The 72,089-nt window shown below is 37.7% G+C and overlaps 2 protein-coding genes across 2 annotated transcripts; both read right to left on the bottom strand.

The window, feature by feature from the left end:
• Positions 1 to 9,293: 9,293 nt before the first annotated feature.
• LOC110800153 (uncharacterized) lies at positions 9,294 to 16,794 on the bottom strand. Its single transcript, XM_056829720.1, has 6 exons — positions 16,128 to 16,794; positions 15,827 to 15,915; positions 13,926 to 14,170; positions 12,047 to 13,065; positions 11,772 to 11,955; positions 9,294 to 11,671 (listed from the first exon to the last, which is right to left on the bottom strand). The coding sequence occupies exons 3-6, from the start codon at positions 14,155 to 14,157 to the stop codon at positions 9,294 to 9,296; spliced, it is 3,813 nt and encodes a 1,270-aa protein (XP_056685698.1). The 5' UTR covers positions 14,158 to 14,170; positions 15,827 to 15,915; positions 16,128 to 16,794.
• Positions 16,795 to 17,029: 235 nt separating this feature from the next.
• LOC110781290 (replication factor A protein 1) lies at positions 17,030 to 20,815 on the bottom strand. Its single transcript, XM_056828678.1, has 11 exons — positions 20,577 to 20,815; positions 19,730 to 19,874; positions 19,369 to 19,642; positions 19,184 to 19,274; positions 18,960 to 19,084; positions 18,530 to 18,868; positions 18,089 to 18,218; positions 17,793 to 17,953; positions 17,590 to 17,710; positions 17,347 to 17,507; positions 17,030 to 17,250 (listed from the first exon to the last, which is right to left on the bottom strand). The coding sequence occupies exons 1-6, from the start codon at positions 20,684 to 20,686 to the stop codon at positions 18,828 to 18,830; spliced, it is 786 nt and encodes a 261-aa protein (XP_056684656.1). The 5' UTR covers positions 20,687 to 20,815; the 3' UTR covers positions 17,030 to 17,250; positions 17,347 to 17,507; positions 17,590 to 17,710; positions 17,793 to 17,953; positions 18,089 to 18,218; positions 18,530 to 18,827.
• Between the last annotated feature and the right edge of the window lie 51,274 nt (positions 20,816 to 72,089).

Below are 72,089 nucleotides of genomic sequence, written 5' to 3' on the forward strand. Positions count from 1 at the left end.
ATCAAACCTTTCTCAACATTATCTTTAAGGAAATGGTGTCTGATGTGGATGTGTTTGACTCGGGAATGATGAACCGGATCTTTTGAAATACAAATAGCACTAGTGTTATCACAATAGATAGGAACACAATCATAGATAATACCAAAATCTCTTAGCTGTTGTTTTATCCATAGAATTTGTGAGCAACAAGCTGCAGCAGCTACATACTCAGCTTCAGCTGTGGATAGAGCAACAGTATTCTGTTTCTTGGAACCCCAAGAAACCATGCATGGACCTAGGAACTGTACCATACCTGATGTGCTTTTTCTATTCACTAAGTCACCTGCATAATCAGCATCTGCATATCCTCTTAGCTCGAAGGATCCACTTCTTGGATAGTAAAGGCATAGGTCATCAGTTCCTTTGAGATATCTTAGTATTCTTTTCACCGCAGTTAGATGGGACTCCTTTGGATTTGATTGAAATCTTGCACATAGTCCTACACTAAAAGAAATGTCAGGTCTACTGGCTGTTAAATATAATAGAGATCCAATCATACCTCTGTATTTTGTTTGATTCACACTTTTCCCATTTGGATCAGTGTCTAATCTGGTAGCAGTTCCCATGGGAGTGTGATTTACTTTGGCTGATTCTAGCTCATATTTCTTTAGGAGTTCCTTCACATACTTTTGTTGGTGTATCATGATTCCCTCCTCGGTTTGCTTGATTTGTAAACCAAGGAAGAAGTTGAGTTCCCCCATCATACTCATTTCAAATTCACTGCTCATCAAGCTTGCAAAATCCTTGCACAAATTTTCATTAGTTGCTCCAAATAATATATCATCAACATAAATTTGAACTACTAACAAGTCAGTTCCTCTAGATTTTAAGAATAAGGTTTTGTCTATTCTACCTCTTTTAAAATCATTTTGAAGGAGGAACTTTGATAATCTCTCGTACCAAGATCTAGGGGCTTGTTTTAGTCCATAGAGAGCCTTATCTAATTTGTAAATGTGATTTGGAAATTCGGGATTTTCAAATCCAGGGGGCTGTTCCACATAAACATCTTCCTCTAAGAAACCGTTTAAGAAAGCACATTTAACATCCATTTGATAAAGTTTAAAACCCATGAAAGCAGCAAAAGCAATTAAGATTCTAATGGCTTCTAATCTAGCAACAGGTGCAAATGTTTCTTCAAAGTCAATGCCTTCCTGTTGATTATAACCTTTGACCACTAACCTTGCTTTGTTCCTTATGATTGTTGCATGTTCATCTTTCTTGTTCCGGAACACCCATTTTAGCCCTATCACCTTCTGGTGCTTTGGTTTGGGTTCCAAGTGCCATACCTTGTTTCTTTTGAATTCATTTAATTCTTCTTGCATGGCAATGATCCAGTCAGCATCTTCCAGAGCCTCAGTGTGATTTCTTGGCTCAAATATGGAGAGGAACGCGTGGAATGCGCAAAAGTTCCTTAGTTGTGACCTTGTCTGAGTTCCTTTTCTGATGTCACTCACAATGAGTTCCATTGGGTGGGACTTTAGATGCTTCCAAGGTTTAGGTTGAAATTGAGCTACTGGTGTTGTGGCATTTTCGTCAGTTCCTTCTATGACCTGAGTTCCCTGTTGGGGTTCCTCTGGTGTTGTTTCTGGATCTTCTTGGTTTTCTGCTTGTTCCTCTAGTACGGGAACTTCTTGATTTTGTTGAGCAGTTCCTCTTGCTGTGTGTTTGCTTATTTGGAACTCCTCATCATTTTCTGCAGCACGAGATAAACCAATCTCGAAAAATTCTTGTTCCTGTACTATGTCAGTTTTGTTAGATTCATCAAATATTATATGTACACTTTCCTCAACACACATAGATCTTTTGTTATAAACTCTATAAGCCTTGCTATTTAAGGCATATCCTAGGAACACTGCCTCGTCGCTTCTTTCATCAAACTTCCCCAAGTTCCTTTTTCCATTGTTGTGGACAAAACATTTGCTCCCAAAGGCTCTAAAGTAAGAGATGTTGGGTTTTATACCTTTTAGTAGCTCATAGGGGGTTTTGTTTAGGATTGCTCGAATCATAACTCTATTTATAATGTAACAAGCAGTATTGACTGCTTCAGCCCAGAAGTTCCTAGGCAAGGAACTGGCTATTAGCATGGTTCTTGCCATGTCCTCTAGGGTTCTATTTTTCCTCTCAACAACTCCATTTTGTTGTGGAGTTCTGGGAGCTGAGAAATTGTGGTCCATACCTTGTTCCTTGCAGTATTCATCGAATTTGTAGTTTTCAAATTCTGTTCCATGATCTGATCTTATATGGATCAGTTGGTGACCTGTGGTTTTCTGGATTTTCTTTGAAAATGTAACAAACTCATCAAACGTTTCATCCTTGCTTGTTAGAAATATGACCCAAGTAAAGCGAGAGTAATCATCAACAATAACTAATACATATTTTTTCCCACTTCTGCTTTGAATTCTCATTGGTCCACATAAGTCCATATGGATGAGTTCCAATGGTTTTGTGGTGCTTACCAATTTCTTAGATTTAAAGGAACTTCGGACATGCTTGCCTTTTGCACATGCATCACACACTTTATCAGTTAGGAACTTGATTGAGGGGAGTCCTCGAACCAGTTCCTTTGATCTTAGTTTGTCAAGCAGCGAGAAACTAGCATGTCCAAACCTCCTGTGCCATAGTAGGGAATTTTCTTCAAGGGCACTGAGGCAGGTTAGATTGTTCCTGGGAACTGTATTGAGATCCACAGAATATGTGTTCCCTTTACGAGTTCCTTCCAAAATAACCTTCCCAGTGTTATTGTTTATGATTTGACAGTTTTCAGAAGTAAAACTTACAGAGTTTCCTTTGTCACAGAATTGAGAGATGCTTAGTAGACTGTGCATCAAACCCTCGACTAAAAATACATTTTCAATGGCGTAGGAACTTGACCTTCCAACTTTTCCAATTCCAATTATTTCTCCTTTCATGTTGTCTCCAAAGGTCACAGTTCCTCCATTGTAGGCTTCTAGTGAGAGGAATTTAGATTTGTCTCCTGTCATGTGTTTGGAACACCCGCTGTCGAGATACCACGAGCTGTTCCCCTTCACTAGAATCTGTAAAGAGATCAAAGGTTAGTTACAGGAACTCGGGTTTCCTCGAGTTCCTTTTCAACTATAACTTCAGACTTCTTAACCCATTTTTGTTTTACATAATTTATGTTTCTTTGATCCTGTTCCTTCATCTTGGAACACTCAGTACTTATGTGACTTCCACTTCCACATGAGAAGCAGACTTTTACACTAGGAAGATCCACATACTTCTTCTTATGACTATTTTTATGGTTAAAGCCCAATCCTTCTGTTCTCTTAGATTGAGCATTCTCAATCCATTTGGGAGGAACTTTAGGTGGTTGTCTCTGTGCCCTGGCCATGGATAGTTCCCTTTCCAGTTTCTCTTTTTGTTCCTTTGTGGTGATCAGATCTTTGTTTAAATTTTCTAAGTCGATGTTAAAAATTCCCATGTTGATTTCCAAGGATTTTGTAGGATCTAAACTTAAATTAAACATCTTATATTGACTGAGTTGAACTTGTAGAAGGATGTTTTCATTTCTAATTTTTTCGAATGACTCATTAATAGAGGTATTTCTATCTAGTAATTCAAAGAACCTGCCTTGGACATCAGATCTAATATTGTTCAGATAATTTATGTGGTCTTTACTGAGTTCCAAGGCTCTATCACTTTGTGCTTTTAATATACTTAGCTTTTTGTAATCATCTAGAGTTTCTAGCAACAGTTCAATTAGTTTTGACTTTGAGAGACACTGAAGAGTGGAGGAACTTACTTCTTCTGATGGAACTTGATCAGTTCCTTCTGTTCTAGCCATAAGGCAGAGATTTGCAGTTTCTTCATTTGGTTGTTCCTCATCGTCTTCTGAGTCTGTTGCTTCGCCCCATGCAGCTATCATGGCCTTCTTGAAGTTTGGTCTGTTGAAGGTAGACTTGTTAAAGCGATCTTTGACCTGTTCCTTCCCTTTTCCTCTGGTCTTGTCGTTCTCCCACAGAGGGCATTCACGAATTTGGTGATCAGTTTCTCCACATTTGAAGCAACCTTGCTCAGTTTTGGAACTAGTGATTTTCTTGGCAAAGTTCCTTCCTTTCTGGTTTCCTGGTTTGAAGTTCCTATAGAGCTTTCTCATTCTTCTGACCAGCATGGCAGCCTCTTCTTCATCTGGTTCAGATTCATCGAGTTCCTCAGCCTTTAGAGCAAGTCCTCGACTTCTTGAGCTCTCGGGAACAGCAGCTCCAAGATGCAGTTCGTGTGTCATCAAGGAACCAGCAAGTTGTTCAATGTTGAACTTGGTGAAGTCCTTGGTCTCAAACAGTGCAGTGACCTTTGTTCTCCAGCGATCATCTTGTGGCATGCTTCTTAGTATTTTTCTTACCTGTTCATCTGTGGGAATGATTCTACCAAGAGAAACTAATTCATTGGTTATGTTAGTAAATCTAGTGAACATTTCTTGAATAGTTTCTTTTGGAAGCATCTCAAATCTTTCATATTTAGACATCAAAAGGTCAATTTTGGAACGCTTAACTTCATTAGTTCCTTCGTGGGTTACTTGAAGTAGTTCCCAAATCTGTTTTGCGTTCTTGCACCCCATGACTCTGTTGTGTTCATGAGGTCCAAGCCCGCAATGCAAGATTTTGACAGCCATGGCATTCATCTCATATTTATCAAAGTCTTCTTTAGAAAATTCAGACATTGGTTTAGGAACTACCTCGTTTTCAGCATTGGTCTTTGTTACCTCGAAGTCTCCAACTTCAATTACACGCCAAACTTGGTAATTTTCAGCTTTGATGAATATCTCCATTCTATTCTTCCAGTATGAGTAGAACTTGCCATTGAACATAGGTGGCCTTTGTGTCGAGTAACCTTCTTCCAGTTTCTCTTGTGAGTTCATACTTTCAGGAACTTGACTCAAACAGGGTTTCCTGTGTTTTGGTGAGTACTGGCTCTGATACCAACTGTTATTCCAGTAGGAACACGCACAAGAGGGGGGGGGGTGAATTGTAATTAGAACTTTGATAAAGTTTCTTGCGGAACTTAAGAAACAATCAAGAAACTGAGAATAGAGAAGACAATAACAACAATTGTGAAAACTTCTTGATACTAATCAAGAAGAGAATTCTTTTATTATGGTAATGCCTCGATTACAATAATCTCTCCAACACAAGTTCCTCTCAAACTCGTGTTCCTCACAGTAATCTACTTCGATTACAACTCCTTAACTTCTCTCTCTCAGACTTAAACTCTAAGTCTAAACAGGATAACTCTATCCTTACTAATACAAAATATAATTCGTGTTTGGATAACTCTAGATATTAATAATGCTTTTGTGAGGATATAAGAAACTTAGGAACTTTGAATTAACTAGGACACAAACTGTTTTAGAAAATCTTAGACAAAACGTTTTTAGGAAAGCAAAAACTCTCAGAATGTTTGTGTGCTTTAAACCAAAAACGATTTCCCTTTTATAGTGTTTATCCTTAGGGTTAGTTCCCTTCAAAACCTCAACTGCTAACTGCCAGCACTTTGGTCTCCACGTCCCTTGACTTGAGGAACAAGGGGAAGACCACTTCCCACGTTCAGCCATAAAGCAGTTGGTGATTTGACTCAATCAAACCCTAAAATATTTCTTTAAAACAGATTTTATTTATCTACAAAAACTTAGGAGAATTTTTAGGAAAATAAGTTTTGTTTAAATAAAATAAAACGTAAATCTATTTTATATTAAATATGCAAAACTTGTTTTTATTTATGAAAATGTTTTCCATAAAAATCGCTTCCAATAAAATAAATGGCCTAATTAAATCATAAGTTCCTTGAGTACTCTATATACCATTAGCATAATTAATATTTACATAAAATTCTAAGTACAGTGGACTACCTAGACTTCATGTTTTCCCTTTGTCTGGAACTTGCAACTCAGAAGCTTCAGACGTTCCAGCCAAGGAACATTGATGAGTTCCTCTCTAGCTAACACAGGAACTCTTGGCTATGAGTCTGTAATAGTTCTTGTGGATATTCGGAACTCTTGATATGTAACTGTGTTGCTCCTCTTGTGACTTCAAACTGGAACAGATACAACTTCCAGCTCTGAAACTCCATTGACTGTTCCAAGTGTACCTCAGGAACTTCACCAGTTTATTCAAGTTCCTATCCTAATAGAAACTTGGGCATATGCCTGTTCAAAGTCATTTAGCAACCATAATCAGGAAGTTTGCAATATGTGTGTGTCATCAACCAAAACTTAGGAACAACAGTCTTCTCACAGATTCATTGAAGACGTTCGACTTGATGGATAGAGCTTTTCGAAAACAGACACTTAACTTTTGCTTTTTCAGGAATGAAATGATATTTTTTAGTAAGAAATGAATAAACTTTTAAAACTTTAACATTCAGGGAATGGCATACATTTTTTTCCTACAATCATCTACTTCAGAGCAACTGCAGTAGTAAACGTACTACCGTCACTCTGAGAGGCCTGGCTAGTTGTACCGGGGTCTTTTATCTTTCTTTTCAGATCAACTGCAGCAGTAAACGTACTAAAGTCACACTGAGAGGGCTAGTTGTACGGGATGCCCTATCGGCATGCCGACAGGATACCCTCCATTGTCAGAATGGTAAAAAAAAAGACCATCCAGAGACATTTGGTCTCAGTCGGCACTTAAGCCTAATTTGGTCCAGCATTCCTAATAGGGAAGCTTAGGCTACGCAAGATTATAGCGGGTCATTCTCCTACGATTCATAATCCGGATCGTCCGTACGAGTCACCCGCATATATATATATATATATATATATATATATATATATATATATACATATATATATGTATATATACATATATATGTATATATATATATATATATATATATATATATATATATATATATATATATATATATAATCGAGATTCGGTGAGAACCACCCCTTAAGATGAGAACTGAGAACTAATCTCAACCCTCCGATCTTTCAATCGAACGGCTCTAATCTTGCCCGACCAACTCAAAATAATAAGGGTAAGTTGGTAATTTTGACGACTTGAATGACATCCCCTCCTTCCCCATTTTCAATTATCTTTCTTTCTCTCTCTTCCTTTCGTTTTCTCTCTCTTCCTGCAAATCCTCTTGATCGATTTCATCTTCTTCAATGTATTCAATTTTCGTTGTTCCTGCAATTGCTTAATCTTCTTGCGATTTCATCTCTCCCAATTCGCGCAGGTATTGATTGAACTTCAGGTAATAATTTGTTGATTTTTTGGATTTAAGTTCTGATATGTATCAAAATTTTGTCTATTAATTAGGGTTTCAGTTTTGTTTTGGTCGAATTAATGTTTGATTGAACATATTGGAATAAATTTATGGTTTTAAATTTGTGAATTTGTTACATTGTTTGCGATTTTGATATCTAAATTTAGGTTTTTCAATTTTTTTTTAGGATTTCATTTTAGGGTTATAATCTATTTTTCTTTTTTTACATGTTTTTATTTATTTATAGAAGATTTATGGTAAATTCTTAATGATAATAATAATATGAAGCAGTTCATGTTGTTATTTCAGTTTTACAAGGTTGAGATGAGAAGAATGGAGTTTGGTTTATTGTACATTCTCCTATTTTATGATTGTTTACTTTCATGGGTTGTATTGTTTACTTTTCTGAGATTTTTATCTACTTCTAAACAAATGAACTACAAATTATGTATTGCTATATCTATGTTTTCTCCTTCCATGAGTAGCCCAATTTTTTTAATTCTTCCTCCTTTGTGTGTGTCAGTGTGTGTATTGGGAATCTGGGATGATTGATTTGCTTTTACTTTGAGCCATGATTTTCCCCTGAAAATAGAGTTTTGGTGGCCTTGTGGCACCTATCGGGTTTGCTGAAGACATATTTTCGTCTCACTTCTCTGCAAGAACTCTACATCAAGGGCTGCCTGCACCTGTCAAAAACATGTATTGTACCAGCAGGAGAAGACTACTCTCTAATAGGAAACATCTCCAAATCTGGCTAGACGGAGTTCATTTTACTCCAAATAAAAGTCAGTGAATCAGGTCCCATTTTCTATACTCTCTAATAGTTTGTTATTTCTCTTTTTCTCTTGTGATAATGTTAGCATTTCCCAGTATGTTATTTTTTAATTTAAAATTTCTGTAACTCATATGTTCTTTGAGCGGTTCAGTATTTTTAGTTACAATGCCTCTGTTACAGATAAATTTTGTGCATTAATGAGATTTACCGGACAAGTTCATCTTAATTCAAACAACTAGCTTTGAGGAAGGGATAAACTAGACAAAAACATTGCACGTAGATGAAATTATTTTGAGCTAGTTGGTTAGCATATCTGGCTATATATTGTTTGGTTTGTTGGAGTAAGTTGTATGTTTTGATCGGGTCGGTGTGGATTATCAAGTATATCTTATTTGGTGGGAAGTAGGTCAGTAGTTTGATCACCCAGCCGAATTGCAAATGCTAACTAAGGAGTCAATTATACAAAGAGGATTAACCTAAGTTAACCTGTGCTTACTACTGGGTTGTTGTTCTTGCTACTTGGCTGATCTGTCGTTCTGCTAGGCTTGTGCTGGTTGTTTTGGTATAGTCTTAAAAATTCAGTTCAGGTTCTGTTCTTTGTTTGGATTCAATCTTGCTTATGTTGGTCATCTCAGTTCAGTAGTGACATGTGGGGTAGGTTTTTGATATCAACTCAATGATAACCAAATTTTCCTTCATAAAGTCTCTAGCTCAATCTCAGTTGGTCATCATTAAGCTGTCGTGCAAAATATGTTGGTCATCTCAGTTCTGTTTAACTGCGTCTTACTTCTGCTAGAGATGACGGGGGGGGGGGGGGAGTATGTACTTGGCTGCATCAACTTCTCCTAATGAATCAGGTAATCATTATCATCATAGTACCCCCTAACCTACTGTCACGCTGCAGCTTTTGGAAGCAGAACAAGGTTCCACAGGTAAGTTGTTATAAGTAATTCACTATATTAGAACTTGAATGTCACAGAGTTTTACTGATGGAATGAATTTGATAGATTTCCCCTCAATTTTCTATAGTGACCCGAAGCAATCCGCAACTCGGAAACCCTGCCACAACTCTAGGAAACAGAACTGAACAAAGCAAAAAAGAGCCAACAAGTCAGCAAAAGTCAACTTTTGGCAAATAATAAGCCGATTTTCTTGGGTTGGGTTCTAATTTTTTGTATGCTGGTTTGTGCTATGTTATTGGTGTTGCAAATGCGCTACTTCTATATGTGATCCTAAAGTTGAACTACTTCTATATCTCGTGAACTAAGATACCAATTGAGTTATGATTTCCATCTGTTACACACAATGAAGTTGGTAACTTTATCATGTTTTCATCAACCATAGGCTCACATCCATCACCAACTCTTAAAAGAAATTCTGCAAACTCTTCATCATTTCTGGATCTCATATTCTGATTGAGGCGAAGTAGTTGAACATGTCTCCATAGTGTTGACCTCACCAAACATGCATCTATGGTTTGCGCTTTTGTTCCTTTAGGTACAACGGGAAGGATTTGTCTAAAATCTCCACCAAAAACTACGACCTTACCACCAAACGGACTGTCAACCCCCATTAAATCTCTTATACTACGATCAACGGCCTTATATGCATGTCTATGAGTCATTGTTGCTTCATCCCATATTATAACAGCGGCATGCTTAACTAATTGTGCTTCAATATCCTGTTTGCTGAACTTCCATGTCGATGAAGCATGTAGTGTTACCGGAATTCCAAAAGTTTTATGAGCAGTTTTTCCTCTATGCAATAGTGTGGCAGCGATACCTGAGCTAGCTACTGCAAGACCAAATTGTCCTCTAAGCTTAATAGTTGCAAGTATAACACGATATAAATAGGTCTTACCGGTCCCACCAGGGCCATCTATGAAGAATAATCGACCAGTATCTCCATCAATAGCTTCCATTATAACATCAAACGAATTACGTTGGTCATCATTAAGATGTTCAACACAATGCACATCTTCAGGGGGCACTGGTGCGGATACTTCTTCATGTATAGCTCTGGCGAATTGTATGTTGCCATCTAATTGGATGCTTATATCAGGGAGGTCATAATCAGTGATAGTCTTACCCAATTGCTTCAACATGCGTTCTACATCATAGAGAACAGAGTCACGCACCAAATTTGTATTTGATGGGGATGGAAAATTGTAGTCTTCAGCCATGAAATGGTAGAATTCATCCCATAAAGATCGAACTCCAGTTGGTTGGCAATAGACCAATAGTGTGACAAATAATTTTCTCAATGATGATGGCATTTTGGAGTTAGATGCTTCAAGTAAACATTCACGAATGCTTGCATCGTTCTCCATTAAACCTTGTTTTTCAGCTGCTTCTCTAAAAGAAGGATAGACAATTCCGTTGACAGTTCGAAGATGTTGGAATGATTCTGGGCCTCTAACATGATTTAAGAGCAAACGCAAGAAAAATCTTTCTCCTTCCATTGGCGATGTAGTATATATTCTTCCAATCACTCTCTGCTTATTCCTCCTTTTTCTCCATGTTTTTGATGATGTTAACCACCGATAATTTTGAGGGAATTCTATGTAAAGGTACTTCCTTGCTTCAGGATCAGAGACATTCATCTTAAAGAATTCAGTGAGCATGGTTCGCGAGTTTTGTGGCATTTGGAGGATATCTTCAATAGATTGATTTGTGTTAAACCTTATCTCTTGCCGATTTTGTAGGTGGAGTTGTAATAGTTCCACAGATGGACACATTCGAGTAAGTGTAAATTGATAAATTCTCCATAATGCCTCTGGTGTACAAACCCATCTAGCATCTACAAATTGTTGAATCTCGTTGTTTTCTGATCCTGTTCGAACTTCCATGGAAACACGGTCGACACCCTTGTGCACATATTTGTATAAATATTTGACACACTTGATGCTACTACAAATCTCTACATTAATATGACAATCATACTTTAGTAGAAGCCATGAATTATATGGAACAACCCACTTATTATCAACATATGTTGTGCTATTCTCATGCAAAGGTACTGCAGGGCGATCACCACGACGACGGTAAATAGGGTAAGAGTTATCACCTTGGATAGTACTTGCAGAAAATGATTTAGGAAATTTTCGTTTACAAACTCCATTTTCCATGCAAGATGAATTTCGACGTCCAGCACCACACGGTTTATGGATCATATGTTTAAGAACAGCATCATATAATCGTGGCTCCTCATCTCTATCAGGTATCTCAGCTCTGACAATTTTGTCATATTCTTCAGGTGATCTTGGTTTGTCATTTTCATCCAGTATTAGTAACATGTGGACATGTGGAAGACCTCTTTTCTGGAACTCAACAACATAAACATACGCCACAACCTTTCCAAGGGCACTTTTGTCAACAACATCACTCTTAAACTCCTCAAATTTTGCATGAAATATCCTGGTGATTAAGTCGGGGCGATCTTGTGGTGTCTGACCGGGCAATAACTCTTCCACAATCTCTCTCCATGTTGGGTTGCATGTCATAGTCACGAAAAGGTCAGGCTTTCCATAATGTTGAACCAATGCCATTGCATCTTGGTATCGTTGGTTCATGTCTCGTGGGCTTCCAACAAACGAAGAAGGCAAAATAGTTTTTTTACCGGCGTTTACTGGTAGTCATGAGTTTGGATTAATATACTTTGTGAAACATATATAAAGAAATACTTATTAACAATAAAATTAGATAATTTTGTGTAATTAAATATATACCTGGATCGAGTTCTCCCGCATCCAAACAATCTTGCAAGCCTTGGTATAATTCAGCTCTTATGGTATCTTGATGGTCTCGAAGCCATCTCAGCTTATTAGCCTCAATTTTGACAAAATTATCAACTATAAATTGCTGGAATAATCGCCCTGCTAATAAGATGATGGATATGACATGTAGCCGTATCTGCAATAAAATAACCACCATGGATTAAAAATCATTGACAAATATACATATACAAACATGTATATAAGAGTTTGGTTTTATTAAATATTACTTGAAAGAGGTAGGCATAGAAAGCTCGGCAAGGAATAGTTCTTCCATTAGTGTCAAGACTATTAATCGACCATCCATAAGAACCATATGGAAAGAGTAAAGGATATTGAAGGGGGTCATAGTATCCAGCCGTGTCCATAACAGTCATTAACTGGCCTGAATTTGACTGAACTAAAATATCTCTGGGGTTCAAGTTCGCAACCTCTTCTCCACCAACAATAACTGCAGCAACTTGAGAAGCAGTAGGTAGACAATATTGTGGTCGATCTGAAGGTTGTTCATGGATACGAAGTGCACATTGTTGTATGTCTTCACGTTGAGCTAAAAATCGAAGATTGTGGACAAAGGGATTGCATCGATCAAGAATTGACTTGATTTTTTGTATTATATCCCGTTGCAACGTGTTATTCTCTGCCAGGCGATGCTCGATCTCATGCTCAGTATCATATATGTACTTTTGGAGGAATCGTGGCCTACATTCTGATCCACGAGGAAGAAACCCACCTATCTTATGATATATAGAACCTTGAGCCCGGAAAGTATATACTCCTTGTTGAGCATTTGCTAAGCTCTCATCTAAGTGAACACCCATGGAAGTGAAAGCATGTATGTGATTTAGTTTTCTAATATCCTGTCTGAAATTCATTCCAGTTGGGGTTTGATCAATGTATAAAGAAAGCAGGTCATCAGGAACGGGTATGATTGGCAAGTTTATCTTTCCAGACATACAACAAATTTGGGATGATTCTTTATGAAAAAGTCGAGCTTGACAATCAGAACATGTTCTTGGAGGTGACAATTGAACATCTGGGACTCCTCTTCGTTCATGATAGTTTATTGCACACTGATTATTAACTCTTTCCCTATTTCTTCTTCGAGCATTGTTCCCAACCATGACATCATGATGGTTCGTGTTTGAAGTGCCACTGCTTTCCCCAAATTCTATGTGGCCATTGTGATTTCTACTTTGCCCAACACGCGTAGACACGTGCGATATGGAAGTTTGACCATTGGGTAGTGCTGCATCACAATTTATTTGATTTAAGATGAGAAGTTAATATCTTAACTATACTTTTATATATGTAGTCTATATAAATATTACATTTATTTAAGATTAAAATAGAGAATGTCTATAAAATATTCGTATTGGTTGTTATTTATGTTAATATTAATTAGTGGATCCAAGGCTTTCTTTTTCTTTTCTTTTTTGCAAATAAAGAATATAATCAATTTTTACTATAAATGTCTTGTTTTGGATGATTAACCTATATATTTTGCATTGTTAAAATGAAAAAGAGGAATCTATACCCGTATCAATTACTCCATAATTTATCAAACTTAAAGATTAGAAAATGATAGAATTAACATTTTACTCTTTACTTTCATTTGCTCCCCAAAAAAATATAAAAAAAATAACACACTTTCTATGTTGGGGACCGAAGATCTAATTCAATGGAAATTATTTTTTATAAACCCGATGCCTATCTTTTATAGCAAACCCTCCTAAATCTCATCGAATCCTGCAGATCATAGCAGGTACCTAATTTATGATTCATATTTGTGACTAATTAATTTTGTACATATTATAAGTCTTTTTACATATAACATGTATAATTTAATATACTGATTTATTCAATGATTAGTCCAAATTGATTTGTTTTACATGTACATAAAACCTAAGTATTTCATTTGATTAGTTAATGTAAAATAATGATGTTTCACCTATGGAAAATGAGATTAATTAATCTATATAATAGACACAAATAATTAATTAAAGTTCTTATAAAACATTTAACTAAGTTGTAAGAAAAAGACATTTTTCTGATAAGTAAGATGGACGTAAAATGCTACTTTTTTAAAATTTATGACAATGAACTCACATGTATGTATGGGGATAGAGTTTGTAGTAATGCCTACAACAGTTGAGTTATCTTGATTGGTAATGTCTAAAAACGCGGTCGCATTGCCATTTTGCCGGGCATGTCTTCTTGCATTATAGGTCAAACGCCTCTGAGCATTTCTAGTATTGGCCTCTTGGGCACATTGTTCAGAAGTCATCCTCTGTCGTCTTAGTCTTCGGTACTCGGATGAACTTGGCCTTTGATTTTCCATACTTGCTACGGTTCTGCATAGATAAAGCAAACAATAAATTTTTGATATCAATTGATACATATTAGAAAAAATATCAAACTTTTCTTTAAATATAATACTCATATAAATATTTACTTTGTATCACAATTCTTTTAAATGAATTGCAGTATCTTATACTTCCTTTGCTTAGAAATAGTTGCACCACAGTCACTTTACACACTATTCATATATTAACTTTAACTCTCTTTTTACACATATATAAAAAATAAATGTTATCAATATAAAAAAATTGGTTGGATTAGTCTCCATGTCTACTTTTCAAATTATTCAATAAAAATATTTTTACTAATAGATAATTAGAGATATTAACGGTCAAATGTGTGTGTGTTGGAAAACGTGAAAGTTAAAGTGGTGCAACTATTTCTAAACGGAGGAAGTATTATGTATTGTACCGGTGTGTAAGACATTATAAAATTCTCTTAGGATATAAATTGTACAATTCTAGTCACATTAGATTTTCTAATATAATTAGGACTAATGATTGTAACACTATAAATATGATCAATAGAATACACTCCAATTCACAAAGTATAACAATATACAACATGGTATAAGCTAAGGCTAGAGATCTAAATTCCACAAAATATTCTCTCTTCACAAAAGTTGCGTATTTTTTTTAAATGGGTCTTGGTAGCTTCCTGTAATATTGTGCTTGGTAGTATTATCTCCTTTAAATTGGTGACCACATGTGCCACTTTAATGTATTATTAATCCTTAAGTTGAGATTTAATCGCTCCAACTCTCATCATGACTGACGACGGGGATGTACCCAAATCGATCATGAGTGTACGAGGCTTTTATAGTTACAACAAATTATACCTCCTTCCTTTTGTTTTCCTTCTACTCAGTTTTATTTTACGTGGTTTCTAAAGCTAATATTTTGAAAATATATAATGAATCATATCCAAAAATATATCTCGATCAGGCTAATATTTTTAGGTTTATGATTTTAGTTTTATAAGAGCGACCCCATAAACAATAAGTGAGTAAAATTTAGAAAAACGGAAGGAGTATTATATTCTTACATTTATACTTTTACAATTTTTAATGAGGAAACATATATGACACGGTGCTAATTCAACCACATCTTTAAGTTAAGTACGTTGTATCAAACTTCAACTCCAAATTGGATTGTGTATTAAGATAAACATGATTCCACTTGACATTTCCCAAAATGCCTTTTCAATTGATGGATAAACCATCTACTTGTTTCAGTTTGTTGGCACCTTGGTCCTTCTATTGCTTGTATTTGATATACCATAATATCAGGTAGTTTGTTGGATGTCTTTGCAAAGAGCCAAAGAGGTTACCTACAAATATCTTGATAATCTTAGATTGTTCTAATTGTGTACATTATTCCTTAAGATGTGAGTGCTTTTGACGATGATTATATTGCAAACAGGAAAAGTGCTCAAATATATGTTTCTTATGTTATACTTCGTATATGATTCCCGCCCAACTGCTAATATTTTTGGCTTCCGTTGTGAATGTCAGGGAAACAAAACACTAAACATGTCCATAAATAACTCACTAAGGTTTATTTTATTCCTTAATCCAAATCACCAATACAACCAAAACACGTACCCGGCTAGTAAGTACCTAAAATTTTCAAATAGAATAAGAAACATACCTCTCGTCAAATAACCTAGATCGTTCTTCGTCAATTGCTCTAGATATTATCCCAATAACTCTCCTCAACTGACGATCGGCAATGGTAAACTGAAAATAAGGAAATTCTCATTAATAATAAAATAGAACTTACATTAAAACATAGGAGCTAACCATAGAAACCACATTAATACGTAAAAGGAAATAAAAAACGCGTAAATTTATCAAAGGGCATACATTAGTTATAGAATTAATTGAAGGAAATTTATATATGTTGATTGAATCAAGTAAAAAAACCATTAAACGAATTCTATAGTATATACCTGTAGGTTAGTATGGAGTGGGGATTAAATCGTTGATGAAAATAGGCTAATACTCCATAGCAATTCACGAAGGAAGGAGGTATGATGGCGTCAAACATGAGTTTATAAGTTTATGGGTTAGTTATTACACCATAGATATGACTTTGATTTTGCATACTTACCTTTTATTGTTCTTTTAGTGGGAAGTAGAAGTTGCAATTGTTATTATATCATGGGTAGTTTTTTCCTAGATAGTTAGCTAATTAAACATGAATGTAGGAGTATTACGTAATTCATGGGTAGTTTTTATTTTCTTAGGTAGTTTTTATTTTTTATTTTTTATTTTTTTTTAGTGTGTTAGGTAAAGCTAGATAGTTGGGTATTGATCTTTTTCCCCTAGCTAGGTAATACGTGATTAAATATATGTTGTTTTGAAAAAGAAGAACAATAATTTTGTTTTTAATTTAGTTTTAAAATTTGCGTATTAGTGCTAGTCTAGTTAAATTACGGGCATTTAGGTGTTTTACGCGGTTTTGACATGATTGCACAAAATTTCTCAATTGTAATTCTGTATCACAATTTGTGTAAATAACTCAGGACCCTCAATAATTACAGGCTTAATTCTGACAATAAGAATACCTCTTCTCTTTAAAGGAGAATCTGAAAATATACGGGTATGTATTTTCTAAACTTTCTAAATTTAATTTTGGAAAGTTAAATTTATCAACCAAAAACACCTCTTCTCTTTAAAGTGGAAATTTTGTGTCAATTCGAAATTCATCTATCTTATTGGAAATAATATTCGACGTACAAAATTTTATATTTGATATAATTTATGCTTAACTTCTATGTAAAGCACATATATAAAGCATAGACCTTTGTACGGAAAATAAATAGAGATGATCGTGTCCGAAAAGTAGAAATTTGAGCTACAATAAAACCCCGAATATGAAAACTGAAAAGTATAATTAAAAATACTAAAATACTTACATATTTCTCACTAAACTAAGAAAGTCTCATCTAATTAATATTTTCTTATATATACAAACTCATAAAGAAAAGCATCAATAAATCACTAAAATTCTAATGATCTACATTGATGATACGATGTTTCTTCGATGGAGTTTTAGTCTTGTCACGCACCCTACAATAACAAAAGTTACCATTAGCTATAGTAAATGTATCAAAATAATGAAAGTGAGTAATTTTTTTTTTTTTTTTAAAATAAAGTGGTTCATACCTTTTAAGTAAATATGCACATTCTTCTTCCCAGTTCACAAATGTCACATAGGTAACTTTGTAGGATGACAATGCAGAAGTTATTGTTGGGGATGTTAAAATAAAAACATATGAGGTAAATAAACAGGACCACTTCGTCTTAATTATCTCTTTGTGAATGACCTATATGAAAAAAAGAATTAGAAAACGGAATCTATGATATTATTGAAATGAAAATGATTATGAAATTTATGTATATGTAAACCTGATCATGCCACTCCTTCAGTTGGGATGTAGAAGATTGGAGAACAAATTCAACTTGTTTGTTGAACAACAACAAACACATCGACCTATTTGAATCTTTGATAGTGATCTTAACAGATACACTTATTCCAAAAAAAAAATAAAAAATTGTAAGAATAGTTCTCATTGAATTAGTACATAAGTATTTTGGTGAATTGAGCTTACCCTTGAACCACTTGTACACTATGCTTCTTGCTACACTTATAACATGTTATTTGATCACCAACATAATAGACCTTGTTATTGCAAATAGAACACGCATCATACCAGTCAAAGCTTTTGACATCAATATCAACCAACACCCCAAGTACTCTATATGTTTTGCCCTACATAATGAAATATTTAGAGCCACATATTTATTTTAAGAACAAAAAAAATACTCCGTCGTTTATGAAAATAATCAAGGTAAAAAGCATCATATATACGTTATTAAGCTTTGTGTGATAATTTCATAATATTACCTTTGGCATTAATGTGAACTTGGAGATTGTTGTTCGACGTGCATTTGATGTCAAAAGTGTCCGATGCAAAGAAATACCGCATGTTTGTATCCACCTCGCTTTAAGTTGAGCAAAATGGTCAAGTCCACACCTATAACAAAAGTAAAATATTTGCAAATTAGTCAATACTCACAAACTTGTATAACATAATTTAACTCAAAATGTGAATGGGTTTTATGAAGTACTTGTTATTAGGAAATCACTTAGTGTAGTGCGAAATCTACGCAAAAGTTGCATTATTAATGGATTTGGTATTTAGTGTAGTTGGATAAAATCTAATACAACACCACAATATTCTCTTTGTACGAATAACAATAGTTCCTAGCTGCAAATTAAATAAAAAGACATTAAATCGACATGTAATTAAAGGAACTGTGTGTCTATGACATTATTAACACTTACCATTGTGCCAAACTTGAAGAAATCGGATCCTTATGGTTGATATATAGTCTTGTATATTTTCCAGTTGTCAAATACTTCCTCCATTTTTTTTTAATTGCACCATCTTAGATTTCACGCTTGCCAATGCACTATTTTAACTATTAATATCTCTCATTTTACAATTGAAAAAATTATAAAAATTTGATAATTTGAAAGTATATTTAGAGACGAATCTAACAAGATCCCACATGAATATATTTTTCTTTACCTATAAATCACAAAAAATAACTATGTAAGAATATGTGAATAGTGCAAAAACCTAAGATGGTGCAATTATAAAAAAATGGAGGAAGTATGATCCTGTAAATGAGTTGGAATAAAGTAACATTAATTGTCTTAATTATGATTCCCAAACAAAATTATTTTTTGAAAGAAAATGAAAAAAAATTACCATTAAAATTTTGAACTTGTACGCCACATGCCAGCAGAATGAGGTTTTGAAAAATATCTATTATCACTCGATCACCGATTTCATCAACAAAATGATTCCATATTGTCAATCTCATAGCAAAGTAACTGCAACAACAAACATTTTGAAATATATTAGAATGAGATATATAAATATTATGATAAAGGGACAAATATTAGGATGAGAAAAGTTGTAAACTAATATACCTTTGGTCTAGTATGACTATATCTTGCTTAATAGTTCCTGTTGGGCCAACAGATTCAATCTCACTTGCATATATAACTACTCCCATGACATCTACGTGTTGGAAAAAAGAATGAAATATCGAATGTTAATGACTACAATTAATTTAGATGAATGGGTTGTGTGAATATTACTATTATGTAACTACCTATCACATTTCCTTCAGCATGCTTGAATGATTGCACCCCATGTAAGCTCACCAAATTGAAGTAATATGTTGGGAAGTCCTCCACATATGTATCGACCACTAAAACTTTCGTTTCTTTTGTTATGTTTAGTTGGTACGAATTTTGTACTACTCTCAACCAGTTGTCAGCTGGAATAACTTGTACCTTTTCAAAGCAATAAACTAAACCTTCTTGTAACTTGTCGATAAAATGATCAACATCTTTTGAAAATATAATACATTGTATAGGTTCCCCCTACTAAAAGTGGAATTAGAAAAAGTTAATATATTTTGAAGAATGATGTAATAGTTATGAGAAGAGTAAGTACGTAGTATATATTACCGTCGCATCTAGAAGAACCATCTTCCATATTTTTCTACCATTCTTTACATGTTGAATATCATATGATCGGATAAGTCTCGCTTTAACATTCCAACTTTGATAATATGGGTGTAAATACATAAACGGGGCATAAGAAGATGACATCCTATATAACACAAAATAGTTAGAATAAAAAATGAAAAAGTTTTATATTATATTATATTTATTATATGAGTAATTGTGGTACATGATTAATATTCCCCAAAAAATTCAAATACCAGGTGCTACTTAAATGTCTCCTTCGGTGATTTTGACAAACTTAATGAAGTCAACTATGAGGCTATTTTTAAATCACTAAGGTTTAGTTTGTCAAATCTAATTTGTTACATTAACTGATCATTAACAGCTTCTTCTACTAATTAGAAGATATCCTGGCGGTGATAATTATTTCTAGAGAGGCAATTAAAGCGGGTGCCAAATCCCAATCACCATTAACTGCTAACAATAAGAGACAACCCACTCTTTCAACCCACTCTCAGCATGCAACTCTACAGCCTGGGCAACCTCCAAGTACGACATTGTATAATCCTTCTGATCCTGCCAAAAGTCTGAGTGAATATAAACACAACTCTTCTCATCCCTAATCCCGTGGAAATTGCATCGACGAGTTTACTTAATGAAGTCAACTATGAGGCTATTTTTAAATCACTAAGGTTACTGTCATTCGTAGGTATGCTATTGCTCGATAATTATCACCGCCAGGTGCTACTTAGTGCCTAAGTAAATCACTAAGGTTTAGTTTATTCTTTAATACAAATTACCAATACAACGAAAACACCTGGCCAATAAGTACCTAAAATTTTCGTACCTCTCACCAAATAACCCAGATCTTTCTTCGTCAATTGCTCCGAATATTGTCCCAATAGCACTCCTCAACAATAATTGACAATGGTAACTGAAAATAAGGAAAGTCTCCATTAATAACAAAAAAAATAAAGCTTTACATTAAAATATAGGAGCTAACCATGGAAATCACATTAATACATAAAAGAAAATAAAAAATCGGCGTAAGTTTATCGAATGGCACACAGTAGTTATAGAACTGAAGGAAATTGATATATGTCGAAGAATATTGAAGCAAGTAAAAACAATTAAACGAATTCTATAGCATATACCTGTAGGTTATTAGGAAGGGGAGACTAAATTGTTGATGAAATAAGCAATATGCTCCGTAGCAGTTATGGATATATATGTGAGATTATATGTGAGATTATGAGGGTTGAAAGTGAATAGAAGAGGAGTTAGAGGGTGATTAACACTACCGGAGGTATGGAGCGGTTCCTTCCGCTTAGAAAATAACTGCTCCAATTTATTTTATTATTTTTTTTGGAGGGGGGAAAAGATAATTATTGTGAGCTAATAAAATTGTAAATAAATTCTTAAAGTGTAACATAAAACGTACTAATTCGTGGGGGTAGTTTTGGAAACACTAGTGGAAAAAATACCTGTTGAGGGGGGCATTTTGGGTTTATTGAGGCGAACAAGGCCCGCTGCGACAGACGTAGCTTCAACAGCTCAGTGATCTGTTGAGGCGGGCTTTGTTCGCCTCAACAGGTGATCTGTTGTGGGGGGCTTTCAAAAGCCCGCCTCAACAACCTCTACAGAATCGCGAAAAATAAGGACCTGTTGAGGGGGGCATTTAAGAAGCCCGCCTCAACAGCCTCCTCTGTTGAGGCTCACTTCTTAAATGCCCCCCTCAACAGGTCCTTATTTTTGCGCCAATACCTGTACATTGGCGCCATAAATTCATATGTTGTTGAGGCGTACATTAAAATCCCCCTTCAACAACATTAATTTTTTTTTTCCAAATTCTTTTAAAATATAAAATAGGCGGCAATAACCACAACTAGATATATACTCCATTGAGTATTGAAACCTGTACCCAATCAACACCAAAATAGCAAAGGTATGAATCTGCTTATCTTTGATAAATAAATCATTACATTAACTTCATTTATATTAACCCAACAGAGCAAAGCGTATATATAGTACGTATATTTACAATTTTTAAACACCTAGCTAGTCTAACAAATTACAACTAATATTAACAACTAGCTAAAGACAAAAGGCTAGAAAGCTAATCTAACAAATGTCTCTAATCCAGCCACTTAGGTCCCTTTAGATCATGCATTACAAACCTTAAGTAAGGTCGTGTTGACTTTCTTCCAATCGACTCGATCCCTAGCCTGCAAGTTGCATGGAAGGAAAATATATATGAGTACCAAAGTTTACACTCACGATATTGTCTTTACATTCCATTGAAGCATAAAATTAAAAGATATAGTTGCAGACTATAGAGATAATTAAGTACGTTGTTGACCTATAACGACCCAATGAGCCTTAAATGTGCATACGTAGATTAGAATGAGTTTTAGAAAGTTAAAACTATGTATATTAGTCATGTAATAAGAATCAAATGAGTCCTTAGGTTCTTTAGTTCAAAGTTGGGAGCGGAAATGTCATTTTAGCTCTAAACATGACCTATAACGACCTAATGAGCCTTAAATGTGCATAAAAAGATTCGAATGAGTTTTAGAAAGTTAAAACTATGTATATTAGTAATGTAATAAGAATCAAATGAGTCCTTAGGTTTTTTAGTTCAAAGTTGGGAGCGGAAATGTCATTTTAGCTCTAAACATGACCTATAACGACCTAATGAGCCTTAAATGTGCATAAATAGATTCGAATGAGTTTTAGAAAGTTAAAACTATGTATATTAGTCATGTAATAAGAATCAAATGAGTCCTTAGGTTCTTTAGTTCAAAGTTGGGAGCGGAAATGTCATTTTAGCTCTAAACATGACCTATAACGACCTAATGAGCCTTAAATGTGCATAAATAGATTCGAATGAGTTTTAGAAAGTTAAAACTATGTATATTAGTCATGTAATAAGAATCAAATGAGTCCTTAGGTTCTTTAGTTCAAAGTTGGGAGCGGAAATGTCATTTTAGCTCTAAACATGACCTATAACGACCTAATGAGCCTTAAATGTGCATAAATAGATTCGAATGAGTTTTAGAAAGTTTTAACTATGCATATTAGACATGTAATAAGAATCAAATGAGTCCTTAGGTTTTTTAGTTCAAAGTTGGGAGCGGAAATGTCATTTTAGCTCTAAACATGACCTATAACGACCTAATGAGCCTTAAATGTGCATAAATAGATTCGAATGAGTTTTAGAAAGTTAAAACTATGTATATTAGTCATGTAATAAGAATCAAATGAGTCCTTAGGTTCTTTAGTTCAAAGTTGGGAGCGGAAATGTCATTTTAGCTCTAAACATGACCTATAACGACCTAATGAGCCTTAAATGTGCATAAATAGATTCGAATGAGTTTTAGAAAGTTTTAACTATGCATATTAGACATGTAATAAGAATCAAATGAGTCCTTAGGTTTTTTAGTTCAAAGTTGGGAGCGGAAATGTCATTTTAGCCGTATGGATTCATCCCATCTGTACATAGAGCAAGTCTCAGATTTCTAACCTCCTTGCCAAATTCAGGATACTTCTTATCAATAGTTCTCCATTGAGGAGAATCAGCCGGATGTCTAAGGAATTCATCTTTCTTCCTCCCTTCCGCATGCCACCTCAGATACTTAGCATTCTTCTTTACGGAGAACAAGCGCTCAAACCTAGGTATGATCGGAAGATACCACAATACCTTGGCGGGCGGTCCCCTCTTAGCTGAATTGGCCCCTTTACGCTTGTAACGCGACATAGAACACGTTGGACACTTATCCAAATTTTCATACTCTTTTCTGTAAAGAATACAATCATTTGGGCAAGCATCTATCTTGACGGCCTCTAAGCCTAAGGGATTCGTCAATTTGTTGGCATAATAGGCAGAGGTGGGAATGTCATTGCCATCGGGAAACCAAAGACCTAGTCGTTTCAATAATTTCGTGAAACTTTCTTCGGTCCAACCACTCTCCGCTTTCAAGTTGGAAAGTGATGCCACACATTCTAACAATTTGAATTTTGTACACCCAGGGTACAAAGGCGTCTCAGCAGCCTTTAATACCTGCTCGAGTATGTGAGGTCGTCCATTCAAGTGATCTTTCACCGCATCCATCATTTCATTTATTTCATTATCTTCTTGCTCATCATCATCCATCTCATTATTCTCAGAAATATCAGAATCACTCTCATCACTCTCATCACTCTCTGCCAGAACATCAAATTCATTCACACTAGAACTTGGACGATCAAGTATTTTCTCACCATGCCAAAACCAGACATGGTAATCTTGCTTAAACCCACGACGACATAAATGATCCTCAATTTCATCAATATCACCTAACCGCCTTACATTGTTACAATCACGGCAAGGACAATAGATCTTTGCGGCTTTCGTATTCCGTTGGTGTGCTAAAGCACATCTAAGGAACTCCTCAACCCCACTCAAGTATTCCACCGTAGTATGGTCACCGTACATCCAACGACGACTCATTTCTAATAACACAAGGTTTTACACAGAATTAGATAAATCAAGCCACAAATTCTTAATTTTGACACAAGAACTATACATCAGAAAAATGGTAAGACCTCATCTCAATTTTAAAACCAAACAAAACAGGAATATGTGTCAACATTAACATTTATTAGCTTCACATAAGATTTCACAGGAATAAACTAAAATCGATTTAAGTATAAACTAGCTTGGCATAAGATCTTTGTTCTCTAATGATGCAATCTTATCCAAAGATAAAATATCAGTAAAAACCATCCTCCAGTACTCAATCAATAGATCCCAGCGATGCTCATGTTTAGGTTTTAAATTAGTTACGAAACCCGCATTCAGTGTAAATAAACCCATTTGCACATTAGGTTAGCGGAATTGGGAGACTACACTTTGAAACACTAACAGGGTAGCAGAAAAAAGGCAACGTATTCACTTGGATTGGGTTCTGTTCGGGTTAATTCGGTTTACTTCATATTCATTCAGCTAAAATCAGATCAATCTAGCGATATCCTCAAACTCTGACTACCTTCTTTCAAGTACAATACAGGTCCAATAAGAAATCTTGAAGTAAATAATCCAGTTGAGAAGATCATGGACAGAATCAGTTCACTGATGTTTATGAACTGCAATGAAATCAACCAACACAATCATATTATACACACACACACATGGACTTAACTAGCAAGAATAATCCTAATATATTGGCTTTCTGGTAACTTCAACTAAACAAGAATAAGGCAGATACAGAAAGACATACAGCATATTTTTGACAATAGAGTCCTAAACTATGTGTATATTGCCAAGATAGTTTCCTTGTTTACGTCATTGATGTTAAGTAAATGGAATCAATTCACTGATGTTCAAGAACTGCAAGAAAATTATCCAGTGATACAATTAGATTACACAAACATGGACTTGACTAGCAAGAATCATCCTAATATCTTCGCCTTTCGTGGTAGCTACTTCAATTAAACAAGCACAAGGAAGATACAGAAGGACAGCAATCCACTGCACCAAGAAAATGCAACAAACATAGAAATCCAGCCATTTTTTTGATAATTAAGTCCAAGACTATATGTATATTATTGAGAACATAACTAGTTGCCTAATGCCTACTTTACATCATGTAAATCAATGCACATTACTGAGATTTCTTACCATCTACCAAAAGGGGCGGTTAATCCCTAAACAATCCCAAAATACCAAATTAAGTTCACTCTTAATGAAGACAAAAATTTCACAGAAGTATGAGCTTACTTCTTGAATAAGCATACCAATAACAGTAAGCTCCGGTGAAGAACCGAGTGTGAAGAACATCAATAGATAGCCTCTATGCATCTAATTTCCATCTATTAAGAACAATAGAAACAATAATCCACTGCATTTACCAAAACCCCTCTTGGAAAGGGGGAAAAACTAAATTCTTGTTTAACATTTGAAGTTTAGGAAGCGCTAATCACCAATCATTTTTTAAGGTTTAGATTACATCCCAAAATTAAAGGACCGTATACTAACTAAGAACATAGACAGAACAAAAATATTGCCGAAAAACCCTAATCCCCAATTTTTCGCAATTGCAGATTTCAAACAACAGCATCAAAAAATTGTCAAGATTTCTACAAACAAATATGAAGAAACTATTCTATTTCCACTAAACTTCTACAGAAATTTAGTCATCGATTCGCAAATTTGACAGTAAATCCAAACAAAAATTGTAAAAAATGAAAGCAAGTTAAACAGATTTAAGAAGAAATTGAAGCTTACTTAAGAAAATTGCTTGAGTTGATCGGAAATTTGATTGAGTTTCCGGCGCTTTTCTTGATGATCTTCTCAACGGATACAAAAATGTCACAGTATGAGTTTGCCTTGGAAGAGATGTGAAGTACGACGACCAGTTTGGAAGAGATGTCGCAGCTATCTGTTTGGCGGTGGTTTTGATTTAAATTTAATGTGTGCCTATTGAGGCGGGCAAATGAAGGCCCCCTTCAACAGAAAGACCCTATTGAGGCGGGCAATTAAAAGCCCCCTTCAACAGCTTCTTTCTATTGAGGCGGGCTAAGAAAGCCCCCTTCAACAGCTTCTGTAGAAGCGAACACCACAAAAGCCCGCCTCAACCTGTTAGTAAAATATTTGACCCGCGTTGACTAAGTAGCTATTGAGGCGCGCTTATGTATGCCCCCCTCAACAAGGGGGCTACAACAGGGGTTTTTTCCACTAGTGAAAGTTAAATTTATCAACTAAAAACACCTCTTCTTTTTAAAGTGTAACATAGATAGATATGACCTACTTTCTTCCTCTCTTTGGGATTAGATCTATTCTTTCTACAAAAATAAGTGAAAGTGATAATGTTCGCTTTCACTCACTTAATTTGTTTCAGTTTATCTCATGTGTAGCAAGTCGCACCATAAATTTAATTGTGTAACGCGTTCAAACATATTGGATGAAAACGGGGATGAAAACGTCTATTTAAACGTCTAATATCACTTGGATCAATGGTTAGGCTTGCACACTCATTGAGCTCGAAATTTGCAGGTTTAGGTCTTCCCAGCAACAATTATTTCACCAATTTTGTGTCTGTTTAATAAAAATTCCCCTTTTTTGTTTTTCGTTTCCCAATCTTTTCTAATGGAGTATTTTTCTTCTTCTTTGGAACATCTCATTATTAGTACGTAGTAACCGTATAAAGTAAGTCAATAAATTATTAATAGTAACTCCTCCAAAATTCTATTATACCCAACATTTTTAGAGCAGTCGCATATTCGACTTATTTATAGTTACTACTTGTATCTGTACTAATATTTTAAAACACAATGTTTAACTTGCCACGTGTCCACTCCTTAAATTTCTATTCTTTTTTCTTTCTCTTTTATTGTTTTACTCTTGAAATCTTATTTATTATTTAAAAAATATATATAATTGTATGACTCTCCACATGTTTTTCATTAATGATATTTACGCTCATAACATCCTATTTCATCATTTGTAGAATGAATGGATCACAATTTCTATATCAAAGTATATTATATAAATTTGATTAAAACATTTACCCGTGCATAGCACGGGCTAAAAACTAGTTATTTTCAATTACTTACTTGTATGATGACGATGTTACTACTCATCATCTTGTTAAATTAGAGTATTATTTATACTCCCTCCGTCCCGGAATACTTGACCTGTTTTCCTTATCGGGCCGTCCCTTAATACTTGACCTGTTTCTAAAAATGGAAATATTCTAACAATATTATATTATTTATCACTCCACCCCTATTAACCCACCTACCCCCTACTCCATACAAAAAATAATTAAAAATTCAACCCCTACTCTCCCCCAACCCCACCTCTTAACCCACCTCCCACTAACTACATTCAAATAATACCCCACTATCAACTACTACCTATTAAATTAAATAAGTCAATTCAAGTCCCTTAAACTCTGTGCCGGTCAAACCGGGTCGAGTATTCCGGGACGGAGGGAGTAGTTATTAATTACTACCACCGTTCCTAAAAGTTGTTTACGCTTATCGTTTACGTTTGTTTCAGAAAATTCATTACACTTATGCTTTAATCTAATGTTTGGTATATAATGTTTACAATTATAGCCTCTATTGTTATTTTTTATTCTTCAATTTGCAACATTTGTTGGCCCACTTGATAGGACCCTAGTAGTATATCAACTACCCATAAGGATCACCTCCAAGACAATCAACCAAACAATACAACTCCAATTCACCACAAATAATCCACCAAACAAATAACCTAACAATCAACCAATAATGGACATCAACAATAATAAAATACGGAAGAACAAAATGCAATCAACAACACACGAATTATACGTGGAAAACCCCTTCGATGTGAAGAGTAAAAATCACGGGACTTGTGAGGAGTCCACCCTTGTGACCTTCTCTTATTATGATAAAATTGAGGGAAAAAGAACCCAAATCAGACATACAAAGGTTCACAACCCACCAACACTTCCATACATAAGAGATCAACAATTAAGAGACAAGAGATGAATAATATCACCCAAAAACGTAGGTTCTGTCCAGCAGCGACCACGGACAAACCAGAGCTCGAAACCACGATCGAACCGTTCAAAATGAGGCCCTATGTATCATCAACAAGCTGACAAAAAATCAGCATGATCCGACCGTACAATCTTTGGCAAACAACAATTTTATGGTGACTGCCCTGAAAGCTACGAACCCTCTCTTCTCTTTCTCTCTTCTCCTTTTTGTGTGTTTGTTTAGATCTGATTTCTCTACCAGCTGACCTAACTCTTCTTAGGTCATAACTAAACATCAAAGACACTCCAAGGCTTCTAACATAAGCCAACCAATTTATCCCCAAGTGGACTAAAAAACATAACCCAATATTTTGGGCTCACAAACACAAGATAAATGACTTAATTGTGCAACAAGTGGGCTGGACCCACAACAATCTCCCCCTCCAGCCCATCACGGGGAAGACACGATCACTACATGATCACTTGAACTTCATCCCGGAAAGCTTACTACAAAGCTCAACCTTGCTTCCGGGAACTACTTTTGTTAACATATCTGCACCATTCTTATCGGTGTGGACTTTCTTCAGTTTCATTCTCTTTTCTTCAATTACATCTCGCAACAAATGATATCTAATGTCAATGTGTTTTGTGCAAGCATGATACATTGAATTCTTGCTCAAATCCATAGCTCTCTGACTGTCACAGAATACTACATACTCACCTTGCTTCAAACCCAACTCTTGAAGGAACCTCTTAAGCCAAAGCATCTCCTTGCTTGCTTCCACTGATGCAATATACTCTGCCTCAGTTGTGGACAAAGCTACACATTTCTGTAGCTTGGATTTCCATGAGATGGCTCCCCCTGAAAATTTAAACACATAACCTGAGGTTGATTTTCTATTATCAAGATTACCTGTCATGTCTGCATCAGTATAGCCTTCAAGTATAGGTTTTCCACCTCCATAACATAGACTCAATTTGGAGGTGCCCCGCAAATATCTGAAGATCCACTTCATTGCTATCCAGTGAGCCTTACCCGGATTGGATAAGAAACGGCTCACTAAACCGACCGCATGTGCAATATCAAGTGTAGTACACACCATAGCATACATCAAAGAACCAACAACAGAAGAGTAAGGAATGGATGACATAACTTCTTTCTCCTTCTCTGTTGTAGATCTCTTACTTAGCTTGAAGTGAGGAGATAGTGGTGTACTAACAGGCTTAGCATACTTCATATTGAACCTTTCAAGCACCCGTTCAATATACTTCTCCTGGGATAACCACAATTTCCAAACTTTTCTGTCACGAGCAATCTCCATACCTAAGATTTGCTTTGCAGAACCCAAGTCTTTCATGTCAAATGACTTGGACAATGCTTTCTTCAAACTTTGAATCATATCTGCATCTTGTCCAACTATCAGCATATCATCTACATATAGAAGAAGGATGATGAAATTACCTCCAGGGAACTTTCTGAAATACACACAAGGATCGTCTGTAGTACGTTTATAACCATTGCTTGTCATAAACGAATCAAATTTCCGGTACCACTGCCTTGGTGCCTGTTTGAGCCCATAAAGAATCTTCCTAAACTTGCAAACAAGTTTATCTTTTCCTTTTTCTTCAAAACCTTCAGCTTGCTCCATGTAGATCTCTTCATGCAAGTCACCGTGTAAAAATGCAGTTTTGACATCAAGTTATTCCAACTCAAGATCAAGACTTGCTGCTAAACCCAACACAGTTATGATAGATGTAATTTTGACCACCGGAGAAAAGATCTCATCAAAGTCAATGCCCTTTTTCTGGTTGCATCCCTTTACCACCAATCTGGCTTTGCGCTTCACTATCATCTCACCATCTTTCTTGTTCTTGAAAACCCATCTGTTTCTCAAGACTTTCTTGCCCTTGGGAGGCTTCACTAGCTCATATGTGTCATTCTTTTCCAAGGAAGCCATCTCCTCCTTCATTGCATCGACCCACTGGTTTTTCTCATCATGAGACAACACCTCTTGATAGTTCTCTAGCTCTCCCTCTTCACTAACTAGAATGAACTCTGAGGTTGGATACTTTGTTGAAGGTTTACGCTCTCTAGTGGACCTTCGAACATGTGTATCCTCCACTTGAGGGGTAGGTTTCTCCCCCTGCTCATGAACCTCTCCATGAACCACTTCCTCATGTCCATTTTCCTCATGGATTTCTTCATCAGATGAAGACTCATCAAGATCATCAACATGATCTGGTACATTGTCATCAGGTTGTACCTCACCAACATCATCATGTACATCATCAAGTACATCATCGACATTCTCATTTGCTGGCTGAATAACAGGAGGAGTAGAAGTAGAGCCATTAGTAGTATCAAAAGACAAATCTGAAGTAGAAGTGTACCTTGTACTCAGAGGATCTGCACCATTCTCGTGCTCAAAGAATACTACATCTCTGCTTCTCACTACCTTCTTCTTTTCTAGATCGTAGAGTCTGAAACCATACTCTTCATCCCCATACCCAACAAATACACATGGATTAGATTTCGAATCAAACTTTAACCTCTGCTCTTTAGGCACATGCATGTATGCCTTGCTGCCAAAGACTCTCAAATGTGAATAAGTGGGATCACGTCCCTTCCATGCTCTCTCTGAAATGTCAAGACCAAGAGGAATCGATGGAGATCCATTAATCAAATACACGGCACATTGCACTGCTTCGGCCCAGAATGTCTTAGGAATATCAGACATTCTAAGCATGCACCTCACCTTCTCAACAATGGTTCTGTTCATCCTCTCAACAACTCCATTTTGTTGTGGTGTGCCGAGCACTATCTTCTCATGTCTAATGCCATTTTGTCAGTAATAATACTTGAACTCATTCGAAGTATACTCACCACCATTGTCAGATCGAAGACACTTCAACTTTCTTTCGATCTACCTTTCTACCATGACATGAAACTTTTTGAAAATCTCGAACACTTGGCTTTTTGTCTTCAACATATACACCCAAGTTCTTCGAGTGGCATCATCAATGAAAGTGACAAAATATCTATTGCCACCAAGAGACTCCACCTCAATAGGACCACAAACACTGGAGTGAACTAACTCCAACTTTTCTTGCCTTCTGGCGGACTTCCTAGAAAAGGAAGCTCTATGTTGCTTACCTGCCAAACAATGATCACAAGGGTCAAGAGAAACTGATTTATCAACAGGAATAAGAGATTTACCTGCTAACAGTTTGATCCCCTTGTCACTCATATGCCCTAGCCTTCGATGCCACAAATTTGGAGAATTCTTTTCTTCAACTGTATTCATATCACCAGAACATACACTCAAGTATGTCTTATACAAAGAGTAACACAACTCTCCACGGGCAACTGTCATCGAGCCCTTAGACAATTTCCACTTACCATCACCAAAGGTATGTCGGAACCCTTCTAGATCAAGGACATTTGCAGACAACAAGTTAAGGCGTAAATCAGGAATATGTCGCACATTCTTCAATGTAAGCATGCACCCAACACTTGTCTTCACACGAATATCACCTAACCCAACAATGCTAGCTGAGCTCTTGTTCCCCATCTTCACACTACCAAAATCACAAGATTGATAGTCCATGAAATACTCCCTTTTGAGAACACAATGATATGAAGTACCTGAATCTACAAGCCACTCTGTATCTGAACTCCCTACATGATGACACTCACTAGTTGCACAAATTAAAGCAACATAATCATCACTCTTAGAAGCAGTTGCTGCAGTATTTTTATCATCTCCCTGCTTTTGTGAGTCTTTCTTCTTACCTTGTTCTCTCTTCCAACGGTAGCAAAACTTTTTGATATGGCCAGACTTGTTGCAGTATTGCATGTCCTAGTCTCTTTGTCTCTAGACTTGGACCTCCCCTTTGAGTTATCACGGCCTTTGGGACCCTTACTTTTGCTTCTTCCACGATTCTCAACAACAAGAGTATGTGAATTATCAACTCCCATCTCCTTTCTTCTTATCTCTTCATTGAACATGCTTTCTTTGATCACATCCAAAGATAGAACACCTTCTGGAGCAGAGTTACTAATAGTCACAACCAAGGTTTCCCAACTATCTGGCAAATAACTCAACAAGAACAAAGCCTGCAATTCATCATCAAGAACAATCTTCATTGTAGTCAGCTTGTTAATAATATCCTGAAAGTCACTCAAATGCTCAGAAACATACTTTCCACCTTTCAATTTCAAATTAACAAGTCTCTTGATTAATGAAGCTTTCTTATGTGCGGTCTTCCTTTCATAAAGACCTTCTAAGTTCTTCCACAAATCATATGGGTCGGATTCCTAAGACACATGGTTGAAAATGCTAATATCAACCCACTGCCTAATAGTCCCCAAAGTTTTTCTCTTTAACTTTCCCCAATCTTTCTCTTCCATTTTCTCTGGTGTTTCAGGTTTAGAAATGGTGCCATCATCTTTTGTGGTTGTTTCAATTGGATCATATAAATCTTTGCAATATAGAAAATCCTCCATCATTGGTCTCTTGATGGGATATTTGGTTGATGTCAATTTAACCATTGAACTACCTCCACTACTACTAGTAGACTCCATAACAATGATCAAATTAAACCCCGCTCTGATACCAATTGATAGGACCCTAGTAGTATATCAACTACCCACAAGGATCACCTCCAAGACAATCAACCAAACAATACAACTCCAATTTACCACAAATAATCCACCAAACAAATAACCTAACAATCAACCAATAATGGACATCAACAATAATAAAATACGGAAGAACAAAATGCAATCAACAACACACGAATTATACGTGGAAAACCCCTTCGATGTGAAGAGTAAAAACCACGGGACTTGTGAGGACTCCACCCTTGTCACCTTCTCTTATTATGATAAAATTGAGGGAAAAAGAACCCAAATCAGATATACAAAGGTTCACAACCCACCAACAATTCCATACATTTAAGAGATCAACAATTAAGAGAAAACAGATGAAGAATATCACCCAAAAACGTAAGTTCTGTCCAGCAGCGACCACGGACAAACCAGAGCTCAAACCGACGATCCAACCGTTCAAAATGAGGCCCTATGTATTATCAACCAGCTGAAAAAAAATCAGCACGATCCGACCGTTCAATCTTCGGCAAACATCAGTTTTCTGGTAACTGCCCTGAAAGATACGAACCCTCTCTTCTCTTTCTCTCCTCTCCTTTTTGTGTGTGTGTTTACACTACAAGAAATTGTACTATTAACGACGGGAAATCCCGTCGCGAAAGGCCACTAATCGTTGATTAACGACGGAATTTCCTGTCGCGAACCCGTCATAAAAGGGGGCCGTCGTTAATAGAAATCCCGTCGTAAATCCGTCGTAAACCCGTCGTAAAAGACATTTGCGACGGTTATTCCCGTCATTGTTTGGTTGTTAACCCCGTCGCAAAAGGCTTTTGCGACGAGATTTTTGACCCGTCGTAATTAGGTTGTCGTTAAAGATACAAATTCTTGTAGTGTTAGATTTGATTTCTCTACCAGTTGACCTAACTCTTCTTAGCTCATAACTAAACATCAAAAACACTCCAAGGCTTCTAACATAAGCCAACCAATTTAGCCCCAAGTGGACTAAAAAACATAACCCAATATTTTGGGCTCACAAACACAAGATAAATGACTTACTTGTGCAACAAGTGGGCTGGACCCACAACACTACTTGCATAGTTATACACTTATACCCCACTTGTTAACTCTCTCATTTACCTTAGTCCACGTGAAAATAGTAATCGTACGTAGATAACATACAGGATGGAGGTAGTATATTATTTACGGTTATTATTTGTACTATTTTGATGTTACTACTCAGTCGTTTTAGTGTTACTACTCGTATTATTCAAAGCTAGTACTCAATTTATTACAGTTACTGCGTGTATGATTTTGATGTTATTACTCAGCTTGTTTAAGTTACTACTCATATTATTTATAGTCATTCTCATATTATTTACAGTACTACATGTATTATTTTGATGTTACTACTCAGCTTGTTTGGAGTTACGATTTATAATATCTATAGTTACTACTCATATTATACATAGTTACTACTTATATTATTTATAGTTGCTTCTTGGACGATTTTGATATTATTACTCAACTTGTTTAGAGTTACTACTCATATTATTTATAGTTAAGTTGTTAAATACAGAGTATACGATAGTGATCGAGTTACAACTTATAATATTGTTTATAGCTGCTACTCATATTACTTATTGTACGTAATCTACTCATATTGTTTGCAGTTACTACTTGTTTTATTTTGATGTTACTACTCATCTTGTTTAGAGTAACTGCTCATACACTACTATAAAAATTGGCAAAGAGACCCTTAATAAAAGACCTTTTGAACGACGTAGTGGGTCTATTTAATATATGTGATCTAAAATCATGGATAACGGATCTCTTATGTATCAAACGACCCACTTTAAAATTGGATAAGAGAAACAAGAGACGTCTTTTTTAACTCACTGGTCTCTTATATAACACATGGCACACTGTTAGGTTATGAACCATATAATTGATGCGAAAAAATCATAAATCCTGAATCCAAATTAATTGCCACATAATCAATTAACATAATTTAGTATACATACTATGTGATGCGTGTCTTCCTAGTTGCTCCCGAACCGAACAAGAACAAGTATAGAGCTCCAAATGTCGCCCCACCGTAGATAGTCCACAGCGCGTTCAGATCCGCCTTAGGTTCAACCAATTATGAGATAATCTAAGGTTTTTATGCTCTCGGGAACTCACAATAAGTGATAGGCGATAACACTAAATTTAATGATCGAATTCAAGTTGTGATGTATGATATAAATTTATGATCATGGATCACATATTTATAGGGAATAGAGTAGTCATATCTTACTAAAATTAAATTTACTAAAATCCTTAGAATTAGGATTTAAGTTAATCTCAAATACTTAGTCTTTTAGAAACATCAAAATAATTAGGTATTAGGATTATAGTAAAGTTCTAAACCAAGAAGGATAGAGAAAACAGATAGCTTGTAGTACAAGCTACATGCCGCGCAAGTAGACTTGGCACCCAAGCCCAAGAGCCATACGGGCAGCAGCCTTGCTGTCTTGGCGCTTTCCTCAACCCACATGCGCAGGCCTTGCGCTCGGTGCTGGCCCTGGGCCTTGTGCCTGGCGCTGGCATATCAAGCCTTGCGGGCTTGCTCGTCGAGCGATGGGTTGGCTCTCTTGCCGACATATCGCTCGTCGTGCTATCGATTCGTTTTCCGATTCCGGGATTTATTTCCGATTCGAACAATACTTACGTTTCCGATAATATTTCCGATTCCGACAATATTTTTCGATTTTGCCAATATTTTCTATTCCGATAATATTTTCGTTTCCGGCAATATTTCCGATTCTGGGAATATTTCTAGTTCCGTTAATATTTTCGGAAACAAACTGTTTCCGGTAATATCTTCGGCTTTGATAATATTTATATTTCCGTCATGAACTATATTTCCGTTTCAGGCAATATCTTCATTTTCGGCTAATATTCTTTCTTTGCCTTTTAATGATTTTAGCTCCCATTGGAACAAACATCCATCATTTTCGAATGCCCATAATTAGATTATTTACTGAATATTATATTCACCTAAATACTTGATCCGTTCACATACTGTTTGTGTGACCCTACGAGTTCAGTCAAAAGTAAGTTGTGGCATTAAAATTATTAATTTCACTTGAACTGAAGCGGCCTCTAGCTAGGGATTCATATCACTTGATCTAACTGAATAGTTAACTTGTTTAATTAATTATGAACCGCATTTTTTAGACTTGGCATAAATGCATTAAATGCAAAGTTGGACCAAGGGAATTATTTCCTCCAGTCTTCCACTTGTCCTTAGGAACAAGTGTTCATTTCCTAATTCCTTTGTCGCTTGATGCCTGCTCATGAACATAAGGTAAGAGTAGTCATCCTTATTATGTCCAGAGGTATTCCTCGGTGTCACAATTTAACTGATCAAAGAAACAGATAAACATAGCCTATGATTCATCTAAGCACGACCTTGCATTTTACAGTTTCTAGCTCTCCGAGTGGCCTTGTACAACTTTGGACATCTTATCCCGACTTATGGGAGGACAATCCCAATCATGTGATCTTGAGGTTATACTTTGTTTGATATGTGATTACCTGAGATTTGTCGTTATAGTCTCCTCTTAGGGCGCTACGTTTGACAGCGTCAAAGTTACCAGTTCTCAAACAAGTAATCTCAAATCACTCACATATTGGGGATTAGTGTCTAATAATATAATGGAATTTACTTATGACAGATTTTCATCTCTTATAGTAAAGTTTCATAGCTCTGTCTAATACTTATCTTATCAAATAAGTATTCATGCAAATGATTGCGACATTTCCATGTCCACATAATTCAAGAAACAGAACTACTAGTCATCTTGCATTCTAGTCTTCTAGTGTTTCTATGCGTCCACCTTTATAGAAAACTTCCGACCAGGGACCATTTTTAACCTTTGACATTCAAGTTCACTTGATAGACATTTCTAAGTCGCAAGACTGGTCCTGATTGTCTATCTTGAATATTGTCAAATTGAAAGGACTCATCATTTAATAAACCACAAAATTAAATGGAAAAATAAAATTATTCATTTTTATGAATGGTTAACCAAAATGTTTTACAAAGTATTTAAGCTCTCAAACGTTAAAATATTTAATAAGGACATCAAAGCCATTCTCCAACATCCTTGATTCCCAAATTTGCAGTGTGCGAGTTGTGCTTTCGCTTGCAGCAGAGGTTTAGTTAATGGATCTGAGATGTTATCATCACTTCCAATCTTGCGTATGTCGACTTCTTTTCTCTCCATAAATTCTCGTAGAAGGTGAAATCTACGAGGTACATGTTTGACTCTCTGGTGGTGTTTAGGCTCCGTTTCCTATGCAATAGCTCCATTACTATCAAAATATAGAGCCACTGGTCCATTAATGAAGGGGACTACACCAAGTTCACCAATGAAATTACTTAGACAAATACCTTCTTTTTCTGCTTGATGTACAACAATGTACTCCGCTTCAATGTAGATTCCGCAATAGTCCTTTTCTTAGCACTTTTCCAGCTTACTGCACCTCCGTTGAGGCAGAAGACAAACCCAGACTGTGATCTGAAATCATCTTTGTCGGTTTGGAAAATTTCGTCCGTATAGCCTTTAACAATTCATTCATCATCTCCACCATAGACCAGGAAATCATCTTTGTGTCTTTTCAGGTACTTCATAATGTTCTTGGCAGTAGTCCAATGTGCTTCTCCTAGGTCTAACTGGTATCTACTCCTAGCACTGAGTGTGTACAAAACATCCGGGCGTGTACATATCATAGCATACATTATTAAACCAATCAATGATGCATATGGAATACCACTCATTCGTCTTCGCTCATCTGGTGTCTTTGGACACTAAGTCTTGCTAAGAGTCATTCCATGAGATATACGTAGGTAGCCTCTCTTGCAGTCAACCATCTTGAACGTATCAAGCACCTTATTGATATAAGTGCTCCAACTAAGTCCAATCATCTTTAGGATCTATCTATCTAGATCTTGATTCCCAATATGTAATGTGCTTCTCCTAGATACTTCATCGAAAAACATTTCCCAAGCCAAATATTTACAGAGTTAAACATAGGAATTTCATTTTCGATAAGTAATATGTCGTAGACATATAATACTAGGAAAGCAATCTTGCTCCACTAACCTTCTTGTATACAAAAGATTCGTCCGTGTTCTTGACGAAGCCAAACTAACTGGCTGCTTCATGAAAACGTGTATTCCAGCTCCTTGATGCCTGCTTCAATCCATAAATGGATTTCTTAAGCTTGCATACCTTTTTATCATTATTTGGATCCTCAAAGCCCTCACGTTGTGTCATAAACACAGTTTCTGTTCAAGCGACGTTTAAGAAAGCGGTTTTTACATCCATTTGCCATATTTCTTAATCATAATATGCAGCGATTGCTAACATTATCTGAATACACTTAAGCTTTGCAACTGGTGAAAAGTCTTCATCGTTATCCACACCATGGACTTGCCTGTATCCTTTTGCAACCAATCTAGCTTTGAAAACTTCTAGTTTCCCGTCCTTGTCTTTTTTCAACTTGAAAACCCATTTGCTTCCTAGGGCGTGGAAGCCATCTGGCAAGTAGACCAAATCCCAAACTTGGTATTCAGAAATGGAGTCTATTTCAAATTTCATGGCTTCTAGCTAGTGCTTGGAGTGAGGGCTTGTCATAGCTTGTTTGTAAGTTGCAGGCTCATCGCTTTGCATTAATAGAATTTCATGGCTCTCATTCATCAAAATACCTACATATCTTTATGGGTGAGACCTATACCTTTGCGATCTATGCGGGGTTACGATTCTAGTTGGTTCTTGATTCTCACCAGATATTTCTAAAGATCTCTGAGTTTCAACCTGAATGTCATCTTGATTATTATCTAAAGTTTTTTGTTCAACTCGAAGTTCTTCCAGGTCTACTTTTCTCCCACTTGTCATTTTGGAAATCTGTTATCTTTCCAAAAGATACCATCTCGAGAAACAAACACCTTGTTCTCAGATGTATTGTAGAAGTAATATAATACCCCCGTGTTTCCTCAGGGTAGCCCACAAGGATAAATTTGTCGTATTTTCGTTGAAGTTTGCCAGAAATTAATTGTTTGGCGTATACATCACAACCCCAAATCTTAAGAAAATACACTTTTGGAGGCTTTCAAAACCATAACTCATATGGAGTGTTTTCCAAATCTTTTGATGGAGCTCTATTTAGTGCGAGTGCAATTGTGTTTAGTGCATGTCCCCAAAATTCTATAGGAAATTCGGCCTGACTCATTATTGATCGAACCATGTCTAGCAAGGTCCTATTCCTCCATTCTTACACACCATTCCATTGAGGTGTTCTAGGAGGAGTCAATTCTGACAAGATTCCACAATCTTTTAGATGGTCATCAAATTCATAGCTAAGATATTCACCGCCTCTATCAGACCATAGTGCTTTAATCTTCCTTGCCTAGTTTATTCTCTACTTCACTCTGAAATTCCTTGAATTTGTCAAAGAATTCAGATTTATGCTTCATTAGGTAGACATAACCATATCTACTTAAGTCATCAGTGAAAGTGATAAAGTAGTTGAAACCACCTCTAGCATTTGAACTCATTGGTCCACATACATCTATATGGATTAATCCCAAGAGATCACTTGCTCTTTCTCCAACTTTAGAGAAAGGTTTCTTTGTCATTTTCCAAGTAAGCATGACCCGTATTTTCCAAAATCCTCTAAGTCAAATGGCTCTAGAATTCCGTCTTTAAAAAGTTTTCCATGCGTTTCATGTTAATATGGCCTAATCGACAATTCCCTTGATAGTTAAGATCTGAATCAGTTGTTTTTTCCTTTTTAGTATTTATGTTATAAACTTGATTGCCGTGATCTAGCAAATAAAGTCCATTGACTAATTTAACAGATCCATAAAACATCTCTTTAAAATAAAACGAGCAACTACTGTCTTTTATTTCAAAATGAAATCCCTTAGCATCCAAGTAAGTAACACAAATGATTTTTTTTAGTAATACTTGGAACATGGAAACATTCTTCAAGTTTTAAAACTTTCCTAGAGGGCAACGACGAATAACAAGTGTCTACAGCTAATGCAGCAATCCTTGCTCCATTTTGTACTCGTAAGTCGACTTCTCCCTTTCTTAGCTTTCTACTTCTTCTTAGGCTCTGTGGATTGGAACATAAATGTAAGCCGGAACCTGTATCTAATAACCAAGAAGTTGAAAAAGAAAGTTTACAGTCTATAATGAAAATACTTCAAGATGAAACGACAGTTCCGTTCTTCTGATCTTCCTTAAGCTTGGGGCATTCTCTTTTGTAATGTCCAATTCCATCACAGTAGAGACAATATGATGTAGATTTGTCCTGCTTTGTCTTCCTTTTGGTAACTAACTTAGCATTGCCCTTGGAATTTCCACTTTTCTTGAAAGGTCTCCCTTTAGCCTTGAGTAAATCTTTGGCTTCACAGTTGAGTACTATTTCATTATTTTTGACAAGCTGAATAAACTTACCAACTATTTCTTCTCTTGGTTCACTCATATAGAATAACTTGAAACAGTTAAATCCATCATGAAGTGAGTTGAGTAGGACGAAAACAACCATCCTTTCTCTTAATGGTGAACCTAGCAGACTCAAATATTCAAACAATGATAACATGTAGTTCACATGATCTCTAAGTGGTTTACCAACTCTTTGCCTAGAGCGAAAATTTAGTTGTGATAACAATGATAACAATTGATTAAATCTATGTTATAAATTTATAACAAAATTTATAATATTTTAAATATTATAACAAAATTTATCATAAATTTGATTAAAATTTTAAATATTAGTTGCATAGTCAATTTTCGTTAACATGGATTAAATATTGTTTGAAAATTTTGTTATAACAATGATAACAATTGATTAAATCCATGTTATAATATTTAATCCATGGTAACGAAAATTGATTATGCAATTAATTAGAGGCTCGTGATACCACTGTCAGGTTATGGACAATATAATACATGCGGAAAAACCATAAAGCCAGAATCCAAATTCAATACAAGATAATCAATTAGCATAATTTAGTATACATACTAGCTATGTAATGCGTGTCTTCCCTAGCTGCTCTCGAGTCGAACAAGAACAAGTACATAGCTCTAAATGTTGCCCCATCATAGATAGTCCACAGCGCGTTCGGATCTCCCTTTGGTTCAACCAACTAGGATATATACTAAGGTTTTTATGCACCCGGGAACTAACAATAAGTGATAGGCAATAACACTGAATTTATTGAATTCAAGTTGTGATGTATGATATAAATTTATGATCATAGATTTCATATTCATAGGGCAATAGAGTAGTCATATCCTACTAGAATTAGATTTACTAAAACACTTAGAATTATGATTTACGTTAATCTCAAATACTTAATCTTTTAGAAACATCCAAATACTTAGGTATTAGGATTATCATAAAGTTCTAAACAAAGTAGGATAGGGAAAATGGATAGCTTGTGGCCCATGCTACTTGTCGCGCAAGTAGACTTGGCGCACAAGCCCATGAGCCATGTGGGCAGCAGCCTTGGCGCGCAACAGCCCACACGCGCCGGCCTTGCTGGGCGTTGGGCCTAGAGCGTGCGCTGGGACTTGTGCTCGGTGCTGGCGCTGGCATGTCGAGCCTTGTGGGCTTACTCGTCGAGAGATGTACATGCTTGCTTGTCGGCCTGTCGCTCGTCGTGCTTCCGATTTGTTTTCCGATTTCAGATTTTTTTTTTCCGATTCGAACAGTATTTACGTTTCCGATATTATTTCTGATTCCAACAATATTTTCCGATTTTGACAATATTTTCGATTCCGATAATATTTCCGTGTCCGGCAATATTTCCGATTCCGACAATATTTCTATTTCCGTTAATATTTTTTGAAAAGAACCATATTTCCGTTTCCGGTAATATGTTCGACTTCGATAATAATTATATTTCAGTCATGAACCATATTTCCGTTTCCGGCAACATATTCATTTTCGGCTAATATTCTGTCTTTTCCTTTTGATGATTTGAGCTCCCACTGGAACCAACATCTATCATTTCCGAATGTCCATAATTAGAGTATTTATTGAATATTATATTCACCTAAATACTTGATTTGTTCACGTACTATTTGTGTAACTTATGGGTTCAGTCAAGAGTATGTTGTGGCATTAATATTATAAGTCTTATATTATATGCACGCGATGCGTGCGAGATTACATAAAAACTTAAAAAAAAATGTGTTATCACAACTTTGTTTCCGAATGCTGAAAATACACTTCCATGACATAATTACGGTCATTAGGCTACATAAACGTAAACAAATTTCATTTTACTTTTAAATACAATATGAGCTGATTAAAATCAAGAAAGTATATCGAGTGTATTACGTTATCAGATTTATCACACCAAGAATCATAATCATATGTGGACATTACAAAAAAAAAATTACTCACATGAGACACAATTTTTTCAATCTTTTAGTGTACAACACTGCTGTGAGGGGGTCGAAAAAAGCACGAGGCTAATGCGTGACCTTGTCCCTCGTGGGTGTGACGTTTCTTTTTGTCAAATCAAGTGTAATTGGATTTCCTGTGAGTTTACACCCAATTGACTAGTAATATAGGAGTCGCCATTCAGTTTTTAACGACAATGAGAAAAACTGACAAAACCCGGTTATCGTGACATAAAGGGAGTGCAATTATGTTTGACCACGACGGCCGTAGGTTCACTTGTGATCCCTGGTGTAGGGATCTCTCAACATACACCCGCAAGCTAGAGATTGAGGGTTCGGGGGACTGTAACTACCGAGAGGAGTACTCGCTCTTCGATAACTCCAGAGGCAGGATATCCTTACTAGCTCAGCATAAATAATTGAAGGGACATGCGTTAACTATTAAACTAATCTGAGTTGATTTTAACAATATGCAACATATAATACTAGATCGATTGCGATTATCTGATTTAGATTGTTTTAAGGGACCTAGCATGATAATCCAATTTCCCAACATATTATCTTTATTAGGCGTGATAGAACAATCAGATTTAGTTAGTTTAACAGTTCATAAAAGGGCGAGGAAAGCAATTAAATCATAGAAAAGGAACACATTACGACGCACCCTTGAGAGGTGCGTCACGGTTCTCAGAAAACTAACCACTTTGACTTTGCTATTTCTCCTTTTATTTAACGAATCTCAAGTTATGGAACAGGATACGTTCTGTTCGATTTATGGATCGATTGCGACAGAACGCGTGATCAATTTTTGCAGCGTGAGGCTTAGGCTTAGGGGTTTAGAGTCAATACTCAGAATAATAATTGTGTGTTGTTGTCTTTTCACGTCGAACTTAGGGCCCTATTTATAGAAAAGAGTTCGTGGAAAGATAGAATTGTAGAACTCTAATCCACGAGGAATTAGGAAAGAACACGTCCCAGGTATTTTCAGCGCCCAGGCCTGGGCGCCGAAGATTTCGGCGCCAGAGCCAGGAGTTGAAAATAGGATCTGGGCTGTTTTCTGAGTCAGATTCGGATTCCTAGAATCCAGAGTGTTTGAGACTTAATCGAGTCTTTTAGTGCGTATTAACCTTGTGACGGAATGCGTCTGGGCCCGTTACGAACTCTAGGCTCGTTAGGATTTTAATTAATACGTGACTCTTATTTTCGAATCATATTAGGAATAGGATTCTCTCATAATCTCTATCTCATTTAGGATTTATGTTGGAGTGCAACACCTAATTCTGACAGGTTTCTATCTTTTATGACTTGCCACTTTTAACAACTACCCATTACGGCAGTTACTATTTTTAGCAGATTTCCATAAATAGCAGGTTTCGGGTGAAATGAAAAGGGGAATTGAGATTCGTTATTTTATAGGAGATGCGTTGTCAAGTGGAGATTTATGCTTTCATCATCGAACCTTCCCTTTCGGGAATGGGGACAAAAGTAGGTGTCTACAGTTAGCCCCCACTTTGACTGAGTCTTGGAGTAAGACGATGGTCAAAGTATTAGACGGAGTTCGTCACACAAGCCATGGTGACCTGTTTTTGCGAGGGTCTCACAAGCCCCCGAGTGATAACATTTGACTTAAGGGTTATCACTTGAAGTGTCGACATATCCCTCACGTGTCATTGGGATTTGTCAACGGATAGTATAGAATACTCCCTCCTTTTGTCATTGAAAGTATCTAAAGAGGCGTAGGAACTCCCTCACTTTGTCATTGGGAGTAGCTACAGATGTTTTCGAAATCAAAGCTATAAAGTGTAATTGGGCCTGGCCAAGCCCAATCACGAGGTAAAAATGTTTTTAAAGATTCTCATTTTCAGGGTTAGCTAAACGAGAAAACCCCCTTGTTTTTATGGGACGTAAAACGAAGGAAAATCCAGCACATCGTTCTTTTTGGAAAAAACGGAAAACCATTCTTTTAAATTTTGGAAAAAAGGGAAAGCTACTCACATCGTTCTTTTTTTGAAAAACGGAAAACCAATCTTTGAAAAAAAAAGGGAAGCTACTCACATCGTTCTTTTTTGGAAAAAACGGAAAACCATTATTTTAAATTTTGAAAAAAAGGGAAAGCTACTCACATCGTTCTTTTTTTGGAAAAAACGGAAAACCAATCTTTGGGAAAAGGGAAAGCTACTCACATCGTTCTTTTTTGGAAAAACGGAAAACCAATCTTTGGAAAAAAAAAGGGAAGCTACTCACATCGTTCTTTTTTGGAAAAAACGGAAAACCATTCTTTTAAATTTTGAAAAAAAGGGAAAGCTACTCACATCGTTCTTTTTTGGAAAAAACGGAAAACCAATCTTTGGAAAAAAGGGAAGCTACTCACATCGTTCTTTTTTGGAAAAAACGGAAAACCAGAAAAAGTTATCGCTGCAGAGATTAAGGACCTGCGCGGTTAGTGACGCAGATCCCGCCGGCTAAAAATGGCGAGCCTGTCCGCTAAGGGTGGACACCCCGTCCGATGGAAGTGGACGAATCTGTTTTTGAAATTTGAAAATAAGGACCTACGCGGTTTGTGACGTAGACCCCGCCGGCTGAAGATGGCGAACCTGTCCGCTAAGGGTGGACACCCCGTCCGATGGAAGTGGACGAATCTGTTTTTGAAATTTGAAAATAAGGACCTACGCGGTTTGTGACGTAGACCCCGCCGGCTGAAGATGGAAGTATGCATGTTGGGATGCTTCCTTTTGGCGTACGATTTTTGTAGGTTCTTTCGAGAAAGATGCCTTGGGGTTCCGCTCGTGTAGGTGCGAGCTATCCCTTTCGTGGTAGGTAATATTTTTCTACCTTTAATCCTTAATGTAGCAATCATGTGGCTTGTATTTTGAATTTGGGCTATAAGTAGTCTTTGCCTCTTTTACACATGCTCTTGGGCGTGTCCGCATTAGTGCAATATGCCTTACTCTTTTTTTTTAGACTTGTACCGTGGGACGGTTGAACTTATGGTGCGACGTAGGCTTGTGTGGCCTAACGGCGTGTCTTAGAACATTCCTCCAGGTGTTGGGATATCATTATTACTTTTTGCATTGGAGTACTTCGTTACGCCTCGTTCAGGTGCTCGAACAAGTGTAGCACCTTCTGCGTGGGTGTGCACGGCTTATTACTTCGTTCGATGTGGGGATTCATAGATGTTTCTTTCTTGTTTTTATATCTGGGCAAAATTTGGCAAGCAGAGATATTCAGCGCCCAGGCTGGGGCGTTAAAGATATCGGCGCCCAGCTCTGGGCGTTGAAAATGATTTCTGGGCAGAATTTGACAGTTTTTATCCTTGCTTTTTCTTTCGCTTTTGCTTTGGAACGACGTAGACTGTGTAACGGACGCTTATAGGGCGAGCGTTATGTGTAGTAGTTTGATCGGAGTTTTGGTGACTCGTGATTTTCAGTTACCCTTGTTAGTGGGGTGACTTTATATATTCTAAGTGGTGCTTAGAATTTGGGAGGGGTTGTAGCCATTCTAAGGTTCGTTTTACACGATTAACCTTAGGATTGTGCCCCTATGACGTGTGTATAGCATTAGCGTCGAGAATTTGCGATAAAATCGTCATTTCGAGCATTTTTAGAGTGTTTTTCTCAAGCCTTCAACTGTAGCTACGGGATTGGCTTGGTGCTATAATACTTTGCATACGTTTTTATGAAGGAAATAATGCCCTTGGTCCAAGTATGCATTCTATGTTAAGTCTAATAAATGTGGTTCAGTATTAATTAACAAGTTAATAATTCAGTGAGATCAAGTGAGCTGAATGCCTAGCTAGAGGCCGCTTCAGTTCAAGTGGAATTAATGATATTAATCCACAGCTTACTCTTGACTGAACCCGTAGGGTCACACAAATAGTACGTAAACGGATCAAGTATTTAATGGCATTAAATACTCCATCTATGAATATTCGGAACCGACGGATCTTGGTTTCAGTGGGAGCTAAGATCGTCACAGGCAAGAAATGAATACTCCGGAAACGATGATATTGCCGGAAACGGAAATATGGATCGTGTCGGAAATATGAATATTATCCAAGTCGTAGATGTTGCCGGAAACGGAAACATGGTACGTATCGGAAAATATTATTGGAAATGGAAATATTACCAGAATCGGAAATATTGCCGGAAACGGAAATATTGTCAGAATCGGAAATATTGCCGGAATCGGAAAATAATTCCGGAAACGGAAATATTAAATATTTGTTCGAAACGGAAATTAATTCCGGAATCGGAAATATTAAATATTGTTCGTATCGGAAATAGATTCCGGAAATGGAAATTTAATCGGAAGCGTATCGTACGATTTAGCATCGGACGAGGCCTGCCGGACGAAGGCCCAGCACGAAGCCGGGCCATCGCCCAGCAAGCACGCACGCCACAAGCCCAGCGCGCGCCAAGGCCACGGATGCGTGGGCCGCGCTGCATGGGCTGCTGCTCGCATGCGCATAGGCAGCCCTTGTGGCTGCCGTGTGTGTGTGTGAGTTTGTGCTCATGCGTGATTCCTAAAACTGCAAGAGTTAGTGTGTGATTAAATTCCTATTCCTAATTAGATAAATTAATTAAATAGAATTCATGTAGGATTCTAATTTCAATTAATTCGTATCTTACTAGGATTGCGATTCCTTTTCCATAACTCTATAAATAAAGGCCTAGGGGTCATTATTTACATACGAGTTTCAAGTATTCAAAACTAAGATTTTTAAGCAGAAAAATCAGCCAATATTCTTGCCTACCCAACCGAAAATATTAGAACCTTAAGGGCGATTCTAGTTGGTCAATCTTAAGGCGGATCCGGACGTGCTGTGGACTATCTACGGAGGACGACACTTGGAGTCCTAAAGACTTGTTCTTGTTCGGTTCGGGCGCAGCTAGGGAAGGCACGCAACAAAGAGTATGCATCTAAACTATGCTAAATGATTATGTGTAAATAATATGTTTCCTGGCTTTATGGTTTTTCCGCATGATTTATGAACTGTCATATGAATCATAACCTAACAGTGGTATCACGAGCCCCTTATTATTTTCATAATCTAAATTGCATGAACATGGTTAAATATTACAAATTTGCAAGAATTAAAAGGGGTGATTAATTTTCGTAATTGTTAATTAATTGCAAATTGCGTTTATTTAATTATACGTACGCAGTTTTTCGGCAGTTTCTTCGTTACTCATCCGAATTGAGTGATTTTTGTGTCAATTCCGCATGTAAAAGGCATTCTAAAATTTTGACAAAAATAGTATTTTTCTGCCGAACCCAGAATTCTCAAATTCGAAGCCTAACTATGACTTTTCGAAGGTTTTAGTTTTTCGAATGCAAAATTTCGTAAATTTAAGATGTTAAATTAAATATTTGCGATTCTTGTTGATAAATCTTGAATTTTTGATTGACCTACTGCATATGTTTAACAAGTTTGAATGCCTAGTCTTGTTAATTATGCAATCTAATTTGTAATTATGATTAATTTGTTGAAAATTAGAATAATTTAGAATTAATTTGATTTTCATAATTAATTGTAATTTAATTAGAAACCTATGATTAAAAACCACCATAAAAATTGTAAATTTACGATAAATTTTAAATTTTTATGACCTAGACTTGAATCCATATCAATCGGAAATCAATTGGATAATAAATTTTCGATTTTTCGCCCTAAAATTATGAAATTAATATTATTTATTAATTTGTCATTAATTTTAAATATAAATTTTAAACTTTTATGCGATTCGTTCAAATAACTTGCACGCACGAAGCAATGGACGCTTCGTGTTACCCTTAAGGGGTGTTGTATAATGCGGGCATGCGACGACGAGCAAGGGAGCTCGTCGCCCGTGCGGCACGAATGCAATGAGCAAGGGCGTAGTGCACGAGCACAAGGCAGCAGCCCTGCCTTGTGTCGTGTGCCACGAGCAATGAACGAATGGGCATGGGCGAGGGGCGAGCCAAGGCAGTCGCGTGTGGGCAGCAAGCGAGCTGCGCCACAACGCGCGCTGCCTCGCACAAGTGCGCGCAGCCTCGCGCGCAGCGAGCGCAAGCTCGCGTGCCACGAGCGCTGCGCCCAGCACTACTCGCGCGCACAGCGCGCGATGTCGCTCGCCCAGCGAGCGATGTCGCGCCCCAGCGAGCGTTGGCTCGCGCGCACAGCGCGCGATGTCGCCCGCTCAGCGAGCGATGTCGCGCCCCAGCGAGCGATGGCTCGCGCGCACAGCGAGCGAGCCAGCGCGCCCAGCGAGCGATGTCGCGCGCCCAGCGAGCGATCTCGCGCGCGCGCACTGCGAGCGATAGCTCGCGTGCGATGGGGCGCTGTGCGGAGGCTTGCGATAGGACAGCAGCAGCTATGCGACGAGCGCATGGGCTGCGCGCACATGGCCAGCAATGGCTGTGTGCGTACGGCCCATGGGCGTGCAACGCGTAGGGTGTTTGCGTTACGATTAGATCGTTTTGAACGTTTAATTTGAAAATTTCAGTTCACGTAATTTTAATTAATTTTAAAATTAATAATTTGAATTAATTTCTTGGATTTTAATTTTGAATATTATAATTATAATAAATGGTATTTATTCTAATTATTTTACTAAAATTAAAATCATAAATTAATTTAAATGCGACTGAAATTAAATTAAAATTTTGGATTCAATTATAAATTTATATGAGCTTTAAATTTTAATTAAATTTGTATGTTTCCGGTTAGACTAGAAATACAATTTTATGTTTAAAATTGGTAAAGCATATGAATTTATTGGTTTAAGTGGGAGCATTTTTTAGTCATAAACTCTTGATTAGGTCTACAAATCCTTAAGGTTAAAACAACTTGATTAGAATTAATAAGGACTGAATAATTGGAAGATTATTGGTGCCCTTGATTAATTGATGCAAATGTTTACGTGATGCATAATGTGTTTTACTAACCAGCTATGTGGGCCATTCATGATAATGAATGGGTGAATGGTATATATTGTATATGTACTGTTTTGCAGGTTATGAAGTGACTAGTATGGCCCAAATAGGATAGAAAATATGGTCTGCGTACCATTAATTTGAATGTAATTGGTCTAAAGTACCAAAGTTATTTTTCAATTCAAATATGGTCTGCGAACCATCAAATAGTTGTAATTAGTTATAGCTTATCCTATTTGAAGAAAATGGTGCCTCCCACGGAGATTTTCAAGACGGACTTTGAAGTTAAAGCTTCAAGATGAAGTCGGGCCATACTAGATCACAAATATCTTATGCATGTTTTAAGTTATTTATTGTTTTAAATATGTCTTAAAATGCATGAGATCAAAAGCTTGATTATGTTGCATGATTAAGGATTTTAGTTCACTTAAAATCTAACCAACATAGTAAGAGCCTTAAGTTCCAAACTTAAAAATTGAGTTAAAAGGTGCCATGCCAAAATATACACTTGCTTGGATATCCTTTACATCAATCTAGTAATAGTTTTCGCTCAGCGAGGTGTTACTTATTGGTCCTAAAGGGGCAAGGTACACAAATAATTGTGAGTACATGTTAGTTTTGGTGAAACTCAACGATATAAGTAAGGAGTCCTTTTATGTCGTGGCAAATTCGATAGGTTTACCTAATAAGTTCTTAGACGTACCTATCAACCAAGAATAGTTTCTAGACTATTAGCAAAAGGCTTTTGCTTACCTAAGATGTTCTAGGATTAAGTCGACAAACTGTGCTTAGTTCTTCAATGATTTTAGGATCTTGGAATCATTTTATTCACACCTGCCGGAACACATAACTTGAATAAAATGCTTAATAAACGCTGAATTGTGCATGTATGCTAGAATTTAAGTTTATTAAGAGAAACTGTGAATGGTTATTTATTTGTTTATTCTTTTCAATTGTAGTTTTTAATATGGCAAACAACAATTCATTCAACATTCGATCAATTCTCGAAAAGGAGAAGTTGAACGGGAAAAACTTCCTTGACTGGCAAAGGAACTTACAAATAGTTCTTATGCAGGAAGAAAAGGAGTATGTCCTAGATGAGGCGATGCCCGAAGCTCCAGGCGACGGGGTCACTCAGGTAGCCCTCAATCGTTGGATTGATGCCAACAAGGATGTGAAATGTCTAATGCTCGCCACCATGAGTGCGGATCTGCAGAAAACGTTCATCAACTCAGATGCTTTCACAATCATCAGTGAGTTGAAGAACATGTTCCAAGATCTGGCTCGAGTCGAAAGATTCGAGACTCATAGGCAAATTCTTGAGACCAAGCTTAAGAAAGGCGAGCCCGTAAGTCCACATGTTCTCAAAATGATTGGACTCATTGAGAATATGAGTCGGCTGGATCAGCAATTTACTCAGGAAATGGCTATAGACACCATCCTCCATTCTCTTCATAGCGGGTATGATCAGTTCAAAGTGAACTACAGTATGAATAGTCTGGACAAAACGCTCACTGAGCTTCACGGTATGCTGAAGACCGCTGAAAAGACGCTCAAAAGTGATAAGCAGGATGTGCTTATGGTGCGTGGGGGCAAGTTCAAGAAATCTGGAAAGAAGAGGAATGCTAAGAAAGGAGGCAACAAGGCCAGCCCCACTAAGCAAACTGGCGCCAAATCTGTAAAGAGGAAGGTCAGTCAACCCGCTTCTGAATCCGAATGCTTCTACTGCAAGAAGAAGGGGCATTGGAAGAGAGATTGCTTGAAGCTAAAGGAAGATCAGAAGAACGGAACAGTCGTTCCATCTTCAGGTATTTTCGTTATAGACTGTATACTTGCTAATTCAACTTCTTGGGTATTAGATACAGGTTGTGGCTCACACTTATGTTCCAATCCACAGGGACTAAGAAGAAGTAGAAAGTTAAGCAAGGGTGAAGTCGACCTACGAGTGGGAAATGGAGCACGGATTGCTGCATTAGCTGTAGGAACTTACTATTTGTCGTTGCCCTCCGGGCTAGTTTTGGAACTGGAAGAATGTTTCCATGTTCCAAGTCTTACTAAAAACATCATTTCAGTTTCTTGCTTAGATGCTAAGGGATTTTCCTTTATAATAAAAGACAATAGTTGTTCGTTTTATTTTAAAGAGATGTTTTATGGATCTGCTAGATTAGTCAATGGACTTTATTTATTAGATCACGACAAACAAGTATATAACATAAATACCAAAAAGGCCAAAAAGGATGATTCAGATCTCACCTACCTGTGGCATTGTCGATTAGGCCATATAAACTTGAAACGCTTAGAAAGACTTCAAAGGGAAGGAATTCTAGAACCATTTGACTTAGAGGATTATGGTAAATGCGAATCATGTTTACTTGGCAAAATGACAAAGCAACCTTTCTCTAAAGTTGGAGAAAGAGCAAATGAACTATTGGGTTTAATCCATACAGATGTATGTGGACCAATGAGTACAAATGCTAGAGGTGGTTTCAGCTACTTTATCACTTTCACTGATGACTTCAGTAGGTATGGTTATGTCTACCTAATGAAGCATAAGTCTGAATCCTTTGACAAATTCAAGGAATTTCAGAGTGAAGTAGAGAATCAATTAGGCAAGAATATTAAGGCACTGCGGTCTGATAGAGGCGGTGAATATCTGAGCTATGAATTTGATGACCATCTGAAAGAATGTGGAATTCTATCAGAATTGACTCCTCCTGGAACACCACAATGGAACGGTGTGTCAGAACGGAGGAACAGAACCTTGCTAGACATGGTCAGGTCAATGATGGGTCAGGCCGAACTTCCATTAGAATTTTGGGGACATGCACTAAATACAGCTGCACTCACTATAAATAGAGCTCCGTCTAAAGCTGTCGAAAAGACTCCATACGAATTATGGTTTGGAAAGCCTCCAAATGTGTCTTTTCTTAAGATTTGGGGATGTGAAGTATACGTCAAACGATTAATTTCAGACAAACTTCATCCAAAATCTGACAAATGTATCCTTGTGGGCTATCCAAAGGAAACAAAGGGGTATTACTTCTACAATACATCTGAGAACAAAGTGTTTGTTGCTCGAGATGGTGTCTTTTTGGAGAAGGATCATATTTCCAAAATGACAAGTGGGAGAAAAGTAGACCTCGAAGAAATTCGAGTCGAACAACAAACTCTAGAGATTGCTCAAGATGACATTCAGGATGAAACTCAGAGATCTTTAGAAGAATCTGGTGAGAATCATGGTCAATCTAGAAATGTTACCCCGCGTAGATCGCAAAGATATAGATCTCAACCGGAAAGGTACTTAGGTATTTTGACGAACGAGAGCTATGACGTTCTATTACTTGAAAGTGATGAACCTGCGACTTACAAGCAAGCTATGACGAGCCCTAGCTCCAAGCAATGGCAAGAAGCCATGCAATCTGAATTAGACTCCATGTCTGAAAACCAAGTATGGGATTTGGTCGATTTGCCAGATGGCTACCAAGCCATTGGAAGCAAATGGGTTTTCAAACTGAAAAAGGACAAGGATGGGAAACTTGAAGTTTTCAAAGCTAGATTGGTTGCAAAAGGTTACAGGCAAGTCCACGGTGTGGATTACGATGAAACCTTTTCACCAGTTGCAATGCTAAAGTCTATTCGAATAATGTTAGCAATCGCTGCATATTACGATTACGAAATATGGCAGATGGATGTCAAAACTGCTTTCTTAAACGGCGTTTTAACAGAAACTGTGTTTATGACACAGCCTGAAGGTTTTGAGGATCCAAAGAATGCTAAAAAGGTATGCAAGCTAAAGAAATCAATCTACGGATTGAAGCAGGCATCCAGGAGCTGGAATATACGTTTTGATGAAGCAGTCAGTGACTTTGGTTTCATCAAGAACGCGGACGAATCTTGTGTATACAAGAAGGTCAGTGGGAGCAAAATTGCTTTCCTAGTATTATATGTCGACGACATATTGCTTATCGGAAATGACATTCCTATGTTGAACTCTGTCAAGATTTGGCTTGGGAAATGTTTTTCGATGAAGGATCTAGGAGAAGCACAGTACATATTGGGCATCAAGATTTACAGAGATAGATCTAAAAAGATGATTGGACTTAGTCAAAGCACTTATATCAATAAGGTGCTTGATAGGTTCAAGATGGCGGACTCCAAGCGAGGCTACCTACCCATGTCTCATGGAATGACTCTAAGCAAGACTCAGTGCCCAAAAACACTTGATGAGCGTAGACGAATGAATGGGATTCCATATGCATCATTGATTGGTTCAATAATGTATGCTATGATATGTACACGCCCGGATGTTGCGTACGCACTCAGTGCTACGAGCAGATACCAGTCAGACCCAGGAGAGGCGCATTGGACTGCTGCCAAGAACATTCTGAAGTACCTGAAAAGGCACAAAGATGACTTCCTGGTCTATGGTGGAGATGATGAATTAATTGTTAAAGGCTATACGGACGCAAGTTTCCAAACCGACAAAGATGATTTCAGATCACAGTCTGGGTTTGTCTTCTGCCTCAACGGAGGAGCAGTAAGCTGGAAAAGTGCTAAGCAAAGCACCATTGCGGATTCTACAACTGAAGCGGAGTACATTGCTGCACATGAAGCAGCAAAGGAAGCTATATGGCTAAGGAAGTTCATAGGAGAACTTGGTGTAGTCCCCTCCATTAAAGGACCAATAGCCCTGTATTGTGATAATAACGGAGCTATTGCACAGGCAAAAGAGCCTAGACACCACCAGAGAGTCAAGCATGTACTTCGTAGATTTCACCTTCTACGAGAGTTCGTTGAAAGAAAAGAAGTCGAGATAAGCAAAATTGGAACTGATGACAACATATCAGATCCATTAACTAAACCTCTGCCGCAAGCGAAGCACAACTCGCACACTGCAGCTATGGGAATCAAGCATATTGGAGAATGGCTTTGATGTCTCTGTTTAATGTTTTAAAGTTTTAGAGTTTAAATCTTTGTAAATCATTATTGGTTAATCATTCACAATAAATGAAAGAAATTCATTTTTCCATTTAATTTGTGGTTTATTAAATGATGAGTCCCTTCAACTTGACGATATATTCAAGATAGACTGTCAGGACCAGTCCTGTGACTAAGAAATATCTATCAAGTGAACTTGAATGTCAAAGGTTGAAAATGGTCCCTAATCGGAGTTTTCTATAAAATTGGACGCATAGAAAACGTTAGACGATTAGAATGCAAGATGACTAGTAGTTCTGTTTCTTGAACTATGTGGACATGGCAATGTCATAATCATTTGCATAGATACTTACTTTGGGAAGACTAGTATCGGACAAGACCTATGAAACTTTACTGTAAGAGATGAAAGTCTGTCATAAGTAAATTTCATTAAATTATTAGACACTAAATCCTCAATACCTGAGTGATTTGAGATTACTTGTTTGAGAACTGGTTGCTTTGACGTTGACCAACCGTCGCACCGTAAAAGGAGGCTATAAAGGCAACGCTCAGGTAATCACCTATCAAACGAAGTCTAATCTCAAGATCGCAAGATTGGGATTGTCCTCCCATAAATCGGGAAGAGATGCTTAAAAGTTGTACAAGGCCACTCGGAGAGCTAGAAACTGTGAAATGCATGGCCGTGCTCGGATGAATCATAGGCTATGATTATCTGTTTATTTGATCAGTTGAACTCTGAAACCGAGGAACACCTCTGGACATAATAAGGATGACAACTCTTACCTTATGTTCAAGAGCAAGCATCGAGCGACAAAGGAATTAGGAAATGCACACTTGTCCCTAAGGACAAGTGGGAGACTGAAGGAAATAATGCCCTTGGTCCAAGTATGCATTCTATGTTAAGTCTAATAAATGTGGTTCAGTATTAATTAACAAGTTAATAATTCAGTGAGATCAAGTGAGCTGAATGCCTAGCTAGAGGCCGCTTCAGTTCAAGTGGAATTAATGATATTAATCCACAGCTTACTCTTGACTGAACCCGTAGGGTCACACAAATAGTACGTAAACGGATCAAGTATTTAATGGCATTAAATACTCCATCTATGAATATTCGGAACCGACGGATCTTGGTTTCAGTGGGAGCTAAGATCGTCACAGGCAAGAAATGAATACTCCGGAAACGATGATATTGCCGGAAACGGAAATATGGATCGTGTCGGAAATATGAATATTATCCAAGTCGTAGATGTTGCCGGAAACGGAAACATGGTACGTATCGGAAAATATTATTGGAAATGGAAATATTACCAGAATCGGAAATATTGCCGGAAACGGAAATATTGTCAGAATCGGAAATATTGCCGGAATCGGAAAATAATTCCGGAAACGGAAATATTAAATATTTGTTCGAAACGGAAATTAATTCCGGAATCGGAAATATTAAATATTGTTCGTATCGGAAATAGATTCCGGAAATGGAAATTTAATCGGAAGCGTATCGTACGATGGACGAGGCCTGCCGGACGAAGGCCCAGCACGAAGCCGGGCCATCGCCCAGCAAGCACGCACGCCACAAGCCCAGCGCGCGCCAAGGCCACGGATGCGTGGGCCGCGCTGCATGGGCTGCTGCTCGCATGCGCATAGGCAGCCCTTGTGGCTGCCGTGTGTGTGTGTGAGTTTGTGCTCATGCGTGATTCCTAAAACTGCAAGAGTTAGTGTGTGATTAAATTCCTATTCCTAATTAGATAAATTAATTAAATAGAATTCATGTAGGATTCTAATTTCAATTAATTCGTATCTTACTAGGATTGCGATTCCTTTTCCATAACTCTATAAATAAAGGCCTAGGGGTCATTATTTACATACGAGTTTCAAGTATTCAAAACTAAGATTTTTAAGCAGAAAAATCAGCCAATATTCTTGCCTACCCAACCGAAAATATTAGAACCTTAAGGGCGATTCTAGTTGGTCAATCTTAAGGCGGATCCGGACGTGCTGTGGACTATCTACGGAGGGACGACACTTGGAGTCCTAAAGACTTGTTCTTGTTCGGTTCGGGCGCAGCTAGGGAAGGCACGCAACAAAGAGTATGCATCTAAACTATGCTAAATGATTATGTGTAAATAATATGTTTCCTGGCTTTATGGTTTTTCCGCATGATTTATGAACTGTCATATGAATCATAACCTAACATTTTATGCATTCATGGTGACATGGATCATGAATAGTTTGAACCAGACTCGTTTAGTGCGAGTTACGTTCGAGTAGTGATTTGCTACTTCTCTTGTAAATGTCGTATTGTGCGACATCGCCATGGTCAAGGTAGTCACATGTTGAAGTGTGCTTTGACCAAAAGCTAGGTGCCTTTCCTTACCCATAATCATATTTAGAAATCTTTTTGACTCACTTGCAACGTCGAGATAAACGCATACTTAGATGAAACCAACGACACTTTATTATGTTCGAAGAAGTCTTTTGAAAATTATTTGAAATCCGAGTCCTACTGTGTACAATCCGAGGTGTCCTAAGTAGGTTGACTTATAGAAGGGTTCGTACAGGATTACATGAGTGAATCAAAATACTGTTAAGATTTTTGGAATGCTGTCTAAGGATTTGCTGGAAGCCAAGGTGCAGGTGTCAAGATATTACTTGTGCCCGTTTGGCATATGCTTTTAGGCTTTTAGGGCCATCTTTTCCAGAATTGCGGGAATATAAACCGTTTTCAAATTGACTTAGATTTACTTGGTGTATGTTTGTTCAAAAGGTCAAGGTATACTTAGTTCTTTTCCCTAGCTCTTTCATTTCAATCTTTAGCCCCCAGTTGCTATTATGTCTTCTCATTAATGATGCTTTGAGATTTCGATTTTAGATGCCCGTGTCATATGTCTAAGTAGAGTGAGCCTTGGTTAAGTGCCAAGTCCTATTGACAATGTCTGATTTTTTTCAAAGGGGATTCGCAAGCATTTGAGTTACCATGAACGGGTGCCCTGAGTTCGAAGGAACGATGGGGGGATGCCGTAGAACAATCCTCTTTATTGCAAGCTTACTGCCTTTACTACTTGTTGGCGATTATGACTGTGTCTAGTTGTGAAAGAAGGTCTTTAAGTGAGTTAGTTCGCTTCATGGAGGGTCAAGTCGAGTACTTTAGAGGTCATGGACGCTTGCGCTAGCCCCCATTCAATTGAGGCAAAGCGATCTTTTGAGTCTTGGCTAAGTGCCTAGGAGTGTGAGTGCTCCCTCTGGCAAGGGTATGTGCCCTTATTATTTTTCGATGTGTGCTCGTTTTGGCATCTTGATGACTTGGATTCTTCCTTTGACTTAAATTTTTATTTCGACTTGGATTGCAAGTAATTAAATTTCAATAAGGGACTTCTATTTTTATTCTTGTTTTTCTATAGGCTTTAATATTTTTGCAAATTGGTTGGACCGAATCATGGATTGCCTACGTGTCCACCTTAAATAGATTTAATTTGGAATTAGGTCTTGCGTAGTTCTTAGCCTAGAAAATGGTTTCTTAGAATGCCGATTTTAAACAAGTATGTTCTGAGGTGGAAACATATTATTTGAAATGGTAGAATAAGTGAAGTTTATTATTATTTTAATCTGCCGCTTTGCCGTAAGCCAAAAATTTGTTTTATATTTTTTTAAGTGAGTACATGTATTTCTTTGGTGGTACGTATATCTGAATACGTGCTGTACCCCTCCAAGTGTTCGTTATTTTTCCGTGCATGTGCGGATAAAATGACGAGCACTTCTGGATAAAATTTGGCAAGCAGAGAGATTCAGCGCCCAGGCTGGGGCGCTAAAGATTTCGGCGCCCAGCTATGGGCGCTGAAAATGATTTCTGGGCGGATCTTTTTTGGTGCGCTAAATGCTTCTTTTTCTTTTTAGACGATCTTTTAAAGGCGCTTTGCAAAGTTTGCATTTTTATTATTTTTGTACTTTTCATTGGTCTTCTTTTTTTTTATTCGTGACTCAAGACAGCTTGAAAGATGGGTTGAATGAGTTGTATAGGTATTAGTCAAGCACGAGGATTACATCAACCAAGGCCAATGAATAGCATGGGGGCGGCTCAAGGGTATATCAACAGGATGTATTCAAGCAAGTTATATGGTCATTATACTAGTGGTGATGTAAGAGCAGGTTTTGGAAATAACGGGTATGACGCACGTGTCAATGGCCGTACGTGGTTTGCAGTTGATGACAAGAGTCGGGGTAATGGTTTCTTGGGTTATGGCAATGAGAACATGGATGGGTTAAATGAGCTGAACAGGGGCCCCAGAGCGAAGGCGTCTAAGAACATAAGGATTGGAAAGGATAGACGTCGTAGAATTTTATGATTTGGATTGGTTGACTCAATTTTTTTCATTCGTTTGCTTGGGTAAATTTCGCACTTTGGGAGGTACGGGCTAAGTATTTCATGGCTCGCTCTTTTCGCTCTCCCTTTTCTCTTCCTATTTTTTCTTTTTGGCTTGGGATTTCTCCCCAACATAAATCCTTAATTTTTTTTATCTGGGCTAAAAGGTAGATGGTTGTGGTCTTTGAGTCACGAGGCGAGACTGAGTGAGCCTCGTTTGGTAGGCCTATAGTGGACCTTTAATTTTAGTAGGCCTAGGGTGGACCTTTAGCTTTAATAGTCCTAGGGTGGACCTTTTAATTGTCTTACTTTGCAAGCGTATTTAGTCGTTTCTTAAAATGTGCAAATATCGTAGATTTTCAAAATGTTATTTTTACCTTATTGAAATTTAACGAAAGAATTACATCGAAAATAATAATTTTTTTGTTTTTTTTCAGACTCCAGTTTCTGGGATTTAATTGGAAGTTGTGATTTAGACTCGAACTTTCATTAATCTTTCTGATTATAACCCGTGTATGAATACAAGGAGGTGGCCTAGACTCAATTTATGACGTGGCGTAAGCCTATAACACTTGACCAAGCGACTCTCAGACGTAGACTAATTGGACCGTACCTTTCGTTGGTTGACACTTTAGATTTTAACCCTTGGGTGTTCATTTGTCTTGCGCCATTTTGCTTAATGTTGCCAAGGTAGTTAGTTGGGGAGATCGAATTTTTATTTTTGCGAGACTAGAATCATTAGTGCGGCTTCCCTCTTAGCGTGTATGGCTTTACCCCAATGGTAGCCTTATGGTATGCCGATTTGGGTATTTTCATGGTTGGTCATGTTGCATTCATGGAAAATCTTTTAGTCCGTACTTAGGAGTATTTAAAGGAGCGAGTGGCTCGAGAGGACTATGATAGTCGTGACCCAATGTGATCATAAGCCTTGAGGCCGTTAATTTTTTTGTTGATGGTATTGACACCTTAGGTTCACTTTGGGGGTTGTGCGACTATGGAGGGTGATTTTCAGAATGTGACTGTTTCCATTTTGCAAATACTAGAATATATTCTTTTTATTGGTGAGAGAGAGTATTGAGGCCGTAGATTCTTAGCAGGGAATGACAATTACGTATGGGTGCTTATTGATTTAAATGTTAGAAAGGGAGACTCAATATGGTTTAACCTTTTTGCAGAACGATACCAAGCATTAGGACCGATTATATGGATAAGACAACTAAGACTTAGGATTTGGATTATACTTTGGCATAGCCTAGTCTAGACTCGGATTTTTTTTTTATTCGAACATTATTTTTCCTTGAAACTTCATTTGAACATTATTTTTTGAATACTTTGCCCATGTGGCATTCAAGGTTATTTCAATTAGCGTGCTCGGTTTTGGAGCCGAACATTGTCGTCATAGGAGGCCTAACAACGACACAAAGAGTTATTTTATTTTTTACAAGTCGCTTTTAGAATTGAGTGCCTTTTCATACGCCCTCGCAGCAATTTTCACGAATTTTCTTTTACTGCTACGTATACTTTATGCGCGGGCACCGAGGCTGCTGTGCCTGACCAAAAGGCCAGGCAGCAACTTCAGCGCCCAGCTCTGGGCGTGAGAATATTTGGCGCCCAGCCAGGGGCACTGAAAATGCTGTTAGGTTATGATACATATGACAATTCATAAATCATGCGGAAACAACCATTAAGCCAGGAATACATATTATTTACACATAATCATATAGCATAGTCTAGAAGCATACTCTTTGTTGCGTGCCTTCCCTAGCTGCGCCCGAACCGAACAAGAACAAGTCTTTAGGACTCCAAGTGTCGTCCCTCCGTAGATAGTCCACAGCACGTCCGGATCCGCCTTAAGATTGACCAACTAGAATCGCCCTTAAGGTACTAATAATTTCGGCACTTTTAGGCAAGGTATGTGACTGAATTTTTCTCTCAAAAACTCACTTTGAATACTTGAAAACTCGTTATAAATTGTGAACCCAGGCCACATATTTATAGGGGTATGGAAAGAGAATTGGAATCCTACTAGGATACGAATTAATTAAATTAGAATCCTAGTGGAACTCTTATTTAATTAATTTATCTTTTAGGATTAGGAATTTAATCATTAAACGAATTCTATACGCTTTAGGATTCGAGTAACACACTTCGAGTAATACGCTAGCACCGCACGCAGGCCTTGCGGCCCACGCACAGCGGCAGCCCACTCGTCGCAGCCCCGCGCGCGCGCCCAAGCTTCGGCTGGGCCTGGCTTTTGCGCTGGGCCTGGTCGCATGCTTGGCGTGTGGTTGTTGCGCTTGGCTTGCTGGGCGATGGCCCGACTTTGTGCTGGGCCTTCGTCTGGCAGGCCTCGTCCGATGCTAATTCGTACGATGCGCTTCCGATTAAATTCTCGATTCCGGAATTCATTTCCGATACGAATAATATTTAATATTTCCGATTCCGGAATTAATTTCCGTTTCGAACAAATATTTAATATTTCCGTTTCCGGAATTATTTTCCGATTCCGCTAATATTTCCGATTCAGACAATATTTCCGATTCCGGCAATATTTCTATTTCCGATAATATTTTCCGATACGTACCATGTTTCCGTTTCCGGCAACATCTACGATTTGGATAATATTTATATTTCCGATACGATCCATATTTCCGTTTCCGGCAATATCATCGTTTCCGGAGTATTCATTTCTTGCCTGTGACGATCTCAGCTCCCACTGAAACCAAGATCCGTCGATTCCGAATATCCATAGATGGAGTATTTAATGCCATTAAATACTTGATCCGTTTACGTACTATTTGTGTGACCCTACGGGTTCAGTCAAGAGTAAGCTGTGGATTAATATCATTAATTCCACTTGAACTGAAGCGGCCTCTAGCTAGGCATTCAGCTCACTTGATCTCACTGAATTATTAACTTGTTAATTAATACTGAACCGCATTTATTAGACTTAACATTGAATGCATACTTGGACCAAGGGCATTATTTCCTTCAGTCTCCCACTTGTCCTTAGGGACAAGTGTGCATTTCCTAATTCCTTTGTCGCTCGATGCTTGCTCTTGAACATAAGGTAAGAGTTGTCATCCTTATTATGTCCAGAGGTGTTCCTCGGTTTCAGAGTTCAACTGATCAAATAAACAGATAATCATAGCCTATGATTCACCGAGCACGGCCATGCATTTCACAGTTTCTAGCTCTCCGAGTGGCCTTGTACAACTTTTAAGCATCTCATCCCGATTTATGGGAGGACAATCCCAATCTTGCGATCTTGAGATTAGACTTCGTTTGATAGGTGATTACCTGAGCGTTGCCTTTATAGCCTCCTTTTACGGTGCGACGGTTGGTCAACGTCAAAGCAACCAGTTCTCAAACAAGTAATCTCAAATCACTCAGGTATTGAGGATTTAGTGTCTAATAATTTTAATGAAATTTACTTATGACAGATTTTCATCTCTTACAGTAAAGTTTCATAGGTCTTGTCCGATAGTAGTCTTCCCAAAGTAAGTATCTATGCAAATGATTATGACATTGCCATGTCCACATAGTTCAATAAACAGAACTACTAGTCATCTTGCATTCTAGTCGTCTAACGTTTTCTATGCGTCCAATTTTATAGAAAACTCCGACTAGGGACCATTTTCAACCTTTGACATTCAAGTTCACTTGATAGACATTTCTTAGTCACAGGACTGGTCCTGACAGTCTATCTTGAATATATCGTCAAATTGAAGGGACTCATCATTTAATAAACCACAAATTAAATGGAAAAATGAATTCTTTTCATTTATTGTGAATGATTAACCAATAATGTTTTACAAAGATTTAAACTCTAAAACTTTAAAACATTAAACAGGGTCATCAAATCCATTCTCCAATATGCTTGATTCCCATAGCTGCAGTGTGCGAGTTGTGCTTCGCCTGCGGCAGAGGTTTAGTCAATGGATCTGATATGTTGTCATCAGTTCCGATCTCGTTTATCTCGACTTCTTTTCTTTCAACGAACTCTCGTAGAAGGTGAAATCTACGAAGTACATGCTTGACTCTCTGGTGGTGTCTAGGCTCCTTTGCCTGTGCAATAGCTCCGTTATTATCACAATACAGGGCTATGGGTCCTTTAATGGAGGGGACTACACCAAGTTCACCTATGAACTTCCTTAGCCATATAGCTTCCTTTGCTGCTTCATGTGCAGCAATGTACTCCGCTTCAGTTGTAGAATCCGCAATGGTGCTTTGCTTAGCACTTTTCCAGCTTACTGCTCCTCCGTTGAGGCAGAAGACAAACCCAGACTGTGATCTGAAAGCATCTTTGTCGGTTTGGAAACTTGCGTCCGTATAGCCTTTAACAATTAATTCATCATCTCCACCATAGACCAGGATGTCATCTTTGTGCCTTTTAAGGTACTTCAGAATATTCTTGGCAGCAGTCCAATGCGCCTCTCCTGGGTCTGACTGGTATCTGCTCGTAGCACTGAGTGCGTACGCAACATCCGGGCGTGTACATATCATAGCATACATTATTGAACCAATCAATGATGCTAATGGAATCCCATTCATTCGTCTACGCTCATCAAGTGTTTTTGGGCACTGAGTCTTGCTTAGAGTCATTCAATGAGACATGGGTAGGTAGCCTCGCTTGGAGTCCGCCATCTTGAACCTATCAAGCACCTTATTGATATAAGTGCTTTGACTAAGTCCAATCATCTTTTTAGATCTATCTCTGTAAATCTTGATGCCCAATATGTACTGTGCTTCTCCTAGATCTTTCATCGAAAAACATTTCCCAAGCCAAATCTTGACAGAGTTCAACATAGGAATGTCATTTCCGATAAGTAATATGTCGTCGACATATAATACTAGGAAAGAAATTTTGCTCCCACTGACCTTCTTGTATACACAAGATTCGTCTGCGTTCTTGATGAAACCAAAGTCACTGACTGCTTCATCAAAACGTATATTCCAGCTCCTGGATGCCTGCTTCAATCCGTAGATTGACTTCTTTAGCTTGCATACCTTTTTAGCATTCTTTGGATCCTCAAAACCTTCAGGCTGTGTCATAAACACATTTTTTGTTAAAACGCCGTTTAAGAAAGCAGTTTTGACATCCATCTGCCATATTTCGTAATCGTAATATGCAGCGATTGCTAACATTATCCGAATAGACTTTAGCATTGCAACTGGTGAAAAGGTTTCATCGTAATCCACACCGTGGACTTGCCTGTAACCTTTTGTAACCAATCTAGCTTTGAAAACTTCAAGTTTCCCATCCTTGTCCTTTTTCAGTTTGAAAACCCATTTGCTTCCAATGGCTTGGTAGCCATCTGGCAAATCGACCAAATCCCATACTTGGTTTTCAGACATGGAGTCTAATTCAGATTGCATGGCTTCTTGCCATTGCTTGGAGCTAGGGCTCGTCATAGCTTATTTGTAAGTCGCAGGTTCATCACTTTCAAGTAATAGAACGTCATAGCTCTCGTTCGTCAAAATACCTAAGTACCTTTCCGGTTGAGATCTATATCTTTGCGATCTACGCGGGGTAACATTTCTAGTTTGACCATGATTCTCACCAGATTCTTCTAAAGATCTCTGAGTTTCATCCTGAATGTCATCTTGAGCATTCTCTAGAGTTTGTTGTTCGATTCGAATTTCTTCGAGGTCTACTTTTCTCCCACTTGTCATTTTGGAAATGTGATCTTTCTCCAAAAAGACACCATCTCGAGCAACAAACACCTTGTTCTCAGATGTATTGTAGAAGTAATACCCCTTTGTTTCCTTTGGATAGCCCACAAGGATACATTTGTCCGATTTTGGATGAAGTTTGTCTGAAATTAATCGTTTGACGTATACTTCACATCCCCAAATCTTAAGAAAAGACATATTTGGAGGCTTTCCAAACCATAATTCATATGGAGTCTTTTCGACAGCTTTAGACGGAGCTCTATTTATAGTGAGTGCAGCTGTATTTAGTGCATGTCCCCAAAATTCTAATGGAAGTTTGGCCTGACCCATCATCGACCTGACCATGTCTAGCAAGGTTCTGTTCCTCCGTTCCGACACACCGTTCCATTGTGGTGTTCCAGGAGGAGTCAATTCTGATAGAATTCCACATTCTTTCAGATGGTCATCAAATTCATAGCTCAGATATTCACCGCCTCTATCAGACCGCAGTGCCTTAATCTTCTTGCCTAATTGATTCTCTACTTCACTCTGAAATTCCTTGAATTTGTCAAAGGATTCAGACTTATGCTTCATTAGGTAGACATAACCATATCTACTGAAGTCATCAGTGAAAGTGATAAAGTAGCTGAAACCACCTCTAGCATTTGTACTCATTGGTCCACATACATCTGTATGGATTAAACCCAATAGTGCATTTGCTCTTTCTCCAACTTTAGAGAAAGGTTGCTTTGTCATTTTGCCAAGTAAACATGATTCGCATTTACCATAATCCTCTAAGTCAAATGGTTCTAGAATTCCTTCCTTTTGAAGTCTTTCTAAGCGTTTCAAGTTTATATGGCCTAATCGACAATGCCACAGATAAGTGAGATCTGAATCATCCTTTTTGGCCTTTTTGGTATTTATGTTATATACTTGTTTGTCGTGATCTAATAAATAAAGTCCATTGACTAATCTAGCAGATCCATAAAACATCTCTTTAAAATAAAACGAACAACTATTGTCTTTTATTAAAAAGGAAAATCCCTTAGCGTCTAAGCAAGAAACTGAAATGATGTTTTTAGTAAGACTTGGAACATGGAAACATTCTTCCAGTTCCAAAACTAGCCCGGAGGGCAACGACAAATAGTAAGTTCCTACAGCTAATGCAGCAATCCGTGCTCCATTTCCCACTCGTAGGTCGACTTCACCCTTGCTTAACTTTCTACTTCTTCTTAGTCCCTGTGGATTGGAACATAAGTGTGAGCCACAACCTGTATCTAATACCCAAGAAGTTGAATTAGCAAGTATACAGTCTATAACGAAAATACCTGAAGATGGAACGACTGTTTCGTTCTTCTGATCTTCCTTTAGCTTCAAGCAATCTCTCTTCCAATGCCCCTTCTTCTTGCAGTAGAAGCATTCGGATTCAGAAGCGGGTTGACTGACCTTCCTCTTTACAGATTTGGCGCCAGTTTGCTTAGTTGGGCTGGCCTTGTTGCCTCCTTTCTTAGCATTCCTCTTCTTTCCAGATTTCTTGAACTTGCCCCCACGCACCATAAGCACATCTTGCTTATCACTTTTGAGCGTCTTTTCAGCGGTCTTCAGCATACCGTGAAGCTCAGTGAGCGTTTTGTCCAGACTATTCATACTGTAGTTCACTTTGAACTGATCATACCCGCTATGAAGAGAATGGAGGATGGTGTCTATAGCCATTTCCTGAGTAAATTGCTGATCCAGCCGACTCATATTCTCAATGAGTCCAATCATTTTGAGAACATGTGGACTTACGGGCTCGCCTTTCTTAAGCTTGGTCTCAAGAATTTGCCTATGAGTCTCGAATCTTTCGACTCGAGCCAGATCTTGGAACATGTTCTTCAACTCACTGAAGATTGTCAAAGCATCTGAGTTGATGAACGTTTTCTGCAGATCCGCACTCATCGTGGCGAGCATTAGACATTTCACATCCTTGTTGGCATCAATCCAACGATTGAGGGCTGCCTGAGTGACCCCGTCGCCTGCGGTTTCGGGCATCGCCTATTCTAGGACATACTCCTTTTCTTCCTGCATAAGAACTATTTGCAAGTTCCTTTGCCAGTCAAGGAAGTTTTTCCCGTTCAACTTCTCCTTTTCGAGAATTGATCGAATGTTGAATGAATTGTTGTTTGCCATATTAAAAACTACAATAGAAAATAATAAACAAATAAATAACCATTCACAGTTTCTCTTAATAAACTTAAATTCTAGCATACATGCATAATTCAATGTTTATTAAGCATTTTATTCAAGTTATGTGTTCCGGCAGGTGTGAATAAAATGATTCCAAGATCCTAAAATCATTGAAGAACTAAGCACAGTTTGTCGACTTAATCCTAAAACATCTTAGGTAAGCAAAAGCCTTTTGCTAATAGTCTGGAAACTATTCTTGGTTGATAGGTACGTCTAAGAACTTATTAGGTAAACCTATCGATTTTGCCACGACATAAAAGGACTCCTTACTTATATCGTTGAGTTTCACCAAAACTAACATGTACTTACAATTATTTGTGTACCTTGCCCCTTTAGGACCAATAAGTAACACCTCGCTGAGCGAAAACTATTACTAGATTGATGTAAAGGATATCCAAGCAAGTGTATATTTTGGCATGGCACCTTTTAACTCAATTTTTAAGTTTGGAACTTAAGGCTCTTACTATGTTGGTTAGATTTTAAGTGAACTAAAATCCTTAATCATGCAACATAATCAAGCCGCAATCTCATGCATAATTAAGAAATATTTAAAAGCAATAAATAACTTAAAACATGCATAAGATAAATGTGATCTAGTATGGCCCGACTTCATCTTGAAGCTTCAACTTCAAAGTCCGTCTTGAAAATCTCCGTGGGAGGCACCATTTTCTTCAAATAGGATAAGCTATAATTAAAACTAATTACAACTATTTGATGGTACGCAGACCATATTTGAATTGAAAAACGACTTTGGTACTTTAGACCAATTACATTCAAATTAATGGTACGCAGACCATATTTTCTATCCTATTTGGGCCATACTAGTCACTTCATATCCTGCAAAACAGTACATATACAATATATACCATTCACCCATTCATTATCATGAATGGCCCACATAGTTGGTTAGTAAAACACATTATGCATCACGTAAACATTTGCAGCAATTAATCAAGGGCACCAATAATCTACCAATTATTCAGTCCTTATTAATTCTAATCAAGTTGTTTTAACCTTAAGGATTTGTAGACCTAATCAAGAGTTTATGACTAAAAGGGCTCCCACTTAAACCAATAAATTCATATGCTTTACTAATTTTAAACATAAAAATGTATTTCTAGTCTAACCGGAAACATACAAATTTAATTAAAATTTAAAGCTCATATAAATTTATAATTGAATCCAAAAAGTTTAATTTAATTTCAGTCGTATTTAAATTAATTCATGATTTTAATTTTAGTAAAATAATTAGAATAAATAAAATTTATTATAATTACAATATTCAAAACTAAAATCCAAGAAAATAATTTAAATTATTAATTTTAAAATTAATTAAAATTACGTAAACTGAAAATTTCAAATTAAAATTTCAAAACGATCTAATCGCAACGCAAACACCTCACGCATCACACGCCCATGGGCCACACGCACACAGCCATCGCTGGCCATGTGCGCGCAGCCCATGCGCTGCGTCGCATAGCTGCTGCTTCTACCCTTCGCAAGCCATAGCGCGAGCTAGTGCTCGCTGCGCGCGCGCCAGCGCTCGATGCACGCGAGCATGTGCTCGCTGCGCGCGCTCGCTAGCGCTCGCTGCACGCGGGCCAGCGCTCGCTTCGTGCACTCGCCAGCGCATGCTGTGCGCGCTCGCTAGCGCTCGCTTGGTGCGAACCAGCACTGGCTGCGCGCGGCATCGACGCTGGGCGCAGCACTCGTGGCACGCGAGCTTGCGCGCGCTTGCGCGAGGCAGTGCGCGTTGTGGCGCAGCTCGCTTGCTGCCCACACGCGACTGCCGTGCCTTGCCTTCGCCCATGCCCATTCGTCCATTGCTCATAGCCCACGACACAAGGCAGGGCTGCTGCCTTGTGCTCGTGCACCATGCCCTTGCTCATTGCATTCGTGCCGCATGGGCGACGAGCTCCCTTGCTCGTCGTCACATGCCCGCACTATACAACACCCCTTAAGGGTAACACGTAGCGTCCATTGCTTTGTGCGTGCAAGTTATATGAACGAATCGCATAAAATTTAAAAAATTTATATTTAAAATTAATGACAAATTAATAAATTAATATTAATTTCATTATTTTAGGGCGAAAAATCGAAAATTTATTATTCAATTGATTTCCGATTAACATGGATTCAAGTCTAGGTCATAAAAATTTAAAATTTATCATAAATTTATAATTTTTATGGTGGTTTTTAATCATAGGTATAAATTTACGAAATTTTGCATTCGAAAAACTAAAACCTCCGAAAAGTCATAGTTAGGCTTCGAATTTGAGAATTCTGGGTTCGGCCGAAAAATACTACTTTTGTCAAAATTTTAGAATGCCTTTTACATGCGGAATTGACACAAAAATCACTCGATTTGGATGAGTAACGAAGAAACTGCCGAAAAACTGCGTACGTATAATTAAATAAACGCAATTTGCAATTAATTAACAATTACGAAAATTAATCACCCCTTTTAATTCTTGCAAATTTGTAATATTTAACCATGTTCATGCAATTTATATTATGAAAATAATAAGAGGCTCGTGATACCACTGTTAGGTTATGATACATATGACAATTCATAAATCATGCGGAAACAACCATTAAGCCAGGAATACATATTATTTACACATAATCATATAGCATAGTCTAGAAGCATACTCTTTGTTGCGTGCCTTCCCTAGCTGCGCCCGAACCGAACAAGAACAAGTCTTTAGGACTCCAAGTGTCGTCCCTCCGTAGTTAGTCCACAGCACGTCCGGATCCGCCTTAAGATTGACCAACTAGAATCGCCCTTAAGGTACTAATAATTTCGGCACTTTTAGGCAAGGTATGTGACTGAATTTTTCTCTCAAAAACTCACTTTGAATACTTGAAAACTCGTTATAAATTGTGAACCCAGGCCACATATTTATAGGGGTATGGAAAGAGAATTGGAATCCTACTAGGATACGAATTAATTAAATTAGAATCCTAGTGGAACTCTTATTTAATTAATTTATCTTTTAGGATTAGGAATTTAATCATTAAACGAATTCTATACGCTTTAGGATTCGAGTAACACACTTCGAGTAATACTCTAGCACCGCACGCAAGCCTTGCGGCCCACGCACAGCGCCAGCCCTCTCGTCGCAGCCCCCGCGCGCGCCCAAGCTTCGGCTGGGCCTGGCTTTTGCGCTGGGCCTGGTCGCATGCTTGGCGTGTGGTTGTTGCGCTTGGCTTGCTGGGCGATGGCCCGGCTTTGTGCTGGGCCTTCGTCTGGCAGGCCTCGTCCGGTTCTAATTCGTACGATGCGCTTCCGATTAAATTTTCGATTCCGGAATTCATTTCCGATACGAACAATATTTAATATTTCCGATTCCGGAATTAATTTCCGTTTCGAACAAATATTTAATATTTCCGTTTCCGGAATTATTTTCCGATTCCGATAACATTTCCGATTCAGACAATATTTCCGTTTCCGGCAATATTTCCGATTCCGGCAATATTTCTATTTCCGATAATATTTTCCGATACGTACCATGTTTCCGTTTCCGGCAACATCTACGATTTGGATAATATTTATATTTCCGATACGATCCATATTTCCGTTTCCGGCAATATCATCGTTTCCGGAGTATTCATTTCTTGCCTGTGACGATCTCAGCTCCCACTGAAACCAAGATCCGTCGATTCCGAATATCCATAGATGGAGTATTTAATGCCATTAAATACTTGATCCGTTTACGTACTATTTGTGTGACCCTACGGGTTCAGTCAAGAGTAAGCTGTGGATTAATATCATTAATTCCACTTGAACTGAAGCGGCCTCTAGCTAGGCATTCAGCTCACTTGATCTCACTGAATTATTAACTTGTTAATTAATACTGAACCGCATTTATTAGACTTAACATTGAATGCATACTTGGACCAAGGGCATTATTTCCTTCAAATGCGTCCCTGACTGGTACTCGTATTCTGTTCGTGTATATTTTTTGTAGATGCGACTTAATTTTGCGTGTTTGCCTAATAACGTCCTTTACGCGTTGTGCAGCGTTTGTGGGATTCGTTACGGGCCATCCCGAGCGTCGCTTATTTTTGTGGTGATCGTTCGGGTTTGGGGAACACGTATTTTGGTATAAATCTTTGGCCAATTGGTTTAGGAATGTTTGGGCAATTTTTAAGGTCGTTGGTTTTCTAGCATTATTTGTCACACACAATCACATAATTCGCTACACATAACTAACATTACATCATGAGGCAAAATAATAATATGTCATGTAGTTTATGATAGGCTTCTATGGGTAGTATTTGCGCCTGGCTTGGTACCGCTTCTATCGCAGATTCAACACATGCCCCGGTCGAGGTAGTGCCTTCAACAGACGAATTTCGCCCAAGAGGCCAATCACGATGTAAGCTAAGGGGGCATGCACCAATGAGAGGGACCTAATGGGCAAGCGATTGGGTTTGGGACGGGTGTACTACTAGCGAAAGTGCCGAGTGGAAAACATTCGAAGCGTATGCACCCCCCGGTTGGCGGTGGGTATCCTTAGTCCAACTCCCGAGATGAAACATCCCAAGGGAGCCAAGATTCGTTATGCGGTTCTGTCCGTTCACATTAATATGCTGATTTTCAGGTCGTCCCAACTTGGTGGGGAAATAAACGCGGGGTAGGATCGTTTCACCCTTCGGCTATTTTGATTACCTACGAGCACGAGTATTTCCTTCACTATCCCCAGTGGAGTCGCCACTGTGAGGGGGTCGAAAAACGCACGAGGTTAATGCGTGACCTTGTCCCTCGTGGGTGTGACGTTTCTTTTTGTCAATTCAAGTGTAATTGGTTTCCTGTGAGTTTACACCCAATTGACTAGTAATATAGGAGTCGTCATTCAGTTTTTAACGACAATGAGAAAAACTGACAAAACCCGGTTATCGTGACATAAAGGGAGTGCAATTATGTTTGACCACGACGGCCGTAGGTTCCCTTGTGATCCCTGGTGTGGGGATCTCTCAACATACACCCGCAAGGTAGAGATTGAGGGTTCGGGGGACTGTAACTACCGAGAGGAGTACTCGCTCTTCGATAACTCCAGAGGCAGGATATCCTTACTAGCTCAGCATAAATAATTGAAGGGACATGCGTTAACTATTAAACTAATCTGAGTTGATTTTAACAATATGCAACATATAATACTAGATCGATCGCGATTATCTGATTTAGATTGTTTTAAGGGACCTAGCATGATAATCCAATTTCCCAACATATTATCTTTATTAGGCGTGATAGAACAATCAGATTTAGTTAGTTTAACAGTTCATAAAAGGGCGAGGAAAGCAATTAAATCATAGAAAAGGGAAACATTACGACGCACCCTTGAGAGGTGCGTCACGGTTCTCAGAAAACTAACCACTTTGACTTTGCTATTTCTCCTTTTATTTAACGAATATCAAGTTACGGGACAGGATACGTTCTGTTCGATTTATGGATCGATTGCGACAGAACGCGTGATCAGTTTTTGCAGCGTGAGGCTTAGGCTTAGGGGTTTAGAGTCAATACTCAGAATAATAATTGTGTGTTGTTGTCTTTTCACGTCGAACTTAGGGCCCTATTTATAGAAAAGAGTTCGTGGAAAGATAGAATTGTAGAACTCTAATCCACGAGGAATTAGGAAAGAACACGTCCCAGGTATTTTCAGCGCCCAGGCCTGGGCGCCGA

Source organism: Spinacia oleracea, chromosome 5 (genome assembly GCF_020520425.1).
Source record: "Spinacia oleracea cultivar Varoflay chromosome 5, BTI_SOV_V1, whole genome shotgun sequence".
Lineage (NCBI taxonomy): Eukaryota > Viridiplantae > Streptophyta > Magnoliopsida > Caryophyllales > Amaranthaceae > Spinacia > Spinacia oleracea.

Bases quoted from the DNA above. Each gene is read 5' to 3' on its own strand.
- LOC110800153 (XM_056829720.1), bottom strand. From the start codon at position 14,157: ATGGAAAATCAAAGGCCAAGTTCATCCGAGTACCGAAGACTAAGACGA. The intron at 13,066-13,925 runs GTGAGTTCATTG...ATTGTGATGCAG, and splicing joins CTCTATCCCCATACATACAT to CACTACCCAATGGTCAAACT. The intron at 11,672-11,771 runs GTATATATTTAA...CATGACTACCAG, and splicing joins TGCGGGAGAACTCGATCCAG to TAAACGCCGGTAAAAAAACT.
- LOC110781290 (XM_056828678.1), bottom strand. From the start codon at position 20,686: ATGGAGACTTTCCTTATTTTCAGTTACCATTGTCAATTATTGTTGAGG. The intron at 19,085-19,183 runs GTATATTAGTTT...TTGTTGTTGCAG, and splicing joins ATAGTCATACTAGACCAAAG to TTACTTTGCTATGAGATTGA. The intron at 18,869-18,959 runs GTAATTTTTTTT...ACTCATTTACAG, and splicing joins ACAAGTTCAAAATTTTAATG to GATCATACTTCCTCCATTTT.